We start from the raw sequence: 72,089 nt of genomic DNA on the forward strand, positions 1-72,089 counted from the left end.
CTAATTTTGATTTCTTTGTAACAATTTTTTCTATCTATAATTGTTAATATAAAAAATTATAATATATTTTTTAATTAATTTAATAAAAATATTTTATTAGTTTTGCTTTTTAAAAAAATCCAATATATACAACAATGGTTCTTATGTTTGGATCTGAACAGTTAGTTAATTAAAATGGATATCAACCTGTCGGTATACATATAAGATATCAAATAATTTAAAAGAAAAAGTCTAGAATCAAAATATTAATTTTCCCTCATTTTCTTACTAATTTTCTTTTTCACATCGATGAACAACTTTCACTGTCATGACAATGAGAAAAAATTCTGACTCTTTCCATCTCAAAGACGTATTCCATCATATGTTTTTAATTTTTAAACTCCATTTTTTAATTATAACTAAAGTGATGGTACATAAAATACATTTTATATGTGTTGCTAAATATAATAACAATTAGAATGTTTTTAAAAGTTATTTTCAAAATACAAACCTTAAAGACTGACTAATTAAAGTGAATAGACATGTTCGGCCCGTGCATCGCGCAGGCATGTATGGCTAGTCTATCTCTATAAGCCTTTCTCCAACTAGACTAGTCTCCCTATAATGACTAATCTAGACTAGTTTTTTTTATGTCAATGAAGCATACAGAATTTTCCGTAAGTGGAGTCAATATTTTAAAAAGTGATCGATAAATTACTATAATCAATGGTGAATATAGTCTTAGTTTTACGAGTTCAATCAATCGAACTCGATATGCTTTACACTACCAATAATAAAGGAGTAATAGTTTTTTTTTTGGGGGAAGTAGGAGTAATGTTTTTCAAAACTTTATGTTAATTAATTTTGGTAGCATCAATTATTACAAAACAATGAGTGATGTACTGGTTTAATCCCTTTAAGCCTGAGGAGGACAAGTATCGAATCCATTTAAGCCCTGAGAATTATAGGCTTGGAATAAGTGCTCCTGATCGTTGGGCCGCGCAACGACGATTGTCAAGGGGTGTCTTTTAAATGTATATGTCCGTTTTGTAAATTGCTTATATGTGTATTTCATAAAAAACTTCGACGAGGCAGTGTCGCTTGACACCACTTAGATGAACGTGCGTCCACCCGTGCTCTATGCAATGACTCATAAGTCTTTAATTAAATAAATAAATGTATTCACTTTGAGAAAAAGTAGATTTAAAATGGAGGATAGGTGAATTATTTGCATTCTCCCACCCTTTTCCATGTTTTCCGGGCTAAAATAGTAACTACTTAGTTAAGAAATAAAAACGAGACAAATTTAATTATTAATCAACGTAAGCACTTGTGAAAAAGGACTCGGGCAAATCACATCAACATCCATGGAAAATGTTTTGCCATTTATCGTAGTCCACAACTTTTATCTCACAAATATCTACCTCTTTAGTCCTTTTCTCCAACTAGAGTGCTTAAATCAACTTTTACTTGTACTATTACTTATTATTTTAAGAAGAAAAGGATATATAGCTTCAAATTATACTCGTACTATACCACATATTGTCACGGAAAATGTTTTTGTCATTTAACATAGTCCACAACGTTTATCTTTATACAACCACAAATATCTACCTCTATAGTCCTATCTCCAAATAGAGTACTTAAATCAAATTACTACTAGTACTACACTATTTAGTTTAATGAAAAATATCTATAGATTCATTTTTTGAGGAAAATACACCTGTACAGTAGTAGTATGAGAAGACAAAAAACAAAAACAAGTGGATTTGGAGGATGAGAAAAGAAATGTAATTAATTGACCAATTTGACTAGCAATCCACAAATCATACACCTCTGTTGTTGCGTCGGGCTCAACTCAACCACCTCAGAAACCGCTTTCATTGACCCCTTTTTCCCATCTTCCTTCCCCACCTTTTCTTTCTCCCCAGATCTCTCTCTCTCTAATTTTCAATTCTCTCTAATTTAGGATTTTGATTTGTTCATTTTCATCCAATAGAGATATGAAATTCCCCACTTTTTTCACTCAATTTCTCGTTTGCCCACTTTGTTGGCCCTGATCTGTAAAGATTCGATTTTGGGTGTCTTTTTTTTGTTTCTTATTGATTTCGTAATTAGGGTTTTCTTTATTATTTATTGATGGTGGGTTCGGAGAGCTTAACGCCGCCGCCGGCGAAGAAGTATGGTGTGACTAAGCCTTTGTCTCTTGCTGGCCCCACCGACGCAGATCTTCTAAGAAATCAAGCCTTAGAAAAGGTACCAACTTTTTAAGGGAAAATTATGCTCTATGTCTACTGGGAGAAAATATTTACACGCTTTAGCCCATATTTTGAGTTTGTTACCCAGTTTAGCTCATATTTGTGTATAAACACCTTTTGTACACTATTATTATACACTATTATACAAGGTTAATACATTATATCGAATGCTTTCTCCCCAGCTGTAATGTTGTGTAAATTGAAAATGTGGCTACGTGGCGTAATATTTTATGTTGGGGTCATGTGATTTAATTTAATTCAATTTTGTCTATGAATTTGTACTGAATTTGAGTTTTTGTGGTAGTTTTTGAAGGACTCAGAGTTGTATGAGAGCGAGGAAGAGACAGCTAGGAGAGAAGAAGTGTTGCATCAGCTTGATCAGGTAAAAGTTTGAAGCTTAGTAGTATTAGCTTAATCGGTTCTATTTTTTTTTTTTTTTTTTAAATTACGCCCTCCGTCTCAATGTAAGTGTCTTAGTCTGACCGGACACGGATTTTAAGAAATAGAGTATAGGTCAATGTTGTCAAAGGCGCGCTTAAGCCCTGAAGCGAGGCTCAAAACTCGTTGAGCTCTTCGCCTCGCTTTATGTGCGCTTCAGTGTCGTCATCAAGGCTCTAAGACATACTTTTCCTTGCCATTGAGTCTCTCTTGAAGAGGTGACACTAGATGATTGATATTTTACTTTATCGTAATGTTTTTACAGTTTCTTTGTCCATATATTTGTTATTCATGCTTACCATTATTAGTCTTGGAGTAAACATACATATGTTTGTAATTTTGTACCATTGCGCCTTTTTTTTTTTCCACTAAAGCCCACGCTTTATTTGCGCTTTGCGCTTGAAGCCCCAGCTAACCTTAGAGCTTTTTTGCACTTTTGGCTTTTGATAACACTGGTATAGGTAGACTTTTGAATCTTGTGCTTCAAAATTTAAAGATGTGTGTAATGTACTAAAATGTCCTTTGAATTTGTGGTTTTAAACTTGCCATGTATGGTGTTTGAATTGTCAACTTATTAAATATAGAAAGAGACGCTCTTTTTGGGACAGACCTAAAAGGAACCTAAGACACTTAAATTGGGACGGAGGGAGTATTAATTGTGTTTTGGTTATGCATTATTTTGTTGTTGTTACTGTTCTTTTGTGAATAGTTGCCATGTTTTCTTTACTGCCGTATTTCCTTTTCATAACTGCTTTGATTTGCTGCACTTGAGCCAAGGGTCCTTCGGAAACGGCCTCTCTACCTCCACGAGGTGGGGTTAAGGTTCGCGTACACTATACCCTCCCCAGACCCCACTTGTGGGATTATCTCTTGGGTATGTAGTAGTTGTAGTTGTAGTGCAACAAGCTTTAGCTTTTGCATGAGTTGTTAATATGTGTTTGATTTGCAGCTTTATTGTACAGTATTATAAATTCAGGTAGCTGTGATATTTTGGGTTTTGAGCAAATGGAAACACTATATGAGAAGTTAAAAAGATCTTTTCTTTTGGGGTTGGGGTGTTGATTATTAGCCTTCGATTACAGCTTTTGGCTTAGGGCGGAGTTGAATAAGTTAAGACTTTCTTGTTGAGCCCTGCAATTAAACAACTGTTTTGAAGGCATTGCTAATAATCATGATGATGTCCATATTTGTTAGTCAGTTCTTCATCCTAAAGGATATGTAAGAATTAGATCACTTGGGTTTTATTGCGCTTTGGATTATTCATGTTTTAGAGCTTTAGTGGGAAGATGTATCGGATGCTTTAGGGATGAAATATCTAAGGAAGTGTGGGATAGATCCCTGGCAGAACACTCAGAGCTTTAGTGGTTGCCTGGTTGGGATTGAATTCAACCCATAATGTTGTTTGTACTTTAGATGGTGATGGATAGTGCATGACAGAATACAACAAAAGGAAAACAGGAATGCTGGAAGACTGTACCTCTTGTCCAAAAGCCAAAGGAAAAATTCTTCCACGTTCAAGTTTTTTTGATGTTGTACCATAGAATCTGTGTTAAAAGCAAAAAGAAGAAAAGAAAATCTTATCAGTGATGTAAGAGCTCTTATCAAATGATTTTCTGATAAAAGATGCACCTATTTATTGGTGTTATAGACAACACGCCTATGATATTGTTCAATACGTGACAGTATTTAACTTGAGAACCTAACTCTTTTAATGTCTCATTCTACTATTTTAGCGGTAATAGTTTACTTTCTTATATGTTCCATCAAACTTAAGTGGAGTACTCAATAGTAGTTTGCTTACTATTAAAAAAATTAGAAAAATAAATAGTTGTGGAAGAACTTGTCTCTAAAGCAGCTGAATAAATTCTGATATCTGCAATTTCGCATGGAAGTTTTATTTGTTCCCCTCACTTGCACTTATGTGGGTTATTTAGAGACGAAGAAATATGAGAGCTTTTAAAGGGGTAGAGATGAATTTTGTTAAGTTGATGGTAGCCTCCTATCACTTATTTTCTTTTGGTGCACCCATGATGTTGCGTGTTTTATAGAAGATTGGGTATCTTGTAGAAAATCATGTTTTTTTGGCAGAATAGCTTGGGACCCCCCTGAACTTGTCGATTTTTATTCGGTGTACACCTAAACTATGCGTTGGCTTAATTACCCCCTGAACTTGGTAATATGATAGTCTCGACCCCTCTAGACGCTGGCAACCCATGGTCGTGTGACACACGCGCTGCCACATGGATTTTTTTGTCCATGTGGCATTTTTTAAGGATAAAATATATATTTTTTACCTTTTTAAGTTCACCAATTATTTAGATCATCTTTTTTGGGCCAAATCTGTAAAAAAAGAACTTGAAACAACAATATTTTGACCATACTTTTTTTTTTTTAATTTGGCTAAAGATAATGATATTCTAATCAAGTTATTTTTATATATTTGTCCAGAAAAAGAAGAAATACACAGTTAAAGCAAATAATCATTGTATCTAAAAAGAAATAAATAAAATATCAACCAAATATTTTAAGAATTTGACCCGAAAAAATAATGTAGAGTTGAAATAAATAGTAATTGCATGAAAAGAAAAATACACAATTTTTTTTTTTTTTTTGTAGAAAATACACCGTCTAAACTTCATTACTTTTGCTAAACCTTCTTTTTATTTGGCTAAATTAAATAGAGTTTCAACTAAGTTATTTAGATTTGGATCCAAAAAAAGGAAAAAAACACATAGTTGAAATAAATAATCATTATATCTAAAAAGAAAAAAATACAATTGGGATAAAATATGCAATGAATATTAAGAAAAACCAAAAAGAAACACAATTGGAAAAAATAAATCATTATATTGATTATATGGCGATTAATAGTTGAAAAATACTCCACTTGGAAGCTGATTTTTCGATTTTTGACCCTTCCACGCGCCTAACTTTGAGTGTTCACGCTCTTTGCCACATCAGCATCTAGGGGGGTCGAGACTATCATATTACCAAGTTCAGGGGGGTAATGAAGCCAACGCATAGTTTAGGTGTACACTAAATAAAAATCAACAAGTTCAGGGGGGTCCCAAGCTATTTTGCCTGTTTTTTTTTTAAAGTTTTTCTACTTTTTTGGTATATTTCTTGTATATGGGTGCGTGTTGGCCCAAACATTAATGAAACGTATTTACTTTATAAAAAAAAGGTGGTTTTGCCAGTACAATACTGTAAAAGAGGCATGGTGTTATGGAGATGGTTATTGCAAAGAAATGATGTGTCACCGGAAGGATCACTGGAAAGAGGAACATGCTGCTGGAATGACTGTGGTATAGAGTTGTGTGCCACATAGAAAATAGGAGTGGTGCTTTCGGTTATTGAAGATAAGAGTGGTTCTGGTAGTTACCAGAGAGAGAGAGAGAGAGAGTCGTGTGAAAATCGGATTATTTGCGGGCTCATCACTTTAAGTTCTGAAAGAGACTTTGATTCTCCTAGATATTTCATATGAAACTGGTTTCTTAATCTTCTCTTAAACTCATTTATCTTCACTGGTATTTTCAATAGGACGAAGGCTGCCCATTGATCCTGCGTTCGAACTCCTCCTTAAACAACATCGAATTAAACCACCATCTTTCCATAGAGTTTTCTTGTCCCCTATTTGCATGAAAATACAATATCGACGCTAAGTCATTACTAGGAGAGCAATATCATCCACATAAAGCAAAAGGATAATACAAAACTATTAAAATAAATAAAACTATAGCTGAAGGGGCGTATGAGGCCATTTGCCGGTAGGCATAACCTACTTAACTCACTATTAAAATTATTGAGGCTTTAACACATGTTGAGGAGCTTTTAGATGAGCTTGAAAAAAGAAAAGCTTCTAGATGATAAAGTTCACAGAACTCAATAAGTTAGATTTAGTTTCGGTCACGGATGATAAGAGTGGTGCCTGCTGGTACGCTTTCCAGATAGAGAATAAAATAGTGAAATTATGAAAATATAGAAAATTATAGGCGGCGAGGAAGCTATTAACTTACTATCAAGGTTATTTAGGCCTTAATACATATTGAGGAGCTTTTAGGTGAGCTTGATAAAAAATAAGAGCTTCTAGATGAGACGGTTCCCGTCATCTTTCTCTCAATCAGTTGCAAAAAGGATTTGTGTCAAATCATTGTCATGATCGATGTATAAGATGTTAAACTAAAGCCTGCTATCTTTCTGAACTCTCCATTCAACATTTAAGTCCCTTTTTTTTGAGTATCTCCAATGGCTATGCGGAAATTCTCCTTTCTGTTTCCACTTTCATATAGAGCATGTTGGCTGGACCTTCTATAATGTTTGAAAAATAACATCTTTAGATTTTATTTTGTCTGCATTGCTTGCTCTTCTTTTTGGAAAAAGTATGCCATTTGTATTTCCAATGATGAAGCTCAAAAGTCCTACGCGTTGAGCTCCAGTTTCTATCAGCATGCAGAGATAGGTGGAGAACTCTGTGCTCTAATTAGTTTGCTTCCATCTTCTCCCCCATCCCCCACCCCTCTCCATTTTTGGTAAGTCTGATAACAAAGGTCAAAGAGTACTAAAAGGCTTTATTACTCTGAAGCGTCATACACATAAACCATCGTTGTATTCTCTACTCAATTAGTATCACTTGCTTATACTGGCTGAACTGATAGAAAACTTGCTTATAGTAGCTGATAAATGGGAATTAAATTGTATTAAAAGTATATATGGGGGTTCTCTCACTAATTTATGAGCTTGTACAAAGAGAAAGTAAGATACACAAGCCAAGAATGTTGTTGTGCGGTTATGCAATTTGCCAAGCTGGGGCAAAGAATGTCATTCAGCAGTACCACATTAGGAGAAGGCCTCTCCCCTGTGAAAAGAGCTTTACTATTGGTATTGGCTAGACCTTTTTCTTCCCATTATGTTTGAACCATCAAATAGAGAATGAAATGCATAAAAATGGGGAAAAGGTTGCGACACTTCCCTTTTTTGATTTAAGGCCTTCTGTTCAAGAATTCTTGTTTAGTTGTTCATACCACCCATTGATAGTAATAATTGATCTAAATTTTTGGCACTTCCACATTTAGTAACATATTCTTCTGTGGAGCTAAGTTCCAAAATACGGAACGAGCTGTTTCCACGATTGTGCTGCCTAGTCAATTTGTTTTTGTGTTGATAACATTGGTGTTTCAGTTGAGCTTGCACGCACCTGAACTATTCCACTGGGTACTTGCTACTCTCATTATCACAGGTATATCACAAGTATCGGGTAACGCTACCCACCAAGGTCTAGGTAGATGGGAGGAAATCACCTAGTTTTTTTTTTAATAGTTTGTACTACCTAGTCAATTCTTTTCCAATTTATTCCTTTTCATGGCCTCAGCTTTTTTTTTTTTTTGGTTGATGAAGTAAGAATATTATCAACAAGTTTTCTTGCTAAGGAATAGGAAATCTCTCTCCTATTACATGAATTCAGTCTGGAAAAGTCAGATGCTTTTCATGGATCGTCGCATACAGAAAATGCCTCACTTTCGATAATCTTCAAAAGAGAGACATAATTCTATGCAACAAATGCGATCTATGTGAAGAGGATTTGGAAAATGTGAATCATCTTTTCCTCCGCTGTAAATTCACTATTCAGAGCTTCTCTTAAATATTTTGGGTTAAATGGTCTGTATGCCACAGAACACTGTGGATTTTCTTCTTTCATGGCATAAATTGGATACGACTCTTCTAGGGCCACATGGTTATCATTCTGGCCTTGGTATGGTGGACTATTTGGAGGGAAAGAAGTTCTAGAGTTTTTGAAGACAAAAAAGATACCATTATTGACATTTAACTCATGTATATACTTTTGCTTAGTTTTGGTGCAACAAGGATAAAGCAGACGTGTTAGAACCGGATGCCTTAGTTGACTTTCTTAACACCTAGCACTGCTCCTTATCCAAAAAAAAAAAAAAAAAAAAAAAAAAAAAAAACCACCTTACGTGCACTGTAAAGCTCTCCTTTTGGATGTACACTTTCCTTGCATCTTCTTAATGCAGGATTTACATCAATAAAATTACCGACTTTACCTATAAAATAAATCAGTCTGGAAAAGCCATCTTCTCAATAATGTTGTCATTTGATCCATTCAGAAATTAAAGTGGAATTGTATAGTATCTTTCTACTTTTGGTGTAAAGAAATAGGATTAGAGGATATAGATCATTTTGTAGACTTATTAAAATCCCTGTAAGTATCTCTTTTCTATTTCTGTTTTTAGACTAACACTTTTCAAGGTCTCCAGCATATCCTTAATGCTGAGGAATACAAATTTACCAGTTTCAAAAAAACATAATGTTGTCATTTGATCCAATAGTGTTCCCTTCTATAGTATCTTCTATGCCCATTAATTGTTTCTCTTGGACTAAAAAAAATGAAAAGGGATGCACCACATGCTATTTTGTCAAACTATCTGGTAAAACAAATTTAAGTGAGGAGAGTATGGTAAGTCAGAAACTAGCTTTACAGTTGAAACATAAATGATCACCATTTTTTGATAGGTTATTTTCCATGATCTAAAAAGTGATCTGCAGAGTTGTGTACCAACATAAAAGGAAGTAAGTTTTGTGTTGCTTATTTGAAGCTTTTGCATAATGAACATCAGATTAACTTTCACCTAAATTACCCTTTCTTCTTTGACACTATTAAGATCTTCATTTCTTTTATTTACTTCATCAAAAGAGATCTTCATTTTTTTATTGCGAGATCTGGAATTTGAACTGTAGGCTTGCCTTTGGCCAAGGCCAAAGGCACCACTAGGCCGAAGGTCTAATGGCTATCCCCTCCTTTTAGACTGGAGGGCATCCCTACATTCTGTCACTTCATGAGAGTGCCTGACAATCATACAACGTTAAAAAAGTGTGTTGGTTTAACAAGGAGAATTGCAGTCTCACTGCAGATATTCTCTTCCTCATGCTTCATTTTTTGTTGGTTTGGGCGTAGATACCATAGAGAGAAGGGAGGCATACACTACTGAGCAACTGTTATGTATAAACCAAGTTTTGTACACCTGTAACTCTATAAATTCCATTGCCAGCAAATCCAATATTGGAGTTTCGATGCTAGCAACAACTTCCTGCAAGTTGTTTACCTAAACTAGGAGGATTAACACAGTGAAACACTATAAGACTGAATTATATTTTTACTTTTTAGTTTTGCCTTGTTCTTAGCTATGTTACTCGGACTTTTCAAAAATGGACACGGGTGCGTGTCGGATCCTCCAAAAGTAGTGCATTTTTGAAGGATCCGACACGGGTGTGGCATCATTTTTGGAGGGTCCGAGCAACATAGGTTCTTAGACTTATCTCTGTCTTTCCATAGGTTTAAGATGTTTTGGTTTTAAATCAGCGAATAATCGCAGAATCATCATCGAATAATCGCAGAACCGATATGCTCAAAAAACAAATTTTTTTTGCAGAAACTGATATATAAATTAATTCTTAAGAAATGTTAATACATGCATTACCTTTGTCATTCATTAAGTCATATTCTTAAGATAAATAATATGACCTCTAATTGGCACACAGTCTTGGCTTTTTGGATCTGATAAAAAGGAGTTAAGTAATATCTAAATGAATGACTAGCTGATTAGTCATTGTTAGAGAAAGTTTCTATAATGTTTTCCCCATCAGAGTTGATGCATCTTTTGATTGGATCATCGTGGACCATACACGCTTGCTCTTCCTGCTAACTGAATTGATTCCTGAATATGCTATCCATATCCAGTTTGACAGGATCTAATTTCTGTCATATCAGGATGAAATTGGTGCATTTTTCTTTGTGATGGCCAAAATAACAAGAAATTTTTGTGTGCTACCACTTGCTATGCCTATTGTATTCACATTGAGTGACCAATTAATATTGAGCTGTCTTGACATCATGTTTTAAAATTAATTTTCAGCTGTCTTTTCTAAAAAAAATTAAGTTGTCTTGGCATCATGTTGAAAAGTTAATTTGAGCTGTTTTGGCAACTGAAGTGCGCGATGGTTTTATTGATCAGATGTAATTTGATTGTGAAGTTGTAATGACTGGTACCATTGTGCTGTAGATTGTAAAATCATGGGTTAAAGAATTGACTCGCCAGAGAGGCTACACTGATCAAATGGTGGAGGATGCAAATGCTATCATATTCACTTTTGGTTCTTATCGGCTAGGAGTAAGTAACATTTCAGCACTTGATTTTTTTTTTCAGAATTAACTTATCTAAAGAAATGCAATCGCATTCTGTGATTAATTCTGATAGTATATTGAAGTTCTATATTTATTGTTTTTATTAATCTGAATAGCCTATGGGGCCGCTATTTCGTTGTTGCTGGTCACAACCTCGTATGGTTATGCAGGTTCATGGGCCTGGAGCTGACATAGATACATTGTGTGTTGGTCCCTCTTATGTCAATCGTGATGTGAGTCCCTCCCATTTACTGGTCAGAACTTTGCTTAGTCTGATGATTAATCATAGGCATTGATGAACTTTATTCTTCTTTTGTTTTCTCTGCAGGAAGATTTCTTTATCATTTTGCATGATATTTTGGCTGAAAAGGAAGAAGTTCGTGAACTTCAACCAGTTCCTGATGCTCATGTCCCAGTTATGAAATTCAAATTTCAAGGAATATCTGTTGATCTCCTTTATGCAAGCATATCTCTTTTAGTTGTCCGTGAAGTAAGTTGGAACATTCCTCTTTTGGATTATATCCTTTACTTATTAGGTTATACCTACGTTGAAAAACGACAGAATTTAAAGGCCTCCTGTCGTAACTAATTCATCGAGAATTAGTCATTTTAGTTTTCATTTGATCAATGTGGATTTACAGCAGCTTCTTCATTAGTCTTGTTTAAATGTGTACTTTGTCTGCCTTATTTCATGTCCTTCCAAACTTTAGAGGTGTTCATGTAGTAGTTGAATATTATTACATGAGATTTGTGTGCTGAATTGCATTTAATTCGATCTTGTAATTCATATATTCACAGGATTTAGATATCTCAGATCGTTCTGTACTGTACGATGTGGATGAACCAACCGTTCGAAGTCTCAATGGGTGCCGGGTTGCCGATCAAATACTGAAACTAGTTCCTAATGCTGAGGTAAACCTACTTTCCTCTTGTGTTTTGGTGTCTATAAAAATTGAACTTCCATATTGATTTTCTCAAAATTATGCAGCACTTCCGCACAACTCTTAGATGTTTAAAGTTTTGGGCAAAAAAGCGCGGTGTTTATTCCAATGTGAGTTCTTACTCCCTTAACATCCTCACTGGTTTGTCTACAGTATTCATAAGCTGGTCAGTGTGTGAGCATGATTTTCTGCTTTCCCTCTGCACTCTTTTTTATTCAGGTTACCGGATTCCTTGGCGGTGTGAATTGGGCTCTTTTGGTTGCTCGCATTTGCCAATTTTATCCTAATGCACTCCCAAGTATGCTTGTTTCTAGGTTCTTCAGAGTTTATACACAATGGCGTTGGCCAAATCCAGTGATGCTATGCCCAATAGAAGAGGATGAGCTTGGTTTTCTTGTTTGGGATCCTCGCAAGAATCCAAAAGACCGAACCCATCATATGCCAATTATCACCCCTGCTTACCCTTGCATGAACTCTAGCTACAATGTCTCACCAAGTACTCTTCGAGTAATGATGGACCAATTTCAGTTTGGTAACAAGATTTGTGAGGTATAACGTAAAAATTCAGTGTTATTTTCTTCGTTTTTCATTCTACTGACGCATTTTGATTGGTAGCTTGCTGTTTTCACTTGGTTTTGTCATCCAGGAGATAGAGTTGAATAAAGCACAGTGGGCCGCGCTTTTTGAGCATTATCTTTTCTTTGAGGTCTACAAAAATTATCTGCAGGTTGACATTATAGCAGCCGATAATGATGATTTGCTAGCTTGGAAAGGCTGGGTGGAATCCCGGTTTCGACAACTAACACTTAAGGTGAGAATTGTAAGCACTAATGGAAAAAAAAAAAAAACCATTTTGGCTTATTAGGGGAATCTCAGTGGTCCATTTGGTTGGTTTCCTCAACTTTCACCTTGTCAGTGAGGGTTCGATTCCCTGTCTTGTAATCCCTTCCCCTTTGCCCTATATTTTTTTTTTTAAAAAAAAAAAAAAAAAGCTCTAATGGAAAAGGAAAGAATTCTGGGAGGGAAATCGTGATAATGATATTTTGTTTTCGTTGGTTTTATTATATCAATGAGAATTGTAAGCACTAGAGGGAAAAGAAAAAGTTCAGAGAGGGAAAAATCCAATTCAGTTGTCATGATTATAACGCTGGAACTCATGTTTATCCTTTGATGCATTTCAGATAGAACGGGACACGAACGGGATGTTGCAGTGCCATCCGTATCCTAATGAATTTGTAGACTTATCTAAGTCATGCCCACATTGTGCTTTTTTTATGGGCTTGCAGAGGAAACAGGGTGTCAAAGTGCAAGAAGGACAACAGTTTGATATTCGTGGCACAGTCGATGAGTTTAAGCAAGACGTAAGCATGTACGCTTATTGGAGACCAGGCATGGATATCTATGTATCTCATGTTCGGAGGAGGCAAATTCCTCCTTTTGTCTTTCCAGATGGATATAAGAGACCGCGACAATCTAGGAACACAAGTCATAGTACTCCTGAGAAAGTTGCTAAAGGCTGCAGGTCTCCTGATGAAAGGCATCCAAAGAGGAAGCAGGAGGCTGACACAGTTCATGTATATTCGGGCAAACCAGGAAAGCGTGCTTCTATCAGTCCGCAGAGGGTAGGATCTGTTTCTCCTCTAGGTGGTTCTTGTTGGTCTGATGGATCATCACAGATAATCGTTTCTGATGAGTCACAGAGGGAGCTTGAGAGTTCTTGCCTACTGGGCAGCAGAAACGATGCCTCTCTGAGTGAGAGTTCCATTTGTACACCTGATAGTTTAAATTATACAATGTCAAGGGGTTCCACTTTATCCGGAGTTTCCAGAGAAGTTGATTTAGATAGTTCTAACACAAAATCCTTCCCAAGCAAGGAGGTGCTCAGTCAGTGTGAAGACATATGCGCTAGAGACGTCCAGACTTTTCAAGTCTTGCAGAATGATGAGAAGGCGGAGATTTTGGGATCACTTCATCAGGATAATGAACCATGCATTCAGACTGGTAGTGCAGAAAGTTCGGAAAGAATGACTGTATCAAATTCCAACATTCAGAACCTCAATTGCGAGGTGAGTTTCTCTGTCTGCGTGTTTCGGATCTTGAATTGTAGCTGATGGCAGTGATTTATGGAAGTGATGAAGATTGTGAGAGCTAAGAGTCCTTTCAGGGTGATATGAGCTTGACCGATCAGATTTCGCAACTAGGGGATGGATGTTTAAGTAGGAATGGAGTATTGGGTAATGGCTTGGCCGAGAAGTCTCAGGTGGAGTGCAGAAGTCTCTTGTCCATTTTTACCAATTTCTCATCAAAGCTATATATCGTTTATGAGTTCCCATTATTATCTTTTTCAAAGAAAAAGAGTTTCCCATTATTACTGTTCAAATGCTTATTTTCCAGTGTTCAATCTCATTTTCTTTTTGTTAGGGTTATTATGACTTGAAGAGCTGGGCATATCATCAGTGTATTGGAAAATTCATGAAGTTGGTTTCTTTGATTGTAAGCGTGTCAAGATTCATCCCGATCTTGAAAATACTAGAGCTGGGGAATATGTCAGGATTTTGGATCGACATACTCGGCCTCTTGAAAAGCAATGCTTTTCATTCCCTTTTTCTTTTTTAAAAATCATTGGTATTTAAATTTGATTCGTTTACTCAGCGTGCGTCTAACCAATACATGGTGGTGTGTCCCCCGCTAGCTGTCTAATTCTCTTATTAGCTAGGAAACATGGGTTATACACATCTTGCTTAGACTTCTTCTGCATCTGGCCTTATAGTTGGTATTTTCAGGATGAAGAGCTTACTGATTATAATTTTTTGTTTTCTAGCCAAACCATTCTCTCGCAAGGGCAATGGAACCGCAGGATGGAGCAAGCCCAGAGGCTGTGCAAGAGGCTGCAATAAGGCATGTGTTTCTGAGGACCTGTGCTTTATGATTTGATAGGCTATGTTATCTTTATGCTTTCTTGCTTTGTTCCTGTCATGGTTTCTCTCTAGCAGGTTGAGTCTGGAATCAACAGCTTGAATTTTGGTGGACATTCCAAAGATTCGCGTGCTTCAAAGCAAGCGTGCCTGCTTTAAAGATGGTTGGATGAGGTGTTTGGATTAGTCTCCAAGCTCACATTTTAAAGTAAGAAGAGGTTGCAGATTATGGTGTGGATGGTCTTCAAGCCCCCAATTTGAAGTCGGATGAAGGAGTTTTAGTGATGAGAATCCGGCCTTTCTAATACCCCCTCCCCCCTTCCCCCTTCCCCCTTCCCCCTCAAAAAGCCAAAAAAATAAAAAATAAATTAAAAGGATAAAAATGAAGAAAAAAAGAAAAGAAAAGGAGATGTGCCTGCAGTGTATTGCTTATTGTTGCCGTCAAGAGCCAGCGTCAGAGAAGAGACCTTGAATAGTGTACACTCTCCTGGGTCTAATCTACTTCTTTTGTTATGAATCTCGTAGATGATGTGGAAAGAGGAAGTTGCATGTGATGTTAAAAAAAGGGAGCTGTAAAATAGGGTATTTGCCACTTTCTTCTTTCAAGGATCTATGAAGACTTGTCTTATATAGTGATGTAGCAAACCTTCAATGTTGGTACTATTTTGTTTAAGATGGTGTATTTGCAGTTACTATCCTATCATTTGCCCCTTTACCAGGAGATGAGAAAATTATCTTTATGGAGTTCAGACGTTTACTGGGGTTAAGGTCTCGACAGTCTTTTTTTCCTATCCAGATGGAGACATTATGGTTTTCCCAGAGCTTTGTCTCGATTTCCAAATGAAGAGTATCTAATAAAAGCACTTATACAAATGCTATCTTCCAATTTGGCTCTCGTAAAGTATTGAGTACATCCATATATTTGAACGGTGAAACGACACCAATGAAGCTCTGGCGAAAAGGGATGGGAAGGCCTCTCCATACCTGATGCGCTGTATGTTGTTATAGACCAAAAAGGAGCCGTATGTTGTTATAGATCCAAAAGGAGAGTCCAACAAAAAAGATTAGTCTGATAGGTGGAAGAGTCCATTTAGCCTATAAAACCATTAATATTTCTTTCTTTGACCGATGAGGGAAATCGACACATAATAATTGCCCTCGCCTGAGAACCGTGGGTCTCTCACGGCTTGGCACCCATATTGGGTCTAGGCCGCCACTCGTGGGACACGGTGCCACACGCGTATTGACTGGCTCTGATACTAGTATATAGACCAAACGGGAGAGCTCAACCCAAAAGAGAACTCATTTAGCCTATAAACCTATTAATATTTCTCTCTTCAACCGATGAGGGACGATTGGCACATAACATATGTGCATGGGTGCAAGATTTAACAAAACAGAGATCGATGATTGCCAATGGAGGCAAACTTTATTTGATTTACAGGCAATGAGTAAATAGTACAATTAGGTACTGATGAATGAGGGCATCCTCAATCTTCATAAAGTCTTGGTTGGGGAGAGGAGGGTCAGGGATAGATAGAAGTGGTGTTACACCAAAGGCCAATCAATTCCAAAGTGCTCAAGAAGCATGACATAAGCATGGCATTCTTCATAGAGGTTTTCAATCATCAAGACAGGATATTGAGTTTTAGCACTGAAATAACTAGGAGCAACACAAATGTCTTTTCTTGTTTTTAGTGAAATAGGATAAGTTTTCCTTCTTCCAATAGGTCAACCAGTAATAAGGAGTATTATATTTTCAAGGGATCAAGTCCACGTCATATCATTTCTTTGGAAATGTTCGCTTACAACACGATGAAAGTGTTCGATTATAGCAGAACACACTAGCTCAAAGTCTTGTTATAAAAGACTAACAAGCTCTACAAATGAAAATTTTGGAGCAGTCTCTAGATAATTGATTTGATCTGTTCAAAAGGAATTAAGAGTTACAACATGCTCAAACTTATTACTCTTTTATGGACAATTCTCTATACATACTCTACTCTCATTTTACTCTGTTTAATTTTTCAATTTTCCACTTTCTGAAAACAAGCAAAAGTTAATGATGCATTTTGCTTGACCTACAAGCAGTGAACTAATACAGCTGTTAAAATCCAAGAGTAAACTAGAAAAAACAGTACATTCTTATTAGGAGTTTTCTATCCCTAGTACATACTCAAACTTGTAACTCACTTGGTGGCACTATTCTATGGACCTATATCCTATGATCATTATACAAGGACTCAGATTACATTGGCATCTCCATCTATCGCCAATTTTTCCACTGTCTGACTATCTCCATTTCCAATATTACACACTGGAAATTATTAGACCATCATCGCTATCATCTATTACCTTATTGGAATTAATACGCTTGTAGCTTGCAATATACTTTTCGCTGTTGTTTCCAAGCAGGGGAGCAACATCATACTCTGGATCTGGCGATTTTCCTCCAGAATTCCTAAAGAACTTGCATCGATGAAGTATCTGCAGAACCTCCTTCATGGAAGGCCTGCTTGTAGGTAAGTTGCTCGTGCATATAAGCCCGAGTCTGAACACAGTCTTCATTTCTTCCAAGTAACATGCTTCCTTGATATCTGTATCTAACATATTATCGATGGCATTGTTCTCTTCTCCGTGCTGCTTCCATGCCCATTCTGCCAGGCTCGTATGCTCTTCCCCGGAATTTGGTTGTCTTCCTGTCACTAGCTCCAATAAGACCACTCCGAAACTATAGATATCGATCTTCTCGTTCACTTTAGTTGTATAAGCATACTCTGTAATCAAACAGTAAATTCTGTTAGATAGTTTGTAGTATGTATGTAGTGAGATTGTCCCACGATGGAAGGCGAAATGAGTTTGATAAATATTAAAAGCCTGGGTATTTTCAGGTTTTATTTAAAACTTGAATTTAAATGGACAGGTGTGTTCCTAAAATAAGATGACTATTTAAAATAGTCACTTTTCTAACTCTATCAATTAGGCCTTCTTTCATGAAGTGGCTAAGAAAAATCTACAGGTATAAACATGAGTTTTGCTGTATCTCGAAGGGAATAACTTGTATTTTCCCAATCTGTATACGGGCAATATTTCTTTAAGGAAAATCAATTCTTTCACGCCTCAAAGTCATTTCTACTTCGATTATGTTTCCTATTTTTCTAACAAATTCTTCATTAGTCATACTTTCGATAATGTTAAAGAAATTGAGCTAAAGGGATCATTGCTATTACCTGGAGCTATATAACCAAAGGAACCTGCAACAGCAGACATGGTGTTTAGCTCTCCTTTCTTCTCTAAAATCTTGGCTAAGCCGAAATCAGCAATTTTGGCCGTGAAATCAGAATCCAACAAGATATTGCTTGATTTTACATCGCGATGAATGATTGGTGGAGAGCAATCATGGTGCATATAGCAAAGTCCTTGAGCAGCTCCAATGGCAATCTCCAATCTTTTTGGCCAATCCATGACTTTATTACTCAAGGTAATTCTCTTCTTTCCATGAAGCCATCTGTCAAGACTGTGATTTACCATGTACTCATAAACGAGCAACTTCGAATCCTCGCTTGAAATACAACACAATAACTTCACTATATTGGAGTGTCTAATAGATCCCAATATCTGAACCTCAGCCAAGAATTCTCTTTCTAAAATGTAGTCTACTTTCCTATCACTCCAAATCCTCTTCACAGCAACATATTCATTTGGTCTGCCAACGGAAATTTGGTACACCTTACCTGATCCACCGCTTCCAATCATGTTATTTTCTGTCAAACTAGACAAAATGTTTGCCTCAGTGAAATCCAACCTTTGGAATGAAGTTAACTTCCAGCTTGCAACATCGCGCTTGTGCTTCTTCCTCCTGTAGTCCCTAACCATGAACAAGGTCGATACAACGGAAAACAAGAAAACAGCGATTGCAAGGACTAAAATCAGGGCTAGAATTCGATGGGACAATCTTTTGGAATCGCTGACTTTGGCATTGCAACTCGGAAGAAATGGAAGCGAGTTAGTAGCACAAAGGCTGGGATTGTTCAAGAAACTGTTATCAAAGGCTAGGTTAGCAAATGCATCAGGGATTTTTCCGGTAAGTTGATTGGAAGATAGGTTAAGGCTAGTGATCCTTCTTACACCTAGTTGAGGTGAAATTGGACCTGAAAGTTGATTCTCAGACAAATCTAGTGCAACAAGATCGGGGACTAAACCGATAGCTGCTGGAATCTTGCCAGAGAGTTTGTTCCTGGCAAGATCCAAAATTGCTAAAGATTTCCATGATCTTATATTGGCTGGAATTTCTCCGGACAACGAATTACCATCAAGCTCTAGCCGTGTTAGCCAAGAAAGACTAGTCAATTCCACTGGAATCTGACCTGAAAATGAATTGTTATTTGCAAGAAGTACCACTAAACTAGCCCAAGAAGATATTCCCACCGGAATTTCACCAGAAAACTTGTTGTTATTGATCTCTAATCGCGTAAAATTGGATGCGACTTTGCTCGGTAGCTCCCCGGACAATGAGTTATCACTCAATATCAAACTTGTCATGTTAACCAAAGTCCAAACTCCAGATGGAATCTCGCCTGAAAACTGATTCTTATAGAGCTGGATTGTACGTAAAGTAGAACAAGTTTCCAGTGATTTTGGTATTTCACCGGATAAATTGTTAACATAAGCTACCACACCAAAGAGAGTTCCTCCAGCACACAAATGTTCTGGCAATTTTCCAGTGAATGAATTAAGTGAAACTTCAAAAGCTTCCAGCTTTGAATGAAGTCCCATTTCAGCTGGTAAACTCCCATTCAACTTATTCCTGTACATAGAGGTGGTAAAATTAGTCTATGAAAATCTGACCCGCCTAAGTTTGGGATGGTCACTAATCCGCTTGGGATGGTCACTAATCCGCCCATTCCATTAAAAAATTGTGATGACACATGAGAAATCTTGTCTTAATATTTTTTTTTTTTTAAAAAAACATTTTTTTTTATATATGTTATATATAGCCATAATAAATAAAAAACTTTGTTAAGAGCTAAAAAATTATAATAAAACAAAAAAATAAAATAAAATTTAGTAACAATTGAGTTGGTTGGATTATTACCCGCTTCTTAACCCATTATAGCCCAAGTAACTTTCGGGCAATAATCAACCCATTTATTATTGGAGACTTACATAAATATATACTTCTGCCATCTAGTTTACCAAACACGGCAGAGGTATGCATTATCTATACACTTTGACTGTATAGGAATGTATATTACATTTATAGGTATGCATACTATATGTATAGGTATGTATAATAAGTATAAACTATACGCTACCTATACACTATACACTATGTACATATTTTGTGAATTAGATGTTTAGTATAAACTATACGCTACCTATACACTATGTACATATTTTGTGAATTAGATGGCCAAATGGTATTTGGCTGTAATTTTCCCATTTATTAACTCATTTCATTTTACCCCGCTCAAATTCAGCTCAACGTGGCCGTTTGACATACCTGAACACTTTGATTTCCTTGAGAGTTGGAATGTTGGCTATGCTTTGTGGAATTGCTCCATACAATTGATTTGCAAACAGATTCAAAATCTCCAAATGTTTCAATTCTCCAATATTTTCAGGGATTGTCCCAGTCAAATTGTTGGAAGAAACATCAAGTTCAATCAACTTTGAAGAATTAAAAGTTTCAGGAATCAAACCCGAAAGCCGATTCCTATACAAGTAAACATACGTCAAATTCTCCAACAAAAACAATCCAGATGGAATTTCACCTTCAAGATTATTATAAGCCAAATCAATATGCTCAAGACTTTCAAAATCTCCAAAACTTTCAGGTATTTCACCTATCAAATTCGTATCTCTCATCCAAAAATACTTCATTTTTTTCAACTTCCCAAATTCCAATGGTATTCTTGCTGGAAAAAACTCATTAAAAGCCAACCCCAAGTTTTCAAGATTCATTAAATTTCCAATTTCAACTGGAAATGTTCCATCAAACAAGTTCATATGCATGTACAAGCTCTCCAACTCAGTCAAATTTCCAATAGCTGATGGGATATTTCCAGTGAAGTTATTGCCACCCAAATTAAGATACTTGAGTTTCTTAAGCTTGTGAATATCCTCAGGAATGGATCCCACAAAGAAATTCTGAGAAAGGTCTAAATGTTCAAGATTGGAACAGTGGTATAGAAAAGTTGGAAATTTTCCAGGAAGATAATTCAATGAAAGATTGAGAAAAGTAAGGTTTTTTAGCTCACAAATGGAACTTGGAATTTGGGAAGTTATGTCTTTTTCTTGAAGTAATATTCCAGTGACTTTTCCATCATTTGAGCATTCAATTTCAGGCCAGTTACATGGCATGGAAGTAGAGTTCCATGAATTGAGTGATTTTGGGTTACCCCATTGATGTTTTATTTTCAATAGTGTGTTAAGTTCAGTTGTGGTTGGTGTTTGTGAAGTTACAAAAATTGGTATGAAGTTTATTAGCAGAATAATGAGATAAAGGGATTGTTTTCCGGTGAACATGTTGGTCGGAAAATGGGATAAAAGGTAGTGCATGATTAAGAGTTGATTTTGAAATGTTTGGTCAACATTGGAGGTGTGAACAAAATGACAAATGCACAAAAATGAATTTATAGATATGGTATATAGTATAGTAAGAAGAAGGTATCATTACTAAGTTGATTAAAATAGCTAGTGGGCAAGTAAAGTATTGATTCAGTTGAAGCTTCCATTGAGCTGCCTAACATAAAGCTTCGAGATTTGGGCCCTCTTTTTTTGTCTTTTGTTTGACCATTGAAACACTTTCAGTTCAACACACTGTGCGTTAGCCGTCCAACAACCCACGACGTAAATATTTCTCCCCGATCACAAAAATAGTCAACTTGATCATTTTCACATTCCTTAAAAAAATATAAACTTTTATATAAAAATAGATAATTTAACTAAACTATCTTTAATTAAATAGACATTAAGATTTGATCGTATAATACTTAATAGGGGCAAATCTAAAAAGAAAAATTTAATTCTTTCTTGATTTGATAAGTGTACACATTTTTTGACCCAAAAAAAGAAGAAGCTAAGTGAATATTTTTTTTTGATCCGGTCCCTCCCTAATATATACAAGATTTGACCGATTTGGAAAATCAAACACCTCATTTTTTTACTTAATAGATCGACTCTCGTATAAATTGTTGCCTCTTATTTATAATTAAGTAAAAGGTTAAAAAAAAAATCGTACAGAAGTACTCTGGAGATTAACATTATTAAATACTTTTTTAAGAAGAGTGAAAAATCTTAAAATGTATTTTTATTTAATTTTCACCCCCAATTTTGCTCTAAAAATCAAACTTCTCCTCAACTATGAATAATAGACATTCTCTCCCTTTATCTTATGCAATGTCTATTTTACCCTTGACTTTTTCAATCCTCCATCTATGTAATACCTTTTTATATTATATAATTTTTTTTAACCTAGATATGTATAGATTTTTATTTAAATTTCATATTATAAGTAGAATAATCCTTTTATAAATTTATCACAAAATCTAATGTTACTTTTTATGTTTGATATTTTAGTTCATGCATGCATGTGTGTGTGTGTGTGTATATTACCCGTTATTTTTACATATATATGTATATGTATATTTAAGTTTCACTTCCCTCTTATTCTCTATTGCCAGCATATAAACGACATTTGGTTGTTATTTAAAATTTATTTATAATATAAATAGATAATCTTTTAGGAATTTGTTATGGAATATACCTCTATTTTATTAATTATTTTGTATTACCTGTATTAAAATATATTTATAAAGTTATTATTACATGTTATTTTTACTTGTATAAGTATATATTAAAGTTTTGATCATTATTTAAAAAAATTATTTATTTATTCTCATTTATTTCATTATCGAACGACATTAAGTTATATACTTAACTAGTATTTCTCACTTTTCCTTTTCCGTCTCGACAATAATATTTATTTTTTATAGAAAATTTGCTACATAGATTAAAGAGATGAAAAAAAAAATCATGATTTTAAAGAAGTAAAAGAAACGAAGACAAGTTGATAATGTAAGGGTAAAATAGAAATTTTAAGAAGTCTATTAGGATAAAGGAGGGAGTTTGATTTTTAAAGCAAAATTGAGGGGTGAAAATCCATTTTTATTTATCAAGGTCACTTCAACTATTTTTTTTTAAAATAAATTGATTATTTTAATTTCCCTTTCTCTCATCTCTTGAACCTATTAGTCGCAGATCCAAAATCAAAATGACCCCCCTAATTTTTCTCGGTTGTGAGACACATTAACTTTGAATTTAAGTCTCCAAAGAAAATAGAAATCAAATCAAATCAAGAAAACAAAAAAATAGAAGGGGATCAAACTTCTTAATTAAAATCCAGATGTTAGGAATTACACAAGAACTCAATAACCTTTATAAGTTAGAATTTTTCTAATATAAAAGAGGGAAAGTAATATTAGTTGCAATGTTTAAAGTATTAAATACTTATAGAACTTATGATTAATGATAACAGGGAGTTAGGATGATATATCTACTTGAAAAGTGTCTATATTTTGTGGAAATGACGGAGACATATTTCGACTGTTAGTCAAAGTTTGTTTCATTTAGCTATCTAAAAGCAGAATTTTTGACCAAAATAATACATTATTTAAAACAATTAACGAGAATAATACAATACTTTTAAAATTTACAGAAATAGAATAAACGTAGTTGTGAGTAACGTTTTAGGTAATATTTTAAAAGAAAAAAGTTAGGACAGACGGAATGACGAAAATATAAAACGTAACTGTGAGTAACATTTTACAAGTATTTCGTTATTAGAAGTTACGATTCTCTGATTCTATTAATTACTCTATGCTAAAGTACAATTTGTGTGTCCAAGATAATTTTCATTTCTCTCACACTTTTTTTCTATGATTCTTTTCTTACTTTTTTCTTACAAAAGTGAGAAATCTCCTATACTACAATGTATATTATAGTTTCTACACAATTCCCTATGATAAAAGATAAAATTGAAGACCCTTCAATTTAAATAAACATAAGTAAAGTTTATTTCGTTGTGAAATTTTATTGATCTGAGCTGCTCTTTTTATGATTTTTTGTTCCTTGTGGCCCAAGTGCATTATTGTCCTTACATGTTTCGAAAAAGTATGCAAAGATATTTATTTATCATAATATAATTACAAAGCAATTTTAAATATCATCTTTGATTGTAAAAGTATTATTAATTACAAAGAGATAGATATTTCAAAAAATGAAAATAAAATTTAATTAAATAAACTTTAGTGAAACAAGTATGTGTATTAAATAAACTTTTTTTTTCCAGTTGAAGAGGTAAATAAGAATTAATGTGTGGTTAGGAAAAGGAAACGAGTAAGGGACTTCTATGGAACTTAAATCTCCAATTTAATTGTGCAAATTTCTTTCGTTGTATCATTTTTGGTGTAGTTTGTTAGAAAGAAATAAAAGAGAGAGAAATAGGAGAAAAAAGTAAGAAAATGAGCACAAAAAAAAAAGGAGTGAGAGAAATGAAATCACTTGGACCCACAAGTCGTAACTCCTAGTAATGAAATACTTGTAAAACGTTACTTACAATTACGTTTTATGTTTTCTTTATTCCGTCCGCCCTAACTTTTTCCGTTAAATTTTTTCAATAAAATATTACTTAAAACGTTACTCACAACTACGTTTATTCTATTTCTGTAAATTTTAAAAATATTGCATTATTCTTGTTAATTGTTTGAAATAATGTATTATTTAGGTAAAAAATTCCTAAAAGCAAAAGGCAATAAATATTTTAATCCAGAACAAATTAATAAAAGCCCCTGTGTAGTGTCTACCAATATTTCTGTAGGTGTTCCTTCAATATCCAGAAACCACATTGCGAGGAATAGTCTTACTCTTATTTAGTAGTGTTAATAACAAAACTTAAAGAGTATGAGAATTGAGAAGAGAAGTCTCAAAGGGGTGTGTGGACGTGTGGTATTGAGACAAATTACTCCACCGTTAACTAACGATCTTGAGTTCGAGTTTGAAAATAGAAAGATTACATTAAAAAACACCTTTTTTTTCTTCTTCTTATAAACCTTATATAATGCAAAATGAATTAATTTGATAACCGAATTTCGAATACCAAATAACTACATTAGGTTCAAATTCTGGATAATTATACCGAAAAACAATACGTAGTAATTATGATTAATGATAAGAGAGTTTGGTTCATTTTATCTAACCTGAAATTTTGTCCTTATAATTTGTCTAGCTAGTATTTGTTCAAATTTGGTTTTGCCAGGCAATGAAGTCCAACAGTTTAGTTACTTCTATTATTACACATCAAAATGTGCACGAGGTTGGCTGCGAGATTAGCTTAGCTTCTAGAGAGGGGCTCCCTAGTCTACAACAACTAATAGAAATATTTGTTTAAAAAGAAGAAAAAAAATAGTTCTTATAGGAATATGTCATTTTAACTAACCTAACCACAAATAAAGAGGGTCTACAACAAGAAATCTAATTAATTCAATCACGACATTAAGCAAGAGACATTGATGATCCATGGAATCTTCTATTGAAACTTATAACATTTTGCTAGAATTCTTTTGAAAATTCTATGTAGTCCAAATATAGTTAGCCAATTATGTTGCAAAAACAGCATCTTTACCAAATTTTCACTCCTGGAAGCAAGTATTTCATCTCTCTGCAAGTGAATAAATAGATCCGATTAAATCTAAAGTAGCAAAAATGCTGGGCCAAGATTGTTACATCTGTTGCAATTTGTATATATATATATATAAACGCAAGCGTTAAGATAATTGGCGAATGATAATTCTAAAAGAGTTTGCATTTTGTTTTGCTCCCTAATCTTCTCGTGAGAATCATGTCATGTGGACCCTCTGAAGAGTTACTTTTAAGATATGGTCTCAGTCGTGCAAAATCAAAACTCTTAAACGTTGAATTTAAAACTCACTCTTTAGAATAATAAATAAATAAAATGCCGAAAAAGAAAAAAAGAAAATATAAAGCCCCCACTATTTCTCTAATCAAAGCCTAGAAAGTTAATAATTGCTGTTGAAGATTTGAATTTGTTGAAATATCACCGTACATCACTTAATTATTCGTATGATTCATTGATTCTGCTTCCTTTCTTTTTCTATTATTCCATTAAATGTATATTATTCATGACTGGGCAATTTCAAATGCTGAAGGAAAATTTTCCATATATTATTCTAGGCTGGACTAGTTGGTGTTCCTTTCACTTTTTCCAGTAAAAGGAATTTTTTTTACTAAGCTTAAGATAAAAGTATATGTATTCATGGTGAAATTCACCTTCTTTTCTTAGTGGCTGTCAATTTCCTTGTCAAACTAGGAGAAAATATCATAAATATTAAAAAGAGTAAAGCATTTTAAAACGTTTTATCTTTAGAAATATTCTCACATAAACTGAAATTGCGTCAAGAGTAGCACAAAACATTAATTAATATACGGAAAAACTGAAATGGCTTCATTTATCATTAACCATATAAATGCCATTTATGCCACTCATCAATATTTTGAGTACCAAAATGACTCATCCACATTTTTTATTAATGCGCTTTATAAATGACATCCAATTAGAGGTCTATATCGTTCAATTATATACCAAATTAATAAAAAATATAAACTTTGTCATATATGGTTCAGACATAAATGAGTCCATTTCCTATAGTTCGACGGCATAAATGAGCCAAAATAAAGTAAACTAGCACATAAAACATTACGGCATATTTGAGCCTTTTCCGATTAATATATATACTATAAACTTTTGCGGTTCAGACCGTCCATGAAAAAAAGTTACTATTAGTAACGACACTTTATACCAAAATTTACTATTTAAAAATTAAGATGTTGTATTTATTATTAGAAAAGAGAAAGAAAAAATGAAAACGGAAAGAAAAAATTAACACGTGAACTTGTTCAAAGTCAATACCAACTCCATAAGCTATCTTGGACACTGACATGATGAGTGTCCACATAATGCCAAATCCTTTTCCTCTAGAGCAATTGTTATGCAGAAACAAAATTATTAACGTACAATACAGAAAAAAAGTAAATGAAAAAAAAACTTAAACAATCATCAGTGTGTAGAATAAAAGCGATCTCTTGTATAAATTAAGAATACATCAATTGGTGCGATAGTGTGCCAGCCTGCCAGGCTTGTCTTAGCTTCTCAGCATTACTTTACACTTTGTAAGCTGCCAATTTGTCAAACCAGGAATCATATATAATCTCATAATTTAGATTTAAGTTGTATACCTTGAAAATTTAGAGAAATTTTACACCAATTTAATATGTCATAGAAATTTATTGCTCAATTTAATCACACGAGGGAGCAACTAAGAAATTTAAATAAGGATTATTGGATCTCTCTCGAGCTGAGAGGCATAGAAGAAAATCTTAGATTTTGCTTATTTAATTTTGTGGCAGGACTAAAGCAAAAGGTATTTGTTGCTATCGACACTTATCTAATTATCATATAAGATTTGTTGTGAAGAATGTATGTTATTATATGTAAATTTAACAAGTGGTGTAAAGCTTTTAAATTAACAATAAACAAAACTTAAACTCCATGACTTAATTATATGTAGTAGTGATTTTTATTAGCTCAAGATACGCTGTATTACTACCGGACAAAATTTGAATGTCAAAAGAGGCCTTGCTTCGTTTGCGATTTTTTTAAGAACTTGTCATATTATTTAGTATCTTTGTTTTTACTAATATATAATAATATCTTTAAATATATTCCCAATTAACTTATATTCACATCGGTGACAGGCGAGAACTAAACCTGTCAACCGGTTGACTCGGGACCGGTTACGGTTCCGGTTCCGGTTAGCAAACCGGCGGGTTACCGGTTTCCGAACCGTTTCAGGTTGACGGTCACCGGTTAACCCGTACTGAGTTAGCTTGGTTTGTTTGGCTCTAACTCCTCGGTTCCGGCATTCTTCTACCAAACCGGTAACCGGTTAGTCCAAAAATCTTTATTTTTTTAATTTTTTTGCTTAATTACGTATTTTACACATAAATTAACACTATAGTTTATATATATATATATATCCATAGGTTATAAGTATTAAGAAACTCAAGATTGTATATTTTTAACTTAAGTATATTTATATATGTAAGAAATATTTTCCTTGTCTCCTTCCATTACTTGAATTGGTTTATATACAAAATAGGAGAATAATATTCTAATCTAAAATAGGAGATTACACAATATACAAAATATGCTAACCTAAAATAGTAGACTACAAAATCTTCTAATGAATATTTACATATTCTATCACACCCCCGTTAGCCGAAACGGGAGGCTTACGAACGCCGAGACCGTCCCGAAAATCTTCAAATATGACCCGTGGTAGTCCCTTGGTGAAAATATCGGCAATCGATAGCGGGAAGGAACATGAAGGACACGAACTCTGTCCGCGCGCAACCTTCTCACGAACAAAGTGAATGTCCATTTCAATGTGTTTGGTGCGCTGATGTTGCACCGGATTTCCCGAAAGATAAATGGCACTCACATTGTCACAATATACCATAGTGGCCTTATGAATAGGACAATGTCATTCCAAGAGAAGATTGCGAAGCCAGTAGGACTCGGAGACAACATTAGCAACCCCCCTATACTCCGCCTCAGCACTCGAGCGAGAGAGGGTAGGTTGGCGTTTCGAAGACCACGATATCAAGTTATCCCCAAGAAAAACACAAGAACCGAGACGTTGACCGACGTGTGTCGGGGCGGCCCACCCCAATCCGCATCGTGTGTAAGAAAGAAGATCCGTAACCGAGGACGGATAAAGATGCAAACCATAGTCAAGTTGTACCCCGAATGTATCGGATGATACGCTTAAGTATGCATATGAACTCGTCGCGGCGCATACATGTGTAAGCATACCGTTGAACGACATAAGAGATATCCGCCTCGTGAAAGTAAGATATCGAAGGGCACCGCGAGATCGCGATAGTGAGTCGTCATCATATGAGCACCCGACGTGCCGCTCACCTTCGGTTTAGTATCAACCGGAGTAGAAGTAGCCTTACACGAAGACATCCCAGCTCTATCAATGATTTCCGTGGCATACTTGCGTTGTGAAGCAAATGACCATCCTTATGTCGAGTGACATGAATGCCAAGGAAATAATTCAAAGGACCCAGATCCTTCATAGCAAATTCCGAGGCAAGAAGAGCCATAATGGAGCATCGGAGAGAATCTGAGGAAGCAGTAAGAATAATATCATCAACATAAAGTAGCATGTATGCCATCTCGGACCCCTTTTTGTAGATGAACAAAGAATTGTCAGATCTGCTGTTTGAAAAATCAAGAGAAGAGACATAAACGCAAAACGCTTGTACCATGCTCTCGGGCTCGCTTAAGCCCGTATAAGGACTTACGGAGTAAACATACATAATCCGGATGAGTGGGATCTCTCGAAACCCCAGAGGTTGATGCATATACACCGTTTTCGGAGCTCACCGTGTAAGAAAGCATTCTTGACATCTAGCTGATGAATAGGCCACCTCTTTGATAGGAAAGATCGAGAACTGTACGGATCGTAGCCGACTTGACCACTGGACTGAAGGTCTCACCACAATCAATGCCAACCTGTTGAGTCTTACCATCACCTACAAGACGGGCTTTATGCCTCTCAAAGTCACCATTAGATTTTTCTTTATGAGTGAAAATCCACATAGAACGAATAACATTCACATTAGGTGGACGGGGCACCAACTCCCACGACTTATTTTTAATAAGAGCATCAAATTCATCATTCATAGCCATTTTCCAATTCGGGTCGTGAAGGGCGGTCAGAGGGTTACGTGGAAGAGGGGATTTCGTAACCATGGTATTTAAGTTAAAGAGGCGTTTTGGCTTAAAAATACCATGCTGACTCCGGGTCACCATTCGGGACGGATTGGGAGAAGAAAGGCGGGGTGACGGTGGGGAGGGATCGCCGGCGGAGGGAATAGGCGATGGCTCCGGCCGCCGTGGGAGTGGATCGGGCAGCGGGAGGGGCCGGTAGGAGGGGCGGGCAGCGGGCCGGGTCACGGTGGGAGGGGGTAGAGAAGCCAAGTGATGCAACCACAATGGGGAAATGCCATCGTCCAAAAACTCATAAGTAATAGAAGTGGGAGAATGTAATTTGGAAAAGGGAAAGACATTCTCATCAAAAATCACGTGACGAGAAATAATGATTTTATGGGACGATAAATCATAACACTTATACCCTTTATGATTCGTAGGATACCCCAAAAAGACACACGGTGTAGACCGGCTTGCAATTTGTGGATAGTTGGAGAAGGAAAGAGGGATAGCATAAACACCCAAAAACCCGAAGATGAGAGTAAGATGGCGTTCGTTGGTAGAGCACTTGAAGAGGAGAAACGTGACCTAATAATTTACTTGGTAAAATATTAAGAAGATATGTTGCCATTTGTAAGGCGTGATGCCAGAACGAAGGAGGGAGAGAAGCATGTGCAAGAAGAGTCCGAGTGATATTATTGATAGAACGGATTTTTCTTTCGGCTTTCCCATTTTGTGAAGACGTATGTGGACAAGAAAGACGAAATGACATCTCATTAGACTCACAAAATTTTCCGAATTGATCATTATCATATTCCCTCCCATTATCACATTGGACATTTTTAATATGACGTTCAAATTGAGTGTGAATGTGGGTTTTCAAAGCTAAGAACTTCGGATAAACATCGGATTTCTTAGCCAACGGAAAAGTCCATAAAAATTTTGAAAAATCATCCATAAACAGAACATAATATCGATGACCCAATGAACTTAACACGGGAGAGGTCCATAAATCACTATGAATAATATCAAATGGCATCAAAGTTTCAGAAATAGAAGAATCAAACGGCAACCTAATGTGTTTACCAAGAACACAAGAACGACAAATACTAGAAATACTAGATTTATTACATTCAATGCTTTTGACCCAAGCGAGCATGCCAAAAAGGAGAAGACAACGCCGCAAAGTTTGATGGAGTGGTGGTTGGATATTTGATGGTGGTAACCGGATAAATATCTCCCCGACTATCACACCGCATTAGTGGCATCCCCGTTCGAAAATCCTTCACGTAAAACCCATATGGATCAAAATCAACGGACACGTAATTATCGTAGTAAACTTCCGGACTGAGATTAAATTTTTAATGAGTTTAGGAGCATGTAAGACATTTCGTAAGGATAAAGGGGGGTTTGGGGAAGGCAAACTAGTGTGACCACAACCACGAATTAGAATCGAATGACCATTTCCCACAACAATAGCATTATTTTGACTGCTCAAATCAAAATAAGACGAGAGATTACCATCCGAGGATGTCATATGAGAAGTGGCTCCGGTGTCCATGTACCAATTTTGGTCGGGCGGGTTCAAGGTCATGGTGTGCATGGCGGACTCAATGTCGGTTGGAACATACGACCCGGGAGAAGCCACCGCCGCTGTGTAGAGCTGCTGAGCTGGAGGAGGGCCCAAAATACCTTGCTGCCGCGGCGGGACTAACGGCGGACGAGCCCAAGAGGCTGTCGGGTACGGGCAGGGAGGAGGAGCCGGGGGGGCCGGGCCGGGGGACCCACCGCCGTGGCCAACCGCCGCCGACCGCCACCGCCGTAGTCCACCGCCGCCGACCGCCGCCGGCCGGGCGGGTATCGCGGCCACCGTGATTTTGCCGTCGCTCGAGGCGGCCCGAGCCCCCCACGCCAGTTCCAGAATTTTGGCCGCGGGAATTTTTTGATTTCCCTCGGCGTGAGCTTGAGTTATCAGAGGGGAGTGGCGCGTCGTCGACCGAGGCCACCATAGCCGAGCCAGACCCGTGAGACACCATAGCCGCAAGTTCACGTTCTTCCAAAACAAGAGAAGACCGAGCCTCAGTGAATGGTGGGAGCGGCTTTGCATGGCGAATTTGTATCCCAACCCCTTTGTATGCATCAGTGAGACCCGAGACCAGTTGAAGGACAAGGCGGCTATTCGTGACGGGAGCCCCAACGTTTTTCAGTTGATCGGCAAGGCTCTTGAGATGTTGACAATAGGCGGAGGCATTGGGAAAATCCTCCATACGAGTCGTCGTGAATTCTTGTTCAAGAGTCACCGCACGAGAAGTTTGATGATCTTGGAAGATATCACGTAAGCGGTCCCAAGCCTCCATGGCAGTAGCATCCGGTTCGAGGATAGTGTTTAACAGATCATTCGAAATCGTCGAATAAATCCATTGAAGCACGGTGGCGTCAATGGTGGTCCATAATTCAATTTCCTCATCAGTTTTGGGAGCCGGCTTCTCCTTACCCTTAGGTGGAGGAATGATGTGATGAAGGACCCGTGAGAACGAGCATGAATTTTGAAAAGCTCGGCCCATGTACCATATTGTGAGTTTTCCATCTCAAGAGTAACAGAGATGTGATTCTTGATATTGGAGACCGCGAGGGCCGGGTGGAACGTGGGCTTAGCCGGGGTGGTTGGTGCGTCGGCCATGGGAAAAAAAGAAGGGGGCGACGGCTTAGGGAGGAAAACAAAAAATAGGGATTTAGGGCGTAGCGGAAGGAGGAAGAAGAAAGAAACCCTATTCTGATACCATGTAAGAAATATTTTCCTTGTCTCCTTCCATTACTTGAATTGGTTTATATACAAAATAGGAGAATAATATTCTAACCTAAAATAGGAGATTACACAATATACAAAATATGCTAACCTAAAATAGTAGACTACAAAATCTTCTAATGAATATTTACATATTCTATCAATATATGTTATGTATATAAGACTATAAGTATGTATGTGTGTGTGTTTAAGTTATATGTATTATTTAAGTTTATATATTTACTAACAACTTATGAGTATTATAAAATTCAAAATTGTTTTCTAAGTATATAACTTTCTATTTTATAACTTAAGTATATGCATATTATAAGTATGTTCTAAGTATATTGTAGGTATATATGTTTAAGTTATATGTATTAGTTAAATTTTATATTTACTAATAACTCATGAGTATTATAAAATTCAAGATTGTATATTTATAAATATATATATAGCTAGAACTTTCTATTTTTTAATTAAGTAGATGTATATTATAAGTATATTCTAAGTATATTGTAGGTATTTTGGACCAAAAATCTTGGCCGTTGCCAACGGCCATATCATAAATTTGGACAGTTGGGCAACAACCCAATAATGGCTATAATGTCTAGAAATTAAAAGAACATTTTTTTAAAAATTACCGGTTAACCGATCGGCCAACCGGCTGGTGTCGGTTAACGGTTAGTCATTTTTGAAACCGTAACCGGTCCAATATACTATGATTTCCGCAACCGTTAAGCCGGTATACCGGGGCGGGTTCCGATTTCGGTTACCAGTTTTATCGGTTTTAACCGGCCCGGTAGCCAGGCTTAAGGAGAACTATAGATATAGTCAAAGCATCCAAATTAGGTACCATACCCAAATTGTGTCGGATTAATACGAGTGCGGCAAAAATGTTGAAATAGATCTGAGCAATTACATAGTGTAGGTCATTAGACCCTATGTATGGGACATGATTGCCTAGTAACAAATAAATGGAAGGCTATCTGATCACTGCTATTGTATAGCAGTCAAATATAATCCCAATATTCGCAGAACATATCCATAATCTTGCGTGTGCATCAGTGCATGTCCGAAGTTTAATTTCAAAATTTCTTTTTCATATACAGGTAAAACGACTAACCCTTTTGAATTATTTGTCCATTGAGAAAAAAAAAAAAAAAGGGTAGTTAGCAGCCTACAGGAATGATTTAATGCTACTAAAGCCATAGGTTAGCTAGGTAAAATATGTGTTTTTTCAAGATTAGGGAAGACAAAAGGTTTAGTGGATAAGAAGGAAAAAAACATTTTGTAAGAACCGTCATAATTGCACCTTCCATTCACATTGCCACTCGATAATCCTTTTTCTTTTGGTTCGGTGAAATGAAATAAGATGATAAACAATGGGATTTGAAACTATCACTCTATTGGTGTAGAATTGGAAGTTTGCGACTTTAACTCGGTAAAAACTTATCTGCACCCGATGTCTATATTAAGTCAATAATTTCATGACATGTGTTTGCACGTAGATCTTTAACACTTAATTATAGTTAATTACAATATCATGTATTTTCATATAATTAAATCAATTAACTAAATAAATTACATAATTTGATGTAAATATCCTATATGAATAATTATTTACCATTGAGCTCGCTGGATGCCTAGTTTTAGTGTGTCATAATATAAGAGAAAAATAGAAATCTTAAGACTAATCTATGACTATTTAAATTACAAAGTCATAGTCATAGTCATAGTCATAGTGGGTTAACACGAGAAAAGAGAGAGTGGAAAAACTGTAGATAAAGGAAAAACGTAAAATTCATGAAGTTGTTACTTTAGTTGGGTCACCTTATATAAAGGCAGTTTTACTTTTAGAATTGAGGTTCTATTTACTTTTTTGTTGCTTCGGTATTTTCCATATAAGTTAATTTGCATGAGTTCACACATGCAACAAACTATAGTTTACGCAAAAAACCAAAGAAGTAAAAGAGCCGACTCCTTTGAATCCAGTATTCAGTCTGATAAAAAGGAGAGATACTCTATGTAGATTTGCATATTACCTTTAATCTGCTCTATACTTTTTTAGAAGATTGTTCAACGGTCATTAGGACCTATTTACTCCTCCGAGTGAGAGGCGGATCCACCCTTTAGGGTGGGGTGGCATGACACCCCCTAAATTAATAATTTTTTTATATACTTATGTTGTAATTTGCTTAAATTAGGTTAAATATTTGATCCTACCACCCCCAGTCGTAAATTAGACAAAGGTGCCACGGTTGGTAGACACAAGTTTGAATCTATCTTGAACATTTTTCGACTCCCATTTTTATTTGTGCTTTTTACTTCCTTTGTATGAGTAATTCCCTTTTCGGCTCTCCCAATTTTCAATTTATCTTTTTATTATTTATATTGCTTTTCCTCTTTTCTATTCTTTTATTTATGATCTCTAGCGAGAACACACAAATAGAAACTTCAAAATCCTTAAATTAAGCATTTCTCTTTATCTCAAATCTGTGAGTATTTAAATAAAAAAACTTGGGTCTCAACGGGAATTTTGGATTGAGATCAAAATTCAATTTTTCTTTATTTTATAATTTCTTTGTTTATTACTCCCACCATCCATGTTTACTTGTTTATATTTGACTTGTAACACTTTTAATAAGCAATAAATAAAATGAGAAATGAATTGGAGTACTTAATAATAAGGTTAAAATAGGTATATAATGGTAAAGTATATCTTGGTTTTTCAAACTATATAATTTATAAGTAAAAGTGGACACATATTTTTAGTATAATGGACAAATAAAAATGGACGGAGGGAGTGTATTATAAATACTTATGCTATTCTATAATTGTTAAATTTAATTTAAATCACTTTACTACTTAAATTGTGATGGAAATTTCGTAAGCACTGCTTAAAAAAAACATGAAATTTATGATTTATTTTTGAGAACTTGTAGTTTATCTAATTCTACATTTACTTATGGGGTGTATTTACCTATTGAAGAGTTTTTCTATTATTTTTCTTATTTTGATTGGTGTAATTCCCTCATTGAAGATGTTATTTTACTTTTACAAATTCATTTTTTAATATACATAAGAGATGCAAGTCTTAAGTCCCTTGGTGAAAATGTTGATTTTACTTCAATTGTTAATGGGTGTTCCTTGTTTAAGATGCTAATTATGTTCGTTTCTTGATTTTTGAGATGTAATTTTATATTTGCTAATAAAAAAAATCCTATTAAGTTGATCTGAATAAACTAAAAAGAGATGGACTTGACCCAAATACACATTCTTAACAAGATGTACATTGAAGAAAATTGTGGCACAAGTCACCTTCAAATCCTAGATCCACCTTCTACGACTCATGCATTTTAACTATTTTCACGAGAGGAAATGAGATTTCTTGCCCTCTTCAGATCTCGTATGTGAAAAAAATGAAAATCTCTTGTAAAAGGGTCATAAAACTATTTTTGTTTTTGTTTTTTTTGTAATGGACTAAAACACCATTTCTCCCTCTTCACGATCATTGAATAAAAAAATACAAGATATAGTTTGCTAAAAGCTAACTACCTAGATAGCCCCTTAAACTTGACACCTTTTGTTAGATGAACACTTAGGGCTCGTTTGGTAGGAGGTATAAGGATAAATAGTTTCGGAATTATATTTGAGATGAGTTTATCCCACGTTTGGTTGTGATAAAATCGCGGTATAACTAATTCCGGAATTGTAGTGTTATTTTATCCCTGTGGAAGGGTGGAATAACTAATCCCGGAATTACTAATTTATACTTGGATAACTTCTTTCAAACCAAACGACCCCTTAAACTTCGTCAATAACCAAATAGACACTTGAATTGTCCTAAATGTGTCTTTTAAGCACCTGTATTATTAGTATGTATAAGGTCAAGTGGGTGAAACACACTTTGGTCTAATGTGTTCAAAGGACTAATTATAAAACGACTCATGCATGTAATTTTTTTATTTTTATTTTTAAAAAAGGACAAGTATGTTTATCCCGAAATTAGGTAATAAGTTGAATTTGTAAATGAGGTATAGGATATGTGGATACTTTAATCTATTTTGATTAACGGGGGATGTAATGTGGATTCGTTTATAGTGGACTTATTTATATATGTAAATATATATAAGCTGATAACTTGAGTGAATATGTAGATATTTATGGATTCAAGCCTAATACATATATATATATATTGTTATACTATTATCGTATTGGATGGGTGAATTGAGCCAAAGAACATTACAAACCCAGACCAAAATGAGAGAGAGAGAGAGAGAGAGAGAGAGAGAGAGAGAGAGAGAGAGAGAGAGAGAGCTTCAATATAAATTCTATTACAATGTTTTGGATCTGAAAAGCTAACCCTTAAAAGTAGGGAAGTGCCCCCTATTTATAGTTTTGCCCTATGGGCCTCTCATACAACATAAAGCCCTTTTAAAATAAAGAAAGCCCCAAAAGGATAAGCTTGGGTCGTACGGTCTGACACCCGTACGATTGGCAGCATTATGTGGCAGAATGGTCTTGACATGTGGTAATTGGATAACTGATCAACCGGACTAACGGCCACGATAAACTCGGCCATGGAGAAACGGACTAATGACCACGATCAACTCGGCCATGGAGGCTAACGGCCACGATCAACTCGGCCGTGGAGAAAGGAGTTTGCCCCAGATAAACTGGACCTTACGGTTTTCCTCCGACTTCTTTTGATCAACCACTTTCAATGCAATACCCCCGGTCTGATCGTTCGTGCTTGTTTCTCCCTTCCCTTGGTCCCTGGTCTCACCTGTCTAGCATTAATCCAAATTTTACCGTATACAGATAGTCCCCACACTTTCCAGACCGAAGTTTTGCCGGAGTAACGGGAAATGGATGAGTCACGAAACCGGTGGTTCCATAAGCCCCTTCTTATCTCTTCATTTTGGCGGGAACAGTTACGTCACTTCCTTCTGCCATCTGCCACGTGTCACGCCCCGAACGGCCAATTTTGATAACCGCCGTAACGCATGTCATTTCAAATCACGTCTCATTAATTGTGGGACACGTGGCATCCCCCGGTTGGTTGGGAACTGGAACCGTCTCGGTTCCCATGCCTATATAAGGCCTTTGATACCTTCATTTCTTCATTTTACACTTCATTTTACTTCTCTTCACTTCCAAATCATCTTCATTTTCATTTCCAAATCGCCTGTATCTCACAGCTCTCGTTGATCCAACCGTCTCATATCCAAATTCGTTGCTTACATTTGTATGCAAGATTGTGTAACTCAACCGTTCTTGTTCTTTGATTGATTGCTTCGTTTCTTCTCACTTTGTAATTTTCAATTCTCCTTTCAATTGCTGCTTCTCTTTTCTTAACTGGGAACTTCTTCCTTACCAAATTTTCAATCTCCTTTTCCATTTCTTCCGAATGTCTGCCAACACCGAAACCACTTCCCAGGACGTTCCCTCGGTTTCTTCTCAAGGAGCCAAGCCGGTTTCTCAACCGAAGAGAAAAAATGTCGCCGAGCCTACTGCTTTAGACATAGTACCATCCAAGCCCAACTACAATAAAGAATTCGAAGCCGAGAAGCCTTCCTTAGTTGCGGACAGAGGGTACGATGTAAGGCGATATCTCTCGTCCATTACCGAGGATAAACTCGATCAGGTCCGGGCTGATTGTAGATGGGATAACCGTCCGGTGCAAGTGTTCGCCCCCGGGCCAGAAGAGTCTATTACCGACCATAGGGTAGGCTTCTTGTACGTTTACACCTATCCTTTCACGCTCAAGCTCGACCCTTCAATTGATCCGGTTATATTAGAGATGTGCCGGACTTATAACGTAACCTTGGCCCAAATTGGTCCGATAATCTGGAGGACCGTGGCCTGCCTCCGGCTGTTGGCCAACAATGCCAAAAAGGAATTCACGATGACCCATTTAATCCGCTTATACTCCCCGAGGCGATTCCGAGGGGGTGTGATAAAGCTCGCCAAGCGAGGCCGGAATCCGATCTTTTCAAAGATGGACGAAGTCAGAGATCGGGGTTGGTTAGAGCGCTTTGTCCAGGTGAGGACCGCAGACATTATTCCGGCTGAGTATATGCCCTTCCCGGAAAAATAGAACGATAACCGTGAGTTTCTCAGTTCTCCCTTCAGTAATTATTCTTGAATTGTTCCATCAAACCCTTGTATTTACACTCCCCTTCTCTTTTTATTAGCCGTGGCATGGATACCTCCGGCCATCCCACACATGAACGAGTGGGTTGAAGCACTTCTCGGCCGACATACCCATGAAGAACTGACATGGGGAATCCTGTCGCGTGGCCGATGGGTTGCCCAAAATCATGGTAAATACTATATTTGACTTGGGATAACGTATCTTCTGCTTTTTCTTTTCCTTTTTATAACCTCTTCGATATTTAGGTTTACCCAAGGGCTCGGTGGATCCCAGACCGGAGGCAGCAGCCGAGCAAGCTGTGCCGGCATCAGAATTTGATTCGGCCGGGTCATCCCGCATCATCGCTGCTGCTAACAAAAGACGACGAAAGCCCTCGGACAAAGGGCAGAAATCGAGAAAAAGGGCTAGGAGCGTCTTTCGGGCTCTAAGAGATGAAGAAGAGCCCGATTTGATTATCCGACGGGTCGGCATGGCCCCATCCATCGAGTCTGTTCCGGAGGAAGAAGCCAGTGTTCTGCCACTTTCTTCATCCGGGGAAAGACCTTCCGCTCCGGCTCTGCTAACAGGTGGGGAAGAAACCTTTTACCCGGCACCTCTAAGGTCCATTGAATTCATTAATATTTCAGGTGATGCCTCTTCTGAGGAGGTTCCCCTGCAAAGGACAAGGAGATCCGGGCCTGACTCGACTGTTGAGGCCGAACAAGGAGCTGAGCCGATACCCGACACTGAGGCTCCAACGGATATTGGCTCACTGCCCACCGGGGACCCGGCTACAACGTTCGAGGTACCTGCTTCTACCGAGGCTGCTGCTGCTGTTCCGGCCTCTCTTGCTGCTCCGAGGTCGAACAACCTCGATGATATGTTTTTGGAAACCCCTCCTGCAGCCGGGGAAGCTGCGGGTTTTGGACATCTCCCCATCCCTCGAGCCACGAGGGCAGCTAGCCGGTCCACTGAAACTGGTGCAAGGGAGAGCCTAGTGCGCACCTTCCCGGCTCCAAGCGTGGAACCTAGGAGGACAAGATCGGCTGTGATTACCGTCCCCGAGGACTGCAGCTTTCTGTCTCGTCCGGTGGGAGTAGTAAGCTATTTGAGGCCCCTCATCTCGGACTCGGATAAGAGGAAGATGGCCGGAGTCCCCTGGCAGAGTCTCATTAACGAAGGCATGCACGCGGGCAATCGGGTAAGCTTATCAGCCTATCCTTGCGTAATTTGATGTGAATTTTAGTTTCTCGTTTAACTTCTCCGTTCCTTTTACAGAGTGTAGTGCTCGTCAACGAAGCCTTCATCCGTGCTCAGCAAGAGGTAGATGACCTTAGAGGCCAGCTGGATGCCCAGGGTCGGGAAATGGAGAAGTTCCAGCACCTTTTGCAGGTGAAGGAGGATGAATTGAACCGAGCAGTCGCCCTCACCAACCTTCAGCCCGAGCTTGACACAACGAAGGCTGAAAACCTTCGATTAAAAGATGAGCTGGCCGGGATAGTCGAGAAGAACCGGCTCCTGGAAGCGAAGAAAGTCGGCCTTAGACAAGACAACACTCGATTTTCTTCCAAGCTTAGCGAGCTCAAAACCATCATCTCTCAACTCCGAGGGGAGATTGACTTAGTCAAGTCTGATGCCGTGAACATAGCCGAGAGGCATCGACTGCTTGAATCCGAGAGTGCTAAGTATGAGGAGAGAATGAGGGTATTTGAGCAAAAAGCCGAGGACAGGGCCTGAATATGTGACAAGCTGAAAACCACACTTGAGGAGACGGTCGAGGCTAATGATCTTCTCAAAGCCGAGCTTGAGTGGGCCACTCAATTTCAGAAAATCCTCAATGAAGAGAGGGATCAGTTAGCGGCGAAGGTGGCCCGGGCTGAGGCCGATTTGGCAGAAGCCCTGAGGAGTGTGGAGGCTGCCGAGGCTTATTCTACGATTGCGGTAGAGTATGAACGGTGAAAGTCTCGGAGGATCACCCTCGAGCAAGCCGAGCTAGGCTTTACTGATCTCCCGGCCCTGATACTCGAGCCTAGAAGAACCGAGGAAGAAGCCAGAAGAGCCCTTGATACTGACTCCGAAGACTCTGAGCAGACAGTGTCCGAACATTCTGGTTCCAGCCATACCGGATAGGCCGGGGCCTGTATTTAGCCTTTGTTTTTTGCCTTTTTGCCTTTTTGGCTTTGTTCTTTTTATTTTTTTTATTTTTTTTGTTCCTTTTAGCTTTGTTGGAATTTCAAGTGTAAAAATCCTACATATATGAAATGTGCACTTTTCCTTTAATTCCTTTGCTTTGAATGCTTGTTATGACCTTTGCCCGAATTGCTGGTCCGTTATAAGGACCAGCAGAGACTTCGGAGTCGCTTTTTCGGACTATGCCCATATTTTGGCTTTTCTCTTCGTCCGGAACGTTTTGTCCGGGAATTGGATCGAGTGGTTTGCCCGTGGGACTTATTTATGCTTTGTGAATTCAGACGTCTCCGAATCACGTTAGGCATTTTTAGGGCCGATATTTTTTTTTTTTGCTATTCACTTATCGTAGATTAGGTTCGGACACCTAAATCCCTACCTTACCAATTTCTGATGTAGCAGTCCCCATTCGAGGGTGTTAAGATTTTGGCTCGGTTCAATGTGACCTTGTTGCCTTTGTCGAATTTCGACTGTAGTGCCCGGAGTAGGGTATATGAATAAAACGATGCCCGATTTTCGGGGTAGTGTGCTTTAACAAGAAGACATATCCGAAATGCAATAATCCGTATTTTCAATAATCTTTATAAGTATTTGTACATGATATGAGGGCTTTATCCGTTTCCTTCTATTTTTGCCGTAGCAAATTCTAAGTGGACACGATTCGTTCTGATCGTTTGGTCCTTACATCAAAACCTAATACAGAAGGTCCGATTTTGGTTTTGCCGTAGCAAATATTAAGTGGACACGATTCATTCTTGATCGTTTGGTCCTTACATCGAAACCTAATACAGAAGGTCCGATTTTCGAGGACCCAACGGTGTTCTGCTTTGTTGAGCTCCTCCGTTTTCAACTAACCGGGGTAAACCTCGATGTGGGTATAGTAGTCCCCTAGTGCTTATTCGAGCTGCAAAGTCGGGTAAGCACTATCAAGTCCCCACTCGTAGGGTGTGGCCCCGAGTTTCCGGGCATTTGTCCTCGTCTTTATCTAGTAACACGTTGTACTTGTTGCCTCATTAAAAACCTTGTCGGAAAACCCATTTTGGGACAAAACCGTACTAAGGAAAAGAGTGCAACACGTGTTTTCAGACCTAGCACCTAACTTTATCCGGTATTCGACTTCCTGCAAAAAGAAAGGTTAATAAAAAGTATCCATACCTTAGCAGTAGTATCTCTTTAAATGAGCCACATTCTAGTTATTGCGCAACTGTTGCCTCTCCATGGATTCCAGCTGATACGATCCTTTGCCCGTTACCTCGGTTATCTTGTACGGCCCTTCCCAGTTCGGACCCAATTTTCCGTCGTTGGGATTCTTGGTGTTCAAGGTAACTTTTCGAAGTACCAAGTCCCCAATTTGGAAATGTCAAAAATTGGCCCTCCGGTTATAGTACCTTTCCATTCTCTGTTTCTGGGCTGCAATACGGACCAACGCATTTTCGCGAAGTTCATCCGTGAGATCGAGTCTTACGGCCATGGCCTTCTCATTTGATCCCTCGGTGGTGTAACTGAAACGGAGACTCGGTTCACCAACTTCTACGGGAATAAGGGCTTCGGCCCCGTAGACCAACGAGAAGGGTGTTTCTCTCGTGCTTGATTTCGATGTGGTCCGTAGGCCCGCGTACCTCTGGTAGTATTTCCCTCCAGTGATGCTTTGATGTTTCAAGTCTTTTCCTCAGATTCTGAATTATTGTTTTGTTCGTAGATTCCGCCTGTCCGTTCGCACACGGGTGATACGGAGTTGATACAATTTTCTTGATCTTCAACCCTTCGAGGAAATCATTGACTTTGCCACCAATGAACTGAGGGCCGTTGTCACAAGTTATCTCGGCCGGAATGCCGAACCGACAAATAATGTGGTCCCATATGAGTCAATAACTTCCTTTTCTCTTATCTTTTCGAAGGCCTGCGCTTCAACCCATTTGGAGAAATAGTCAGTCATAAACAAAATAAAACGGGCCTTACCTGGTGCCCATGGCAACGGACCAACAATGTCCATCCCCCACTTCATGAAGGGCCAAGGTGATATCACCGAGTGCAGCAACTCCCCGGGCTGATGAATCATCGGGGCATGTCTTTGACACCCGTCGCACTTCCGGACAAAATTCTTCGAATCTTCCTTCATCCGGTTCCAGTAGTAACCGGCTTTGATGATTTTTCGGACTAAGGCTTCAGCACCGGAGTGATTGCCGCAAGTCCCCTCGTGTATTTCTCTCATCACGTACTCGATTTCTCCGGGACCCAAACACTTGGTCAATGGTCCGAAGAAAGAACATCGATATAATTGGCCATCTACCGAGCAGAACCGCACTGCTTTTGTCCTCAGTGACCGTGATTCTTTTGGGTCACTCGGGAGCTTTCCATCTTGCAAGTAGTCGATGTATTTGTTGCGCCAATCCCAAGTTAAACCCATTGTGTTTATTTCTGCATGCCCGTTTTCTATCGCCGAATTCATCAAGTGCACCACAGTCCCGGGGTTGATTTCTTCCCCTTCGACTGAGGATCCCAAATTAGCCAATGCATCGGCTTCGCCGTTTTGCTCCCTGGGTACATGCTTCACGGTCCATTCTTTAAACCGGTGACTTGGATTTTTTTTCAGATACCTCTGCATCCGCTCGTCTTTAACCTCGAAGTCGCCATTCACCTGGTTAACGACTAAGAGTGAGTCGCATTTTTCTTCAATTATTTCGGCCCTCATGCTCCGAGATAATTCCAAACCTGCAATCATAGCCTCATACTCGACTTCATTATTAGTCAATTTAACAGTTCTAATAGATTGCCGAACCGCTTCCCCGGCAGGAGTTCTGAGAACGATTCCTAGCTCGGAACCCTTAAGGTTCGAGGCACCATCCGTGTGTAGCGACCAAATACCCAAGGCTTTTCCTGAGGTTAGCAGAAGTTCTTTCTCAACCTCGGGGACCATGGCCGGGGTGAAGTCTGCTACAAAGTCGGCTAAGATCTGGGACTTGATGGCCGTCTGAGGCTTGTATTCGATATCATATCCGCTAATCTCTACAGCCTATTTAGTTAGTCTACCCGATAATTCCGGTTTATGCATGATGTTCTTTAGAGGGTAAGTAGTCACTACACATATCGGATGGCATTGAAAGTAAGGCTTGAGCTTTCTAGAAGCGCTTACCAATGCCAATGCCAACTTTTCAAGATGGGGATAACGGGTCTCCGCATCCCCCAAAGTTCTACTCACATAATATATGGGGAATTGCGTACCTGATTCTTCTCGGACCAAGACTTCACTTACCGCTACCTCGGATACGGCAAGGTAGAGAAAAAGTTGCTCGTCCGCTTTCGGTGTGTGCAACAGAGGCGGGCTGGACAAGTACCCTTTCAATTCTTGTAAGGCTTTTTGGCATTCCGGTGTCCAGGTGAAGTCATTCTTTTTCCTTAATAAGGAGAAGAAACGGTGACTCTTGTCCGAGGATCTCGATATGAATCGACTCAGTGCCGCTATCCTTCCGGTAAGTCTTTGCACTCCTTTGACATTATTTACCACCTCGATATCCTCGATTGCTTTGATCTTGTCTCCGTTGATTTCAATCCCCCGGTTAGACACCATGAAACCTAGGAACTTGCCCGACCGGACACCAAAAGCACATTTCTCCGGGTTAAGCTTCATGTTATATTTTCGGAGCACGTCGAAGGTTTCCTGCAAATGTTTTAAATGGTCCTCTGTTTCCAGGGACTTGACAACCATGTCATCAATATAAACTTCCATTGTTTTCCCTATCTGTTCTTCGAACATTCCATTAACTAGGCGTTGGTAAGTTGCACTGGCATTTTTTAATCCGAAGGGCATGACATTGTAGCAGTAAGTCCCATACTGGGTAATAAAGGATGTTTTCTCTTGATCCTCCGGGTGCATCCGGATTTGGTTATACCCGGAGTAAGTATCGAGAAAACTTAACATCTCATGCCCGGTCGTCGCATCGATCATTCTATCGATGTGAGGCATCGAAAATGAATCCTTCGGGCATGCTTTGTTTAAGTCCTTATAATCAACGCACATTCGAAATTTATTACCTTTTTTCGGCACCACCACTACGTTAGCCAGCCAATCCGGGTATTTTACCTCCCGAATAGAGCCTATTTTCAAAAGCTTTGTTACCTCATCCTTTACGAAGGCGTGCTTCGGTTCTGCCATAGGCCTCTGCTTTTGCTTCACCGGGGGAAATCTCTCGTCGAGGCAGAGCTTGTGAGTTGTTACTTCCGGTGGCACACCTGTCATATCTATATGGGACCATGCGAAACAATCGGCATTAGCTTGAAAAAATTTAATTAACTTGTTCCTGAGCTCCGAGGTTAACCCCGTGCCCAGGTATACCTTTCTATCCGGTAGATAATCAAACAAGGTGACTTGCTCCAACTCCTCTACTGTAGACTTTGTTGCATCCGAGTCATCCGGCAAGACGAATGATCTGGGTACACCGAAATCATCCTCTTCATTCCCCGGGTCCAACCCCATCTGCTCCGTTGTCGGACCCGTGTACTTTAGTTGCTATTGAGAGTCCTTTCCCCCGGTTGACTCATCTTCTTTTTTATCCGATTTTTTGGGAAGGGGTGACGTTTCCTCGACCGCGAACATCTCTCTTGCGGCGGGTTGTTCTCCCCGGATGGTTTTTACCCCCTCCGGGGTCGGGAATTTCAGCAGCTGATGTAACGTCGATGGCACGGCTCTCATGCTATGTATCCATGGTCTACCCAACAATGCATTATACTTCATATCCCCTTCAAGTACATAGAACACCGTTTGCTGAATAGTGCCATCAATGTTGACCGGCAAAGAAATCTCACCCTTCGTGGTTTCACTCGCCATATTGAATCCGCTGAGCACCCGGACTACCGGTACGATCTGGTCGAGTAGCCTTAGTTGTTCAACCACTCTCCACCGATGATGTTGGCCGAGCTACCTGGGTCAATTAAAATACGTTTAACTTGTGATTTAAAAATAAGAATAGAAATTACCAACGCATCATTGTGCGGTTGAATGATGCCTTCCGCATCCTCGTTGCTGAAGGTGATGGAACCCTCGGGTACGTAATCCTGCGCTTCTCACGAACAATGGAAACCTTTGTCCGTTTCATCACCGGCCCTCTAGGAGCATCAGTACCCCCGATTATCATGTTGATTATATGCTGAGGTTCTACCGGTTCAACCCGTTTGTTTGACTCCCTTTCCTTGTAGTGGCCTTTAGCCCGCTCACTCAGGAATTCACGAAGGTGACCATTTTTCAGTAAACGGGCCACCTCTTCTCTTAATTGGCGACAGTCTTCAGTTCTGTGACCATGGGTTCCATGGTATTCACATATCATGTTCGGGTCCCGCTGATCGGGATCTGACCTCAATGGTCTCGGCCACCTTGCTTCTGCGATGCGACCTATGGCCGAGACGAGATCCGAGGTATTGACATTAAAGTTGTATTCCGATATCCTTGGCGGGTCTCTGTTGGTAGCCGAGCTTCCGGCGTCACTCCTAAATGACAACCCTCGGCTATTCGATGGTCGCTCGGTTCGTTTATCTCCCCGGCTGGAGAATTGACCGGGATCAATCCTCGATTTTTTCGATCGGAAGCTTGGCTTTTCTGAATGAGAGTATGGCCGATATCTTTCCCTCGATGGCCTTGACTCCGGATCGTAATTCTTCCTCGATCTCTCAGAGCTTTTGTTCATGTTTACGGGACCCGAGGGAAGTTCGAGCTGGTCATCCTCTACCCGAATCTTTGATTCGTATCTGTTGTGGACATCCCCGAGTCCGCGACCTCGTATTCAAAGAAATTTTCCTTTAGTTTGAACGAGGCCGTCGAACTCCGAGGATTGAGTCCTTTGGTAAAAGCTTGTGCAGCCTATTCCTCCGGAACCGGAGGGAGTTCCATCCGTTCCCTTTGGAAACGATTGACAAATTCACGCAATAACTCATCATCCCTTTGGGCTATCCGAAAAATATCCGCCTTACGAGTTTGCACCTTTTTGGCACCGGCATGAGCTTTTATGAACGCATCCGCGAGCATTTTGAAAGAAGTGATTGAATGCTCGGGTAGATGGTCATACCAAGTCAATGCTCCTTTTGACAGAGTTTCCACAAACTTTTTCAACAATACGGATTCAATTTCATCTTCTTCGACATCGTTGCCTTTTATGGCACAGGTGTATGAAATCACGTGTTCCTGAGGATCCGTTGTACCATCATATTTCTGGATATCCGGCATTTTGAACCTCTTCGGGATCAACTTCGGAGCCGCACTCGGAGGAAAAGGCCTCTGAATGTACCTCTTCGAATCTGGTCCTTTCAGAATGGGCGGAGCCCCCGGGATCTGGTCCACCCGAGAGTTATATGTTTCCACCCTCTTCTCGGTTGAGTCTACCCGCTTCGCCAATGTTTCGAGCATTCTCAGCACTTCGGTGGACGAACCAGCTCCGGACCTATTACTCTCGACTATTCGTGCTTCGTCCCTTCTGGGTTCGGCAACACCCTTCGTCTTCTCCGGAGCCGTTTCATCATTTTTGCTTTGCAACTGGGCTATTGCGACTCCTTGTTCGGCAATAGCTGCTCTCTGTTCCTGCAACATTTCAAAGATAAGACGTAAGTTAATATCATCCGGGGTATTTGGCACTTTCGGTCTTGTGCTCGGGACAAAGCAACCGAATTGAGAGTATTTAAGGGATCGGTGGCCGGTCGGGCGGCATTCTCGGTTCACGGTGTTTTTCGGTGGCCGAGGCCCTCCCTCGAATCGACGGTGTTTGGGTCGACGGGTTCTCGCCGGTAATCCCCGTAGCCCACCTGTTCTCGTTTTCGACCACAATCTCGTTGTTGTTGACGTGACGCATTGTCCACTACTTCGCCATTTGGTCCATTTTCACAGAGACGAACAAAAGATTGAAAAATCTTAATGGGTGAGCGATAGAAACCAAGATCAAAGACCACTATTATTCTAGCCCCACGGTGGGTGCCAAACTGTTTACCCCGAAATTAGGTAATAAGTTGAATTTGTAAATGAGGTATAGGATATGTGGATACTTTAATCTATTTTGATTAACGAGGGATGTAATGTGGATTCGTTTATAGTGACTTATATATATATATATATATATATATATATATATATATATATATATATATATATATATATATATATATATATATATATATATATATATATATATATATATATATATATATATATATATATATTGTTATACTATTATCGTATTGGATGGGTGAATTGAGCCAAAGAACACTACAAACCCGGACCAAAATTAGAAAGAGAAAGAGAGATAGCTTCAATATAAATTCTATTACAATGTTTTGGATCTGAAAAGCTAACCCTTAAAAGTAGGAAAGTGCCCCCTATTTATAGTTTTGCCCTATGGGCCTCTCATACAACATAAATCCCTTTTAAAATAAAGAAAACCCTAAAAGGATAAGGTTGGGTCGTACGGTCTGACACCCGTACGATTGGCAGCATTATGTGGCAGAACGGTCTTGACACGTGGCAATTGGATAATTGATCAACGGGACTAACGACCACGATAAACTCGGCCATGGAGAAACCGGACTAACAGCTACGATCAACTCGGTCATGGAGGCACCGGACTGGCTGTGATGAGGAGTTTGCCCCGGATAAATCTTACGGTTTTCCTCCGACTTCTTTTGATCAACCACTTTCGAAGCAATACTCCCGGTCTGATCGTTCGTGCTTGTTTCTCCCTTCCTTTGGTCCCCGGTTTCCGGTCTAGCATTAATCCATATTTTACCGTATACAAAGTATAACTATAATACATATTTAAGAAATATATACAAGGAAGAAAATAATTTCCCATCTTGCCTTCTTTTCTATCTTCCCATCCAAAAAGCCGCGATCCTTCATTAACCTTATCCACACACAGGTAACTCCTCTCCAATATATTCCTTCTAATACTTTTCCCTCTTTACCCTTGACCCAACCATATACCCTTTTTTTTTTTTTTCACTAATAGTCTAGTTACTCCCGAAAATTAGTAGTAGTATTAATCTTGATTAATGGTTATAAAGTTTAACAACAGTTTTATTTCAGGACAAATTCAAACTAGATGAGATTAATAATTGGCGGACACAACATGATTAGAAATTATAATTAAATAATTGATACTGTTATATAAAGTATCAAGTTACTTACAGTATACACATTAAAAGTATGTGAAGATTTATTGAATAATCATATATTATATTGGGTTTTCTTCCATAAAATTAGCTTACTTAATTTTTTATGTTTTTTCCTGACATACGTAACTTAATTATGAAAAGAAAGTTGGTCTGTAAAAATGGACAACATGAAGCTATGAGTCGAAGGAAATGAATCTGAAAGAATCAGTGAAGGAGGAGTTGAAATTGTGGGATCCGCATGGAGTAAAAATCTAATTAAATACATAAGAAATCTTGAGGGGAAAAAAGAAAGAAAAAATTGGAATCTACGTTGCTCAAACGCTCACAGGTCGTGCAAAACAAAAGTTTTGCCACCTCATTCATAAGATACGTTTCGGCCAATTTTACGTGTCTATTCGGTTATTGGCAAAATTTAAGTATCTGTCTTACAAAACGGGTCAAATTTAAAGAATTATCTAGATATTTAGCCTTTACTAAATTATTCATATTAATAAAAGTAGATTAATTTCTTCTTCTTAAATATCGTGTCAAATAATTGCCAATTTTAATATAAAAGTTTTCAAAATAATGGGATGATTTTTTTCCAACTAAAGTGACCGTATATTTGGAGCGGAGCGTGTATAAGACATTATTACCCAGACCAATGGTTGGCTATCTGTTTCAGTGCTATACTAGTAGTCAAACCCAAATATTACCCCCACATATATTTGATCTTGGGTGCATCTGTAAAGTTAGAAACTGTCTTTCATCATTTGTGTAAAGAAAAACGTGTTTTAACCCCCGAACGCAGACGAAAACTCACTTTTAAGAATTAAACTTAACTTCTATTTATTTACCCCCCTTAACAACTTACGTTTCAATTGTTTGCCACCCTAAAAAATAATACCACTCTCATGATAGGAGGTGTATTACACTCGCGCCACGTCATTGCCACGTCAATGCCACATCATCGCCACGCGTTCTTGCCACATCATTGCCATGTCAAAATTACCAATACATCATTTTTTGTTTTTCCTTTTATTATTATTTTTCTTTTCTTCTTCTTTCTCCTCATCCTCACCCTACTTTTATCAACCACCATGCCGTCGTTACCGCCACCGCCACCGCGCCGCCGCCGCTGCAAAAAATTGAACGAACTGCCCTTAAAAAAAAATTCATCACCATCATCTTTAACCCACACCCACCACCACCACCATCATCTCCCCACCAAATTTCATCAAATTCTTAAAAGAAAAAAAAATCACCACCACCATCTTTAACCCACATCCACAACCACTACCATTTCTAGCAAACCCATTTCTTCTACCACCATTATTAGCAAACTCATTTCTTCCATAACTTTATTTTTAAAAAGAAAATCAAAATACCCACATCTACAACCACCACCATTTCTAGCAAACTCATTTCTTCTACCACCATTATTAGCAAACCCATTTCTTTCATAACTTTATTTTTGAAAGAAAATCAAAATACCCACATCCGCAACCACCACCATTTCTAGCAAACCCATTTCTTCCACCACCATTATTAGCAAACTCATTTCTTCCATAACTTTATTTTTGAAAGAAAATTAAAATCAAAATCAAAAAATGGTGAAAATGAAAAGAAGAAGATAACTTTATTTTTGGGGGGGGGGGGGGGGGGGGGTGGGGGGGGGGGGGCATGTGGAGTGGGAAGAAAAATAGCGGGGGGCGGGGCTGTGGTTGGGGGGGGGGGCGGGGCTATGGCGGGGAAGAAGATGGTGGGTGGTTGTGGAGTGGGAGGGGGGATTGTGAAGAAGATAGTGATAATTTTTATTTTTAATTGTATAATGTTTATTTTATTTTTTAATTGTATAACTTTTATTTTATTTTTTAATTTATAATAATATATATATGAGCGGGTCCACTTTTTTATTTTTCACTCTCTTAATTATTATTTTTTTTATTTTTTTGCCACGTCGGCATTTTGGGGTGGAAAACAATTGAAACGTAAGTTGTTAAGGGGGGTAAATAAATAGAAGTTAAGTTTAGTTGCTAAAGTGAGTTTTCGTGCCAAGTTCAGAGGTTAAAACATGTCTTTTCTCTTTGTAAAAAGACTGTAAGAGCCTTTGAATTCTTTGTCCAAACAAAACAAATGGGTGGTTAGCAGCCCACAAGAATGGATCTTCAAGAATGTTCAAAGATTAGAAGGGAAAATCATTTTCTTGAAATCTTCATAATTGAGTCACCTATTCATTTTGCCGTTTAGAATATATTTTATTTTTTTTGCTTAATATTAGAGAATCAGAATTCTATCATAATATATATAGTAAGGGTCGGACACTCTACCATTTGAACTTCTCGAGATTCCCTTTTCATCCTATTATAAATACAGATAATATTTATAAATTAACAAAAAAGAAACAGATCTCACAATAGTTTTTAATTTAAAATTACAACGTCAACCGTGGATTGAAAAGAAAGAGTATGACAAAACTGTAGAAAAGGAACAACTTGGAACTCATTAAAAGAGTTTTTGTCTTATGCATTTATGAGGGAATAAAAATTCTGCGAAATAATTATATAGTTTTCGATGTGAGAGCAGGGGTGGATGCACAGAGCACAGTTAAAAGTATACACTGTTCGACCGAGGTTAATAGCTTTGGGTCAAATCTATTTATATTTGTATCAAAAAATTCATTTAATAAATGTACGAAATATTACTGTAGAATCTAATAACTCAAAGGAGTTAGAATTATGAATCCATAAATTTTAAATACTGTATTTGCAAAATACATCTCTTTTGTTTCTTACTTTAATGTTCGCAAAGGTGAAAAAAAGATAAAAGAACTTGAATTGAACTGATGAATATAGAGACCTGCCATTATGCTATGGCCATTTAGCACTTCTGGAATTCTTAGCCAGCTATTGTTGATGGGGCCTTCTTATGGGCTTTGGTCCAACGGTTTAAAGCCCAACATAACTATATATTACTATTATATAGAGATTAATGCACCGCGACTTTTGTAGTCTCACAATAATTTTCCAAATTTTTAAAAACTTTTTTCATTAATTACTTTTATGTCCTAATTTTATTTATTTAAGTTAATTTTTTTTTGTTTTTTGTTTTTAAAGTCTACTTTTCAAAAGTGCCTATTTTTCAGGGGACTTTTGTAGTCCTTCTGATAATTTTCAAATTTTTTTAAAACTTTTTAATTAATTACTTTTAGGTCTTAATCTTATTTATTTATGTCAATTTTTTTGTTTTTGTTTTTAAAGTCTACTTTTCAAAAGCTATCAAACCTCTACCTCATTTTTCACGTTCTTTGATTTTTACGATTGGTGATCGATATCCGCATTTAGTCAATTAATCTAGATAATTCGCAGACCGCATCGCGCCTTTATTCGGGGGAGCGCTTATCAAAGATTTTTTTCCATGTCCATGTTCGAACCCCTAATATAATTAAGAGAGGAAGCGACTCCGTCATTCGCCTGAAGTTAAATTATGTATTTGTCTTAAAAGTTCATTAACTATGTATAGATTATTTATTTAGAACTAAATAACTTCAGAAAATTAGGATACATAAGTTATAATTTCATCAAAATGGAAGTTAAAATATTAAAGGAGTGGAATGAAAATTTTGCTTTTATATAACTACCCACTTGTGGGACTACATGGGTATATGGTTGTTGTTGTTGTTGTTGTACACTTGTACTAACACAAATTATATTTCTTTAGTTAAAATATCTGCTTTTATATCTTGAGTTTGGGCCCGGGCTTAGCACGGGCCTCACATAACTAGTATATATATAAGTAAATATGATCATAATAGTGTCATTTGGCCCGTGCTAAGTCCGGACCCAAACAGACGATAAAAATCTTTTTTTTTTTTTGCGCGGATTTCCCTTCTTTTGGGGTAGTCTTTAATTTTTCCCCCTCCAATTGCTAGTCTTTAATTTTTGGCCTTCGCTTAAAAAGGTGGCCTAAAATATCCCGAGGTTCTGGGTTCGAACCCCAGCTCAGTAAAAAAAATAAAAATAAAAAAATAAAAAAAAAGAAAGTAGAATCGCAAGGCAACTTAGTCTCAAGGCATAACTAAAAATCACCAAAAGATGTGGCAGACTTTGTCTTAAGGCATAACTAAAAATCACCAAAAGATGTGGTGCAGCGGAAGGGGCTACTCGTCTCTTAATCAGAGGTTTCGGGTTCGAGCTTTGGGTATAGAAAAATCCTTGTTAGGGAGCGCTTTCCCTGAATGGGCCTTACGCGGCGCGAATCTGAATTTAGTAGGGCTTCAATACGAATACCGAACACCCAGTGGAAAACCAAAAAAAGAAAGAACAAAAAAAATAAGGGGACAACTTTTGTTTTTTATGAAAAGGACAGAGCAAAGAATACACAATAGTGATTTCGTTAGTAAATACACGTGCTTATTTAGAAGCTAATGGTGATGGTATGAGAAAGACCAAGTACAAGACACCATTTACATAGCTCATTGTACTAATCTTCACAGCCTAAGTTGCTTTTTTAAGATAACATCACAGCCTGAGATTTGGGATATATTAGGAATTTATTCTAGGAGGCCCCACCAAAAGTTTGTGAGGACGACTATACATTGCCTTCACGCAATAAAAGTCTACACAAATTACAAACAGAAGCAAATTCAAAGACGTTATTGCTAAAACAAACTTGTTTTCTTTCTGGCCGAGTTTGAGAAAACTAAAGTGTCTCTTGTGGAAATAGGGTCTTGGAACGAAAGTAAGAATTTAGGAAATAGAGTTTGTATTTAAAAGCTAAAGTTACTAATATAATTAGAGATAAAAATGTAATTTTAATATAATTTTATTAGGTTATCGGTTTAACCTTTAACTAAAACCTCAAAATCGGAAACCAGCCCGATAGTCCAAAAAAAATATTTACAAAACAATTTAAAAACCATTAACCCAATAATCCGATATGGATAAATCAATAACATTTTTCTTGGTTCGGTTCATCGGTTAATCGGATTTTGCACAATCCTAGTGCGTTCGGTAAGGAGGAAAACATTTTAGAAAAATATTTTTTTTCAATTTTTTCATATTTGGTTTAATTTGGAGAAAAATAAGTTCCTTAAAAATGAGAAAAATAACTTTTCTAGTGATATTACAAAAATTGGCAAGCTAGCTTCAATAGGTTTAAAACCCCATGATAGCAATATAATTTCCGTTTAGAAGGAAAAAAATCAGGGATGAAGAGATAGAGATCAAATTAGGTCTTCAATTGGATATTCTTTTTATTTTACCCCCCTCCCCCCCAACCCCCGAGGCCAGGAGCTCCCCCTTTTGCTCCGTTGATGACTTGAATTCACAACCTTCGGGTTGGAGGTGGAGGGTGCGTACCATTTGAGCAACCCATCGTACCTTCATTTGTATATTCAATGTTGCAGTTAAAACTTTTTACGTGTTGTACATGTGTTGGGTAGATGTTGACACCTAATTTTTGACCTCCCGTAATTTATTTTAAGTGCTTAGAGTCCTTGAACAATAAATAAAATCAGTTGTGCACCCTAAAGGGTCTAGGTAATTTTTATGAAATTATTTGGGATAATATTTCACCCTTTTAAATTGATAAAGAAACCTCCAGGGTATTTTAAATTTTTGTAGAAATTGATGATATTTAAAGAATATTTTTTGTTGAAATTAATCAAAGGGGCAAGAAAACCCTTTTTGGATAATTATTTTATTAATTAATTAAATCAACGATAATTAGATTAATGAGTAGTTTTATTCCATTTCTATTGTCCAAGGCACTTTGAGTAATTAAAAGAAGTGGTGATTTTACCCTTTAAATCTTGATTCTGTGTGCGTTTGCGTAGTTGATTAATTTTTTTTATCTGGTTAATTAACTCAAAACCAGTATCTACAAAATGATTTTTATTTTTACTTATGAGTCATGTTTTAAATTATTGAACTTCTAACGGACTAATAATTAGTTTTTCTTTATTTATTTATTAGTTTATTTTTCCCCGATATATATATATATATATATATATATATATATATATATATAATGGGCATATACTTTAAAAAAAAATAAAGGACCGAGGCCCATTATTTTCCCAACAAGGGACAGGACTCGGTCCAATAGAGATTAAAAGAGGGGGGGGGGGGGTATATACTCCTCCCGCCGTCATTTTTCAAGACCCTAAGGGTCTGTGTGCAAAGAAAAAAGAGAGGAGGTGGCTAGGGGTAAAACCCTAGCACTGCCTCCTGTTCCACCACCTACCCAGCCTATTTTTTCAGTCTTGTCCCATCACTGGAGCGTATAACATGGAGGAGAGGACGAAACATTAAAATCTTCGTCATTCTCTCACCAGAAAAATGGCCAAATAGGCCCTTAAAGGTATAGACACCCCCCCCCCCAACCCCAACCCCAATTTTATATGTATTTCCATCATCATTGCTAATCTTGAAGTGTTTGAACCATTGATTTCATTTTTACCTTAGATCTGGACCGTGTGTTGGTTATGTGAGTGGAACCTCCATTTGTTCGAAGAAAAAGGAGGTTGAAAACTGGAAAGAGGCTGAAAATTATATTTTTAGCCTTAAGGTTTCATAAGTCTAAAAAATTTAGTTTTAAAAAACCTAAGGGTTTCAGTTTGTTTTCATTAGTTCTAAAATTTGCTTTTTATTTGCTTGTGTGGTGTCGTGGTGGCTTGAGTTTAGCATTGGAGCACAAAGGCCTCCAAAATCCATCGCTTGACCCCGCGTTTGCACTCACAAAAGGTAAATACCTTTTAGTTTGATGCTTTACATTTATGTTATGTCATAGTTAGTAAGATTATGTTTGGTTTTATGATGAAGTTTAAGTTAGTGCTTCAGTTTAATGCTTTATGTTTAGATTTCTGTCATGTTTAATCAATAAGATTATGTTTGGTTTAAGTTAGTATTTTTAGTTAATTGCCTTCATACTTAGACTCTGTTCATGTTGTGTTTAGTTAATGAGATTGTGTTGGTTTTATGATATGGTTTAAGTTAGTATTTTGTCCATTGTCTTCATACTTAGACTCTGCTTATCTTGTGCTTAGCCAATAAGGTTATCTCTGGTTTAAGTTGGTATTTTTTGTCCATTGCCTTCATACTTAGACTCTGTTCATGTTGTGTTTAGTTAATAAGATTGCTGGGGTTTTTGTGGTAAAGTTTAAGTGGATTTATTGCTTTTTATACTTAGATCCTGTTTGTGTTATGCTTAGGTGGTATGACTATGTGGTTTGTGATAGGATTTAAGTTAGTGTATTAGCTTGTCATCTTTTATCTTGATTCTATCTACACTATACCTAGTTAAGAGGTGTGTGTGGTTTAGAATAGATGTCTGAGTCAATATGTTGGTCTATTCTCTTTCTTTTTTTCAGTTTACGTCCATACTATGCTTGGTTAATATAATTGTTTGTAGTTTAGGACAATGCTCAAACCTGATATGCTTGTTGTGATTCCTTTTTAATTCTGTTTGCACTATGCTTACTTAAGGAGCTTCATGTGGACTATAGAGTAGTTTCAAGTTGATAGGTTGTTTTGACTCAATCTTTTATTCAGGACCTCTGTCCATGATTTGTGACTAGTTGTTCCCTTTTTTCTTTACATATAATCTAGACCACAACATTAAGTTGATGAACTAATTGCTTGACTTAGATTTCCATTTAGCTTTCCTGTCTGCCCCCATTGTTTGTTTAGTTGTGACTAAAGATATATTAAGTGTGGTTTAGACTATGGTTTTGAGTTTGAGGAGTTTTATCTGAATTTGGATGTCTTTTCTGTATTTTCTGTTCTATCATGATTGTCTAAACACCATCAAATCCCTATGTGAGGGTCTGGGATGTAGTCTAAGTTGATATGTTAGCCTGATGAAAGTCCCGTGTTTTGATCAGAGTCAAAAATAGGTCTGTTGAAACCATAAGTGGTCTAGTCCCATGTGATAAGGTTGGGTCATGAGGGGGTTAGTTTGAAGTCACAAGCTCTTTTGAATGACTTGATTTGCCTTATGTCTTGTTATTGATCACTTGGAGGTTGTCTTGGTCTGGAGGATAATTAAGAGAGGGGTCAAGAGGTCTGTCTGAAGTAAGTTGCCTAATCTAGTCATTGCTTGTCCTATGTGGTTATGTGTTGGTGGGGAGTTGAAGTCTTGAACCTAGCTTGATCATGGTTTGCCCTGCTTAATCATATGTGTCACGGGAGGGTTGAAGTCTTGTTATGTTAAAGGCTTGTTATCTTTGAAACAATCTGGTCATTGCTTGTCCTATGTGGTTATGTGTTAGTTGGGAGTTTGATGTCTTGAATCTAGCTTGATCATGGCCTGTCCTGCTTGATCACACGTGTCATGGAAAAGTTGAAGTCTTGTTATGTTGAACTTTAGCCTGGTTATTGTTGTCCCATCTAATCATGTACTTGTTGGAAAGATTGAAAGTCTAATAAGAATTGGACCTAGTCTGGTCATCACCTTGTCTTTTCTTGAATATATTATTTGTTTGAGAGTTGAAGTTTGTCATGTGCTGGACCTGGCTAGATCATGTCTGTCCTCTAATGGTATTTTGATTCTAAAAAGTGAAAATTTATTGTGTGCTCTTTGTGGAATCCTACTTGTTTCATTTGGCTACTTGTTTGGCCTGATTCCTGCCGTCTCACCTAAGTCTTATTTACTTGATAAAACTTCACATTTTGGGGTCACAATAATGTATAATTGAAACAAAGGTCTTAAAAGTGACCTTGGGGAGGGGAAGGGTCTTAACTTGGCCAAAATATTTCACTTGGCTCTGCCTTTGTCTTGATTGTCCTGTTTGTGGTAAGTGTGGGGAATTTGTTAAAACTACTTCTGAGTAGCACATGTGGAGTGTGTGGTTGTGATGTGTTTGAGTCTAAAAGGTTTGAAATGTTGTTGTAATAAACTAGGTTCAGAGCAGTTATAAGATAGTTTATGTGTGATAAAAGATGGGCAAATTAACTAGTCTAACATGTTTATTAAGAGGTAATTGTTATGTCTGTTCTCACCTAGCAAATGAAATATGTCCATTCTGATAAAAGGGGCATTAAAAAGGGATTCAAAGGTTGGTAGTTTTCGCAAGGAGTGTGTGTGGCTCATGGGTCATGCCTGTGTGCAGGAAAACCTTTTTTTTTTTTTTTTTTTTTTTTGAGAACTTGTCATCTAGTTACAATAATTGGTAAGGATAAAGGATAAAAGAAGAAAGGATGATGGGATCTTTATTACAAATCTTGCTTAACTTTTCCTTGTGTGGTCTTTTCTAGATACTGTTGTGTTCCCCTTTGATGTTGAGAGATGAGTTCTTTTAAAAAGAGTGGTGATAAGGCTAAGATAATGGTGTTTGAAGTATGTTGATTGTTCATTTGTGTGGTCTGATCCTGATGGAAAAGAAAATGTGTACTCTTTCCTTTAAAACTATAGTGTGGTTAAGGACAAAGACCCTTTTATGATCTTGGTTTTAGTTTGAAGTTGTTAGGGAGAACTAGCTTGCTGTTATTTGCTATATGTTCATGATGTGCATGTCTCCAGTACCCATAAGGGAGTTTGGTAGTGAAATGTTTTTAATCTGGACCTGGTCCTAAAAAATTGGCTAGTTTGTTATTATCTGTTATGTGTCTATGAAGTGTTTGTTCCCAGTATTCACATTTGAATTTGGTAATAAAAGGTCTCTAAAACCTGAACATAGTCTTCATGAATCAGTTAGTTTGCTATTGTTTGGTATATGTTTATGAGGGGCTTGTTCCTAATACTGACAACTGATTTAGGTCACAAAGAGTCTTTAAGGCTGGACCATAGTTTCATGAGTTTGTCAAGGAAGGTATGACAGGGTGTGATGGTTGTGAATCTACCTAGGACCTCTAGTCTTTGTCACTGGATGATTAGGGTGAGGCCATAGGATAGGGGAAAGGGTTCTAGGAGAGGAAAAGGTGAGCCTGGGCATGAATTGGAGGTAGTGACCAGTGGGGCCCCGAATTTTTTTTTTTTGCTGAAAGGAGACTCAGGAAAAGGAGATGGAGAGGTGATGACCCCACCTTATCCTGTTTCCCTTTCAGAGGCTTGAAACTTTTTCTTTCATCTCTTGGACCTTCTCCTCATGATCCTAGGACTCACAAGGGTCTCAGGTAGGGGAGAACGGTCTAATCATGTCTAACAGGGAGAGGAGAGTATACCTAAAAATCAAAATAAATTGCTGTTAATGTAGGAAAGTTTAGGCAATGTGAGATTTATGTGGCTCCTAAATGTATGTCCTTTATGAATCCCTTTTGTCTTCTTTTATTTGGGGATCTACTTGCCTTGAGTCTTATTGTCCAAATCTAGGGTGTGCAAGAAAGTGGGGCTGGTGAGTGTATTCTGTGGGTATAAGTTCCTCTATGAACAGATTGAGGATCAAGTGTGTTATGTGCCATTTTGCTTTTATTACTGGCCATGCGTTTTTATCCATTTTTCCTAACTTGTTCATCCATGACTGATGTCTGAGACTTGCCATTTGGTTTATTGGTTTAGACTTGTCCTTTATGTGATGTTTGGTCTCTTTGTTTGCCAAAACTGTGGTCATGCTATAATTTCATTTCTTGCCTTTGTCTTTATCCCCTTCTGTGCTTTGGGAAAAGGTCTTGGAGTAGTTTAAAATATGTTGGGGGAATACTTTTTTTTTTTTTAAGGAATCAAAACTATTGACAGGATGTTTGGTTGACTTGCCCATAGAGAATTCCCTCCCTTTAACAAAGTTTTTTCAAAGTTCACTTGTCTATTAATCAAGGGTCTTTCTTTATGTATCATTTTGTGGTGTGTTCAAGTTAATAAAGAGGAGTAAGTTGTAAAGGATGTCAGTTCTGAATGTGTATTCTAAAAGTTTTAAACATGGCCATGAGCCTTGGCTGTCTGTGGGGTCTTCCCAGGTCCCCTTTTTATGAGGATACTGTGCTTGTTTTTGAATTTGGTTGTGTGCAATCTTGAGCTTAGTTTACATAGAGTGAATGCTATCACTGGAACTAGTGTAAACAGGTTTTGTTTCCTCTGGACAGTGCTTTTGAACCTAAACAAATAAGTAGGATAGGCTGTCTGTACATGGGAATTTGGAACCTCTTTCTTTTTATTTATGAGGAGTCCCAGGCCAAGTGATTGTCTGAAAAGAGACAAGCTTGTATTTGGCCACAAACCCTTCTGTATTTTGCTTTGATATGGCTGAAGTGTTCCAGTTTATTCCTTCTATTTCTAGGACTATCTTAACAAGTCCATGGTTTGATTGATCATTACCTGTGTTCTTTCTAAAGCAGTTGTGTGCATTATCCTTGTCATCGTCCAGTCATGAAACTGAGCCCCCTCCTCCCCCCCCCGCCCCCCTTTAATTACTTCTATATTTGTTGATTACCTAGTCTCACTTAGGTGCTGCTATTTGCTATGTTTGATGTAAATGTCTCCCTTTAGAGTATGGCACTTTGCTGTTGTTTGTTTATGAGTTTTGCTTGAAATCTGTTGTCACTCCCAAGTTCTATACTCTCTTTTCCTCTTGCTTGGGATGCACTGGTTGAGGATAAACTATGGTAGTTCGGGGTCGTCCAGGCCTTCTTGGTGTTAGCCATGCCTGGGATTCTTAGAAGCCCCTTGGAACTTGTGCGACATCAAGAATATAAGGCAAGGACTCAGTCCCCATGCCATTGCAAAATCTCCAACCAAGGCAAATCCATTCAAGGAGAAATGGGGTAAGTATAGAATAATATGAGTACTTTTGTTGTTTTTATACTATGTATAGTTTTACTATTTTAGTGAGAAGTTTAGGGTTTATAAACTAATCGGGTCCCTTTTCTTTTTCCCCCCTCTCCTCACTCGCATGGCCACTCGGGTCCAGCCAAAACCTTTGGCCCAATAGGAAATTTATTCAAAAATCAAGTCCGCAAAGGCAAAACAAATAGCAAGGATCGTAGAAGGCCCAACCATGAGTGAAAATGGCTAAACTAGGAGCTTGGTACGCCCCTAGTCTAATTCTATTCCATTTTATTTGCATTATTTGTTTAAAGCTTTTGATGTACTTGTAATTTGTATCAAACTCATATTATAGTGGAAAACGTTATGGTTAGAATTAGCCGTCTTAAGACAATGGTGCTTATACCGTTTAGATGACTTTAGGTCCTCAACGAATTTCCAAAAACCCAAGCAAATTCAACGGTTTTTGAGGTTAAGTATAAAAATGAGATTTTGTGAAACTCTTTTCATATAGAACTTGATGTTTTAAACTCCAAACGGGTAAAAGCGATTGTGGACAACAAAAGCATTTTAGAAACTTGATAAAATTAAAATCCTTTTTTTAACAAATTCATCTTTCTTAAAGTTTGTACAAAAGGAGATTTTCTACAATAACTTGCAACAAATTTTTTGGCCTCAGCCCACGATTAATCCCTAATCAAAAATCAACTTTGTATTATTTTTAAATTCTAAGAAAAAATGGATCAATTCCATGCTCAAATCTTTTTTAAAAAACTAACATGGACTAGAATTGGGTAAAAGGAATATGTATACAACTCTCTTTTCTCTGAAAATTAAAACGGAACCAAGGTTTTTCCTATGATTGCAGTTTTGGGCCAAGGAAAAGGCCATAAAAACGAGTATATACAGTCAAGATATACTCCTTTGAACATAAAAAACGCTCTTTTATAACATAAAAACCAATTGTAATATAAAGTTCCGGGTAAGATTGAATGCACCAAAACAGATCGACACGACCCGAAGTATGAGTATAACATAAATTTAACACTATAAGGAATAAAGAACTTCGCTTTTTGCTTCATGAAAAAACAAAAAATATACTCCTTATATATATGAAAGGAGACTATTTATACACGGATATTGTAAATCCGAAAACTACGATACCTTGTATATAAGGGAGACATATTCAATATATTTTTTTTTAATTTCAAAAATGATATGCAATTTACAAAAATGACAGTTTCTTTAAATGCGAGAATAAACACAAAATAGGCAGTTCAGGAAAATACTCATTTGGAATTCGAAGGTCATCCGTATAATACGGATCCTTAGTACTGGGGTGCCTAACACCTTCCCTAGGGGATCATAAAAACCCTTACCAAGAACTCTGGATTACGAAGGTTTTTTCACGGTATTTGAATAAACCCTTCAAAATCGATTTTCCTAATTTCCTAAAAATTAGGTGGCGACTCTTTTAAAACAAAGTCCGAAAAGCACCAACGAGTTCGTAGTAGCCTTTTATGCCTTAACTGCCGCGTAAAAAGCGAACCGTTACAGTAGGTGTTTTACTTATTGGAGTGACTGGCTTTTAAAAAGATTGGGCAAATTTGTAGTGAAATGAAATGGAGAACCATCAAAAAATGTGTGCAGCGAAAGGGGCTACTCCTCTCTTAATCAGAGGTTTCGAGTTCGAGGCTTGGGTATGAAAAAATCCTTGTTAGGGAGCGCTTCCCCTGAATGGGCCTTAAGCGGGGCGAATCTGAATTTAGTAGGGTTTCAATACGGATACCGAGCACCGAGTGAAAAATTTTAAAAAAAGAAATAAATAAGGGGACAACTGTTGTTTTTTATGAAAAGGACAGAGGAAGAAATACACAATAGTGATTTCCTTAGTAAATACATGTGTTTATTTTGAAGCTAATGGTGATGGTATGAGATAAGACCAAGTACAAGGTACCATTTACATAGCTCATTGTACAAATCTTCACAGCCTAAGTTGTCTTTTTAAGATAATATCACAAACCTAAGCTTTGGGATATATTAGGAATTTCTCTGTCACGCCCCGAACCATGGCCTGGGTGTAACACGGCACTCGGTGCTTGATTGCATGTGACCGAACGAACCACATGACTTGCTGAATAATCATGAGGCATACATGAGGGAGTATAACGTGAATGCATGATGAACCTTTATAAAACTTAACGAGTCATATTACTTAATAGAAAAATACTTGTTTAATCATGAGTGCGGAAATAACATGCATGAGCCAAAACGGCTAACTAACTCTGAAAGTCTAACATGACGCTTTTCTAGTCTATGAAACCTCTAATATGAGTCTGAACATGAAAACATACCTGCTGGGACAAGGCCCCCAGCATACCTTTAGATGCAAAACTAAATAAGGAAAGACAATATCTAAACCCCGGATGAGATTGGGCTTACCAATAAGCTGGTACGTGTAGATCCTAATGAGCAGAGGCATCGTCCCATAAATCAGTACCGGCATCGTGAAATGCAGGCCCCCAAGGCAATAAAAGGGGATATTAGTACTTTGAATGTACTGGTAAGTAAACACATGAGAGAAATAGCGAGCACATAATATATAGACATGAAGGTGGCCCGAACATGAATGCGGCGAATACGGCGAACATGAACATGAGTACGTAAGCATGAAATAATGCAGAATCGAGGTGAAAACATGATAATAATTGTAATACCGACATGAACCACCTCAGGGAGAAACGTGGACTCTGATCTCGGCCCGATCAGCTAAGCCATCTTATACCTTGCCAGGGTACAAGACATGAATGGATCCAAAATCACTCAATAGGGGAAACATGAAGGAATCGTCCTAACTTATCCTATGTTGGCATACGTAGTTTCAGGCTATCTGAGCCTTCTCGGTATTAATACAACTCCCGAACATGAAAGGCAACTGAAGACATGATTTTCTGATTCTTAACATGAACATGGATACATGAAGACATGACAATAAATACATATATAAATATATATACAAGCTTTTCATGGAAATAAGCACAATATCTCATATCTTGTGTTATAGAACCCATGAGATACAAGTCATGGGTTTTCATAGATTACGGACTGAGTCTCAATCACCAAACAGTAAATTAAGACTAATTAAACGGGATTGCAACTGACAATATAATATTTAAATCATGGTTCAAGTGTCTAGGGTTTATCATGAATATACCTAGAATCCTAAAACCTGGGGTGTAATCATGGAATACTGAAACATGGGGAAGAACAAGGATGTTTCCACATGTGGATAGCGTCTACATACCTTAATCGCTCCAAAACTTGAAGAAAAGTCTGAATCTTTGAAGAAGAATTCCAAAAGCTTTGAATTTGGAAACCTTGAGAGGATTTTCACTGATTTTCGTAGCTACTGTTCGTGGCTCAAAGGGTACTTCTCCGGACCTTCAAATCCAATCTCGACCGTTCATATTTTAGACTTATGTGTTATGAACACTCAGTTAAAATTTGGGCTCTATCCAACGGTTATATTATCAGGAAAAACCAAATTAATATGGTTGGTCGGAATGAAACTCAACAGAAAAATACTAGAGTTTTCTCCAACTTTTTACAACTCTTGATTTTTATATGGTAACGGGATGGATGGATTTATTCTAGTCTTTATAAATGATAAATCTTGTAGAATACAAAGGTTCTTGATTAAAATATTTACCTTGGAGGAAACCTTAGGAAACTAGATTGCCAAACCAAATTCTTGAAGGTTTCTTGATTTTTCTTGATTGCAAGAATGAGTTTCTTGAAAGATTGAAGTGTCTAGGTTCTTTAGGGATGGAGGTAGAGAGAAAAATAATAGTCTCTTAGGGTTTATAATAGTGTTATGTACGTTTTTGCTTCATAAAATAATAAAATAGGGAGTCCCAATTCGAGTAGGAAAAGACTTAAAAACGTAACCCAAAATCTGAAAATTCTGCTCTAACCAGCGTTAGTAAAATAGGCATAACCCTTAGCACAGAGCTCTGTTTGAGCTCCACAAGATACCGTTGGAAAGCTATTCCAAAGGGCTACAACTTTCATGTTTTAAGTTTTCTCAAATTATCAACTAATCAAGGAGTTATGGGTGTCCGAAGTATCTTTGGTCAACCACTTTCGTAATACGTACAAACTTTCAAATTTTTCGCTAAAACTTTAACGTTACGAGTCTAACATGAGTTCTAAGATACGAGGTGTTACATTCTCCTAGGAGGCCCCACCAAAGGTTTGTGAGGACGACAAGAAATATACGTGTATATTTAAAACTAATGGTAATGGTAGGCGATAAGACCAAGTAAAAGGTACCATTTACATAACTCATTGTATAAATCTTCACAGCGTAAGTTGTCTTTTTAAGATAACATCACAACCTAAGCTTTGGGATATACTAGGAATTTCTCCTAGGAGGCCCCATCAAAGGTTTGTGAGGACGACAAAAAAAAAAAATTATTTATTTAGAAGCTAATGGTGATGGTATGAGATAAGACCACGCAAGGTACCATTTACGTAGCTAATTGTACAAATCTTCACAGCCTAAGTTGTCTTTTTAAGATAATATCACACCTAAACTTTGGGATATATTAGGAATTTTTCCTAGGAGGCCCCACCAAAAGTTTGTGAGGATGACAAAAAATATGAGTGTTTATTTAAAAGCTAATGGTGATGGTATGAGATAAGACCAAGTACAAGGTACCATTTACATAGCTCATCGTACAAATCTTCACAGCCTAACTTGTCTTTTTAAGATAACATCACAGCCTAAGCTTTGGGATATATTAGGAATTTCTCTTAGGAGGCCCCACCAAAGGTTTGTGAGGATGATAAAAAATACACGTGTTTATTTAGAAGCTAATGGTGATGGTGTGAGATAAGACCAAGTACAAGATACCATTTACATAGTTCATTGTACAAATCTTCACAGCCTTAAGTTGTCTTTTTAAGATAACATCACAGTCTCAGCTTTGAGATATATTAGGAATTTCTTCTAGGAGGCCACACCAAAGGTTTGTGAGGACGACAAAAAGTAAAAATTCACCCTTACATTAAGTAGTAAAGTTCCATTTCCTTATACCTACAATTAACTCAAGCAAATTCTTCACTATAGATGTATACAATTTCCAATTTTTAGAGTAATTTATGTGCACCAACAACGCATAATTTTTTACACAAACAATACTGTCTTGACACGCAGATTAGCGATAATTGATCTTCTTTTTGTTTTTCTTACAGGTTATTCGCTCATACTCACAGTAGATGAGGATAAACAGTTAGGTTTTAAGTAACCTATTGTGTAAAAGTTGAACTCTTTAAATAGGTAAGCCACATTTTGTTAGGCCAAACACAACCTAGATATTGGAGGGGAGCTTTTCAAAAATTTGGCCAAACATAAACCACAACTAATTTGCACAAGTAGCGTAATTAACTTTTAGCAGGGTTTTCATGAAAGAGGTTTTGCAGATTCTTCATTGTTGTGGAACCGTCGTAAGTTTATCGCTACCTTACAGACGAATTAGTTTTGAGAAAGTAGTGGATGAAAGTAATGATGGTCTAATAATCCAAATTTGTAATGCTGAAGTAAGAAGTAGAATTTGAATATACCAAAAATACCATTGCAGTTTTGAGTGTGTAAATTCATGTCAAAATAACTAAACATTTCATGCCAAATGACATCTGGATTTTGTGTTGGCAAAAATAAATATTTCAAAATATTATCATTGGCTAATGTGGGAGGCCATTTACATATGTCAAAGATTTGGACATGTGTCCGACTCAGCTTAGATGTGACAAGTGTCACTTTCTATGGGTTAGTCATCAGACACGTGTCGTGTTCTAGTTGTGTGGCTATTTTTTCAAACACTTGTAAATACCTCATTTTGTCTTCTTCATTGGAAGAACACAAGAAGAGTTAAACTAACCATCAGTCCATCATTCCTATCCTCTTTCTGACTTGCTTTTTTATTAAAAACTTTGTTGTTCCTGCATCTTCTCTCGCGGAGATAACCTTGTTTAATTTCGGTAAAAACATTTCATATTATTGAAATAATTTTTTAAGACAGTGCCTAACACGACTCAAGCCAATTTGTATATCTAATCATAAATAACGTTTACTGTTATATTTTTCCTTGTTTTTCAACTATCTAAGAAACAATAGCTAACAATACTTCTCATGAAACTATTTTTGATGATACCAATGTTGGTGCTGCACTGGCTGCTCTTGTTTCAGTTGTCTTGCCAGATGTCCACCGTCTGCATATGAATTGTTGCATATACAAGTTAAGCGCTAGCAGAGTTGATATCAAAATATAGATATGTAAATAGACATGATTACACGCCCAAAGCTAATAATAAAATATTCATGAAAAATGCACCTCAATGCAAGAGAATATTTGGAAAATGACAATACCAATAAGCTAAAAGTAAATTTGACTAAAGTGGATGGTATAATTGTTGCAGTAATTGTTCAAGTAAATCTTGAGGCCAATGAGAGAAATTGGATGATAGATTCTAGCGCTACTAGCCACATTTGTGTAAACAAAAATCGTGTCTTACATCCAAGTTGAGGAAGGAGAAGAAATTGTTTATCTTGGTGACACAAGGACAACTCAAGTTTTCGGGAAAGGAATTTTTTTTCTCAAACTCACATCTGGTAAAACTCTAGCATTGAATATTGTGTTGCATGTTCCTAATATCCGAACCAATTTGTTTTATGTGGGATATTTAGGAAGTTGGGGTGAAGGTTTCTTTTGAAGATAATAAGGTCGTATTGACCAAAAAAAATACTTTTGTGGGTAAAAAACCTTTTAACCGTGACTTATTTATGCTCAATATTTCCGACGATATCAATGAAAATGAATATACTTCTACTATATGATTGAGTCTATTCTCTATGACATGCTAGATTAGGACATGTTAATGTCTCGTATATAAAGAACATGCAGTCCCTTAGTACTTTTTCAAAAGAGTACTTTTAACCATCTAGAAAAAAAGCGCTTGCAAAGGGAGCTTGTGATGGCTCGGGGCACGTTAACCTATCGTATGCCGATTTGTTTTAGCCATGGCAAAAGGTAAAGCTAAAGCACAAGCCCAATCTCCTAACCAAAACATATTATGAAGATATGCCTAGATAAAATATACTCCCTCAGTTTCAATTTATGTGGACACATTTGATTGGACACGAAATTTAAGAAAGAAGAAAACTTTTAAACATGTGGTGTTAAATGAATCACATATATTTTGTGTGGATATAAATCATTGTGTAAATGTAAATTGTTTTCAAATATAGAAAGATATCATTTTTTTTGACATAGACTAATAAAAAATAAGTTTACATAAATTAAAACGGAGAGAGTATGTGATGGGATATTCACACTAAAATCTTTAATTCCTTCTTACTTGTCACTCGTGATAGAGCAACGTACAGTTGTCCAGTGGATATAAATGCATGAAGCTCAGGCAGTTTGAAAAGATGCACCAACTTTGGCAAGTGTACGTTTTCTATCTCCACGTGCAAAATAATATATTTTCCATTAGGAATCTGTATTAATAGTAGGATATCAAGTTAATTACCAGCGGAGGCGGAGTTGGAATTTGAAGCTTGTGAGTTCGGAATTCTAATATTTATAGTTATTGGATTCTAAATTAGTAATGTGTACATATTTAACAAAAAAATTATTACAAATATATAATTCAGATCAAAGCTACTAAGTTCGGCCGAACCCACGACCGAAGGGCTAGCTCCACGCCCTGATTACCAGCATAATGGCAAAAATTGACACATCCTTCTCTCTCCTAAGGGTGAAAAAAGAACTTTACAATAAAGTGGATATTTTCCTTAACGTTCCCAACATGACAGTGATGAAAGTTAAGATTCACCAAACAAAAGTTAAGAAGGCAAAGCAAAATTTCGTTGTTATAAATTGGAGGAGCCAAATGTAGCTAGCAGCACAAAACTTTCATCTATTTCCATTTTGATTCCCAATAATTCAGATAATACTCCTCTTTAGCTCTAAGCTAAGTATGGGCTTCGAAAAGGTGCGTAATATTCATGCTTAATTTTTCTAGTATTTTTTATATCATTATATATATGTCTATCTCAAGTTCAAAGACCAATTCATTGTTTATTAACCATATACTCATTAATTCATTCATTTGGAAATTACAAAACATATCTTTGATTGTTGTTGTTGTTGTTGTTGTTTTTTTTTTTTTTTTTTTTTTTTAATGTGATTGTGAGCTAGGAGTTTGATTTAATGGTAGTCCCAACACCAAGGAAGAATTTGCGTCTTCATATAGTGGAACCTGATATTAAAGATGCAACGTCTTCCCAAGATCTGGTCACGATTTTGACTAAATATTTAGAGACATTATCCCAGCGGAAAAACTATCATATAGGTAAGCATATGTTCAGTCATTTTGTTCAAACTTAAACTTTTATAAACATTTCAACATAATAAAATAAAATATTAGTGAGCTAAGATCTATAGACTGTATCATTGTAGGTTTGAAAGGAAGAGCGCTCTTAAACCTTTAAGCAAACTTTGTAGGATAATATTAGCTTTAGCATTTGATGCTTATCAGGTACTTTAATTCAGTTAACCCAAAGGTCTTTTTTATATGTACATCTTAATTGTGACTCTTCTGATTTCTTAACTTTGCCCCTCTAGAATAATGTTAGATTTATAGGTTATCCAACTAACATGTGTTACGAGCATCATGCTGTTTTAGCACCACTTTTGCAATTCTCATTGAACAACTGTGGAGATCCCTTCCACTCTGAGCCCTGTGGATTTCCATTCAAAAGATTTTGAAGTGGCTGTTTTGGATTGGTTTGCGCAACTATGGGAAATAGAAAAGGATGAGTATTGGGGATACATTACCAATGGTGGCACTGAGGGCAATCTCCAGGGCCTTTTGCTTGGGTACGTATCCCTTCACAATGTTTCTTCTAGTTCAGGTTCAGAAATACAGGGGGTGTGTCCGAAATTGAATGAAATTAGGTGAATTGATTAAATGACCCTCTACAAAATATAACAGATCGCCTCTATGTTATATCGAATTGCCCATGTATATAGAGGGTCATATACCTTGTTTCATTTTTGTAAAGACCCTTTTTTATATGGTTGTTTAACGTAATTGTTTTATGTATAATTTGAAAATTATTGGGAATACATAAAAATTGTATGAGTTAAAAAGAAATACGTTTTATATATATATATATATATATTGATTTAAATATTTAGGCATAACAATGTTTTCTTGAGTAGATTGGTATTGGTCTAACATACCTACCTTTTGTGTGTGTGTGTGTATATAGAGAGAGAAAATAGTCAAATGCCCCCTCAACGTTTGGCCGGTTTAATTATGATGTACCCAACCTGTCACACCCCAACGAGGGGCATGACGGGCTCCGACCCATAGGCCGGGAACCACCTGACTTAACAGTTACCTTGAACAACATATAACATAACTCAAAGAATAACTGCACACAGAAAGGGCCCAATATAAAAATATCCGGTAATCCAACATATATGTGCATATGTGAACCAACAAGGTCGCTACAACATCACGAGTATCATAGAGTCGGCAAGGCTACATAACTTGCTAACTATGTACAAATGTCTACAGACCTCTATGGAATATAAACGGTAGGAAGGACGGGACAAGGCTTCGTCATACCCATATGTACAAATCAAAATATCATACCAAAATATCGTGGCTCGAACCAAGTAGAGCACACCGACAACAAACCGAGGGAAGATCCATCATTGGTCGCTCGCCCGACTACCTAAACTGCATAGTATAAACACAACGGCGTCCATTAAGAAGGGACGTCAGTACGAGTAATGTACTGAGTATGTAAGACATGGATAACAATATAATACAGATATGAAAAGTAACAGGAAATAAGAGAGAGATAACCTATACGTTTGGATGCCTCTTGAGGCGGATGTCATGCATGCTTAACTTTTAAATTTTTTTTTCATACATACGTGTATATATATATATATATATAATATCATCATCATGACATACCCGGCCTTTTCGGGACTCGGTGTGTAACGTGCCGGCCTTTCGGACTCGGTGTGTAATACCAAGGCGATCGGTGGTTGCACAATAGGTGCCTTACCCGACCGACTATAGCGCGGCTCGGTGTGAGAAAATACATATATATATATATATATATATATAACATGCATGAGAGCCGAATAAAAGCTATAAATACATCGGAGTGACGTAAGGTCAGTAACCTCCGATTTATATTATGGAACAATCATTATCGCTCTTTCTCACCTTGAAGGAACAATTATTATAAGGTGAGATCAACAACAATGAATAAAATCGAGAAAATCATGAAATAACTCAATAATCTCATAATAGCATTAAAATCGTAAGCTTTGGAATTTCTAGAATTAGAATCATCATCATCATTATCATGTTCATCATAGAAAACATCTCATTTTTAGTAGGGAAAAGACATAGATTCGCCCTTAAACTATACTCCAAATGTCATTTTCACACTTGAACTTTAGTGGTGACCTATTACACACCTAAATATTTAAAAAGTGAATTTATTTACCCCCTACGGACATTTAACCAGTCTCATGTGTGGAGGTGTTCCACACGCGCGCGACACGTCAGCGACACGTTATTTGTTCTTCCATAATTTTTCTTTTTTATTTATTCTTTCACAATTTTGCTTTTTTCCTTTCTTATTTATTTGTGGGCCCCACTTTTTAAAAACTTTTTCCCTTTTCACCGTGTCTTCTTCAACATCCGTCGTGCCTTCCCCGTGTTTCTTCACTTCATCTCCGATGGAAGCATCTCTAGACCTCTCCCTTGAAACTTTCGAGAGAGGAATTTTATGGAAGAAAATTGAAATGAGTGGAAAGATGATGCTTTTCATAGAAAAGTCCACCCCCAAAACCCTTCTTCTCCATTAGCACGCCCCCCACGCCCCTTCTTCATCTTCATTTCCTCCACCCCATTCCACCACCACCACGCCCTCTTCTCCTCCAACGCCACCCCCAAAACCTTCGTCTTCTTTTTTTCTCCATTTCAATGAAATTGAACAAACCGGAAGTATTTTTGTCTATTCTCTTCCTTTCTTGAAAAAAAAAATCAAAATACTACAAGAAAAGGTTCGATTTTGGAGCCATTAAAACTTGAAATTTTGTAGCCATGAAACCTAGGTTTCTTGCTAAATCTCTCGTAAATTCCATTAGATTGTGGTTTTTGTTTTTTTGTTTTTTTGTTTGTTTTTGATAATGAAATTAGAAAGTAACAATTAATTGCCCTTATGATATACTAATAGCAGTAATAAAACGGTGCATAGCAGATATGGCATATGAGAGATGTTCCTTCGGCTCGCCATGGGAAGCAATTTTCCAAGTCGGGTTTATCAAGAATTAGTTGAAAAGTTGCGGTGAAGAAATTAAACAATGTGATGAAAAATGGAGGAAAGGGGCAGGCGTGAAGATAGGGGAGGGGGGAGGAGGAGGAGAAGGGCGGGAAATTTGGAGACGAGAAGAAAGTAATAAAATTG

At 37.3% G+C, this 72,089-nt stretch overlaps 2 protein-coding genes across 10 annotated transcripts; one reads left to right on the forward strand and one right to left on the reverse strand.

The window, feature by feature from the left end:
• Positions 1–1,778: 1,778 nt before the first annotated feature.
• On the forward strand, positions 1,779–15,443 carry LOC132029679 (nuclear poly(A) polymerase 4-like). Of its 9 annotated transcripts, none has more exons than XM_059418992.1 (14): positions 1,779–2,235; positions 2,542–2,619; positions 10,751–10,858; positions 11,043–11,105; positions 11,201–11,362; positions 11,671–11,784; positions 11,861–11,923; positions 12,033–12,362; positions 12,541–12,624; positions 12,995–13,879; positions 13,978–14,073; positions 14,235–14,359; positions 14,635–14,711; positions 14,807–15,443. In XM_059418992.1, exons 1-13 carry the CDS (start codon positions 2,119–2,121, stop codon positions 14,708–14,710), a joined length of 2,301 nt encoding a protein of 766 aa, XP_059274975.1. In that variant the 5' UTR covers positions 1,779–2,118; the 3' UTR covers position 14,711; positions 14,807–15,443. The 9 variants fall into 9 exon arrangements, with proteins under 9 accessions (XP_059274975.1, XP_059274974.1, XP_059274973.1 ...); XM_059418991.1 differs by having other exon boundaries at positions 1,780–2,235; positions 12,460–12,624; positions 14,804–15,443; XM_059418990.1 differs by having other exon boundaries at positions 1,781–2,235; positions 12,460–12,624.
• Positions 15,444–16,783: 1,340 nt separating this feature from the next.
• On the reverse strand, positions 16,784–21,407 carry LOC132029678 (receptor-like protein kinase 5). The gene is made up of 3 exons (XM_059418989.1): positions 20,232–21,407; positions 17,959–19,535; positions 16,784–17,505 (listed from the first exon to the last, which is right to left on the reverse strand). Exons 1-3 carry the CDS (start codon positions 21,287–21,289, stop codon positions 17,039–17,041), a joined length of 3,102 nt encoding a protein of 1,033 aa, XP_059274972.1. The 5' UTR covers positions 21,290–21,407; the 3' UTR covers positions 16,784–17,038.
• Positions 21,408–72,089: the final 50,682 nt, after the last annotated feature.

Source organism: Lycium ferocissimum, chromosome 9 (assembly GCF_029784015.1).
Source record: "Lycium ferocissimum isolate CSIRO_LF1 chromosome 9, AGI_CSIRO_Lferr_CH_V1, whole genome shotgun sequence".
Classification (NCBI taxonomy): Eukaryota; Viridiplantae; Streptophyta; class Magnoliopsida; order Solanales; family Solanaceae; genus Lycium; species Lycium ferocissimum.

Bases quoted from the DNA above. Each gene is read 5' to 3' on its own strand.
- LOC132029679 (XM_059418991.1), top strand. From the start codon at position 2,119: ATGGTGGGTTCGGAGAGCTTAACGCCGCCGCCGGCGAAGAAGTATGGT. The intron at 10,859-11,042 runs GTAAGTAACATT...ATGGTTATGCAG, and splicing joins TTGGTTCTTATCGGCTAGGA to GTTCATGGGCCTGGAGCTGA. The intron at 13,880-13,977 runs GTGAGTTTCTCT...GAGTCCTTTCAG, and splicing joins TTCAGAACCTCAATTGCGAG to GGTGATATGAGCTTGACCGA.
- LOC132029678 (XM_059418989.1), bottom strand. From the start codon at position 21,289: ATGCACTACCTTTTATCCCATTTTCCGACCAACATGTTCACCGGAAAA. The intron at 19,536-20,231 runs GTATGTCAAACG...CTCTATGTACAG, and splicing joins AAGGAAATCAAAGTGTTCAG to GAATAAGTTGAATGGGAGTT. The intron at 17,506-17,958 runs GTAATAGCAATG...GTTTGATTACAG, and splicing joins CTTTGGTTATATAGCTCCAG to AGTATGCTTATACAACTAAA.